At 35.4% G+C, this 72,089-nt stretch overlaps 1 protein-coding gene across 1 annotated transcript; it reads left to right on the top strand.

Annotated features, from left to right (window-relative positions):
* The first annotated feature begins 20,276 nt into the window (after positions 1 to 20,276).
* Positions 20,277 to 57,905, top strand: LOC124886609. The gene is made up of 8 exons (XM_047395455.1): positions 20,277 to 21,879; positions 22,015 to 22,208; positions 22,623 to 22,918; positions 23,513 to 23,683; positions 51,242 to 51,326; positions 57,061 to 57,129; positions 57,238 to 57,333; positions 57,594 to 57,905. The coding sequence occupies exons 1-8, from the start codon at positions 20,277 to 20,279 to the stop codon at positions 57,903 to 57,905; spliced, it is 2,826 nt and encodes a 941-aa protein (XP_047251411.1).
* Positions 57,906 to 72,089: the final 14,184 nt, after the last annotated feature.

Raw genomic sequence — 72,089 nt, 5'->3', positions numbered from 1 at the left:
AACTTGGTTGTTGCTCCCTCTTGTATTTCGCGGTGTTATTACTCATTTGTCAGATTTAGAAAAGCATTTGAGTTTGAGTTCCTAAAAAAGAGACAAAAGAGAGATTTGATTTTTCCTTGTCCAGTTTGGTAGTTTCTTCTACATCTTTTTGAGTAATGCAGAGTTTCTTCTATTCTTCAGGGCTGCATTATAGTAAGAACATTTTTCTTTGGAGTTTTCATCCTTTCTATATTGCGTATATGATACAATATTCTTGCTCCCTGCAAGTCTTACTGAGGAGCTAGAACTATCTTCTTGGCTGTGAGAATTAGTAATAGCCTATGAGATTACAGTTTATTTGAGAGCTTTCTTAAGTTCAATCTTTACCTTAGTAGGTTCCTCCTTAAGAATGGTATTTCTATTAATTGAGGTAGTTAGATCAACCTTGACATTTGTCAATTCTTCTTCCAACTGAAATTAAATTCTACTTTATTCACCGTTACCCTTGAGATCTTGCTTTGAGACTTTATCCACTTTCTTATTCAGCCAATCATTTTCACAAGTAAGGGTCTTACAAGTGTCTTGTTGCTTAGCCACTTGGACACTCTGTTCCACTATCTCTTCTTCATATTTGGCCAATTCTTCCCTCAATCTTTTTTCTCATTTATAAGCTCATCCACTGGGCACTAAATTTGATTACTTCTTCCTTACTTTTTCCATATCCTCATTTAGATTTCCTTTGTCTTTAGCCAGATCATTTAATGAGTCAATTAGCACAGATGCAAATAATCTCAGCTTACTATGGGAGTAATCCTTTGTAACGACCCAAGATCCCATCCCGAGATGTCACACGGTGATTTTGACCCCGAAGGACCATAAGCTAACCCTTTAATAATATCTGTACCTGCACACTGCATAATATCTAAAATAAATGCCGAAACTAACCATAAGGTTCAACACATCTATACATACTCAAACTAAAAACTGAATACTAAAACATCCGTCTGAAAAACCTCTAACTGTCTGAGCTATGGAGTTGATGGGACATATCCCCAACTAACTCTGTCAACTAAAAAAATAAACGAAGTCTGATACAATAATAGTAAACTGAGACTCGTCCTTGAAAGAATAGGACTCACTACTACTGCTACTAACTGGGACTGAACTACTGAGGATACTCTGGATCCCGTGCCTCTGAACCTATGGTGTCAAATAAAACACCATAACGCAAATGCGCCAGTACAGGAATGTACTGAGTATGTAGATAAGGTAAGGCTAAATGCAAGGGCTCATGAATGAACAATCTCTTAACTGAATAATGATGAGAGTATCAAACGAGAACACATACATGAATGCACACACCGTAATCACAATTATCACAACTCTAAATACTAAAACTCGAATACCACGTTACTGCCATCTAAACTCACTACCAACACTGAGATACTGAATAACTGAATTATCTGATACTGATAACTGATTAACGGAATATACTCATATTAAAGACTGAATTCTGAGCTCACTGCTCTCAGCTGACTGGGTCAGAAATCAACCCCTCTGACAGATGATTCCAAAATGTATTATCAATGATAAGAAAGGATCATGTCTGAATCTGACAACAAGAATACTCAACATCATATGAGACTGAGATCAAGCCTATCTGACGGGAGATCTCTAGATATAATAACAAGAATACTCAACTGAATCTGAGACTGATATCAAGCCTATCTGATGGGATATCTCTAGATATGATAACGAATAACTTTATATGAGACCAATCCTATATGATGGGATGGTCCATGAATCAATGGAATTATCTGAGTTCCTCACTGAGATAGACGACTGTACCACACAGTCCTGAATTCTAGAGATTGATATAAGAACTGCAACTGTGGGAAGTTGTTACCTAACCAACATGCCCCGACCTACCATAGGTGGGGTCCAACCTATAACCCTAGCTGAAAGGGTATCAATACCATGCCACGGGTAAAGACCTCTCTGGTCAAGCCTCTCTAATGGGATGAACCTCGCAGGAAGTCAGCCTGAGGTAATATAATAGTCAAATATCCCCGATGGTGACATCCTTTACTGATGGGAGACTCCTGTATCTTGCACTGGCTACACAGTTCTGGAGTTCAGGGATTGCTCCTAACGACTCAGCCTCTTTGACAGGAGAGCCGCCATCCCTTCCCTTGCTCGGTGCTAGCTTTTACTCCCAGCTGAAAAACTCTGAACTAAAATCTTAACTAAACATAACTGAACTGAATTTGACACTGAGCACATTTCTTAAACGATCCAACTAAGTTAAACTGAATTCACATGGTTCCGTATCTGACGGAATACTACTGAATCACGATATCAGACTGATGATACGGAGTTGAATAGATTACTCGGTCACTACCAAGGCCAAAACTAAACACTGGAATACTATAAGATCTGAGTTGAGTACAACACTAAGGCTAGATTACTAGCGATATATAGATTATCGAGATAACTGCGATTACTGAGATTTCATAAGTTCTGTAACTATCTGAGGATACAGAGTTCTTTAGTTTACCGATTTTTGAGAGTCATGACTCGACTGGGATTATTGTAAAACTGACACGGGCTCTAGACAACAGCTAAATTATCGGGTATAAATACCCCCAGGACTCGATAACATAAAAGTAAAACATAACTATTCTTTCACTAGTCATCACCAAAATTATTCGTTCCTTCACCACAATCATTCATTCATCATTACTATCATTCATTCATCACAATTATTCATTCCTCATCATAATTATTCGTTCATCATAAAAACCATTAAGGCATCTCTTTAAGTATTAGAGAGTCATATCTTATGGTCACCCTCACAATCACTAAGATATCACCTCAAGCATTTAGGGATTACCGACATCTATTCATCATCACAATTACTAAAGGGTCACTTTGAGCATTTGAAAATCATAAGCATATAATAGCATAGGGGAAAACATACTACTAGATTGCACTCTATTCAACAAGGTCTTACATCAAGTACCCCACTCCTATATCGGTCTTGACATGCATTTGGACATCACATGATTTGGAGGAAACTTCATACTATTAGATCACAACTTATTCAGCAAGCACTTGGTATGTACTAGATACTTAGCATGTATCAAAGAGCACATAATTTAGGAAGTTACGGCTATCACGTCTCCACTTGTTCACTATGGTCCTTCAATAAACACTAGACATGTACGGGTTCACACTTACCTGGGGATTTCATACTATCATGGTACAACTTATTCACTAATACACTTCATCAAACACTAGGCATGCATGGGTTTACACCTAATTGGAAATTTTATGGTACACATAGTTCTCAAGTCTTATATGTGGAGAGGAGTGCATATAACAACATGTCATACGTACATTGACCTAGCTTCATGAACATTTCATCAACAACCAAAACATATAACAATAACATAGAAGTCATTATTTTCATTAGGGCGTAGCATGCATTTGTCATTTAGGTCACAATTTAACTACAATGCATGATTTCTAGCCTCTTAGACATTTTATCAAACACCCTACATGCACAACTTAGGCATAGGTATAATAACCCAATTACTCATCATGAACAACCAAATTTATATGTTTCCAACTCATATAATACCATAGATTAATACAAACCACATAAATATTCCATCTTAGAGATCTTTCAACATCAACAATAAGAACATAATTCATTTACCACACAAATACCACATACTTAGGCCAAGTGTTGATAAACTTGCAGATAACATGAATCACAACTCAATCATAGAAAGAACATCAATTTCAACTCATAAGAATCATTAAAATTCATAAACATAAAATTTTTGAGATTTAGAAAGAATTTACTTGAGCTTCTTGGTTGAAAGGGATCTAAGAATCAATATTCGCATACCTTGGGAAAACTCTTTCCTTGAAAGCCTTTGGAGAGGTTTCTTGATTTTTCCCTTGATTTCTCTTGATTTTGCTTGAAGAAGGAAAAGGGGATTTGATTTGGAAACCCTAGTTTTTATTGGTGAAAGAAGAGAGAAATGAGGCTAAAATCCCTTAAGTGGGTATTTATAGTGGTTGGGAAAAAAAGGGAAAAAGACCATAAAGCCCTGGTAATTTAAACTAAAAAATCTCGATTTCTCATGCTGGCGCGATGCACCATAATCGTGCCAGCCCACTTGAATTTGGACAATTGGGAAATAGCACGACGACGCGATGCGGTGGCAATCACTTTGTCACCTTGGTACGAATTGAAACTACACCATGACATAGAGGAATCATAGAGGCTTGCTGGAATTTGATGATTGCCTTTTTGTCTAGCTCCGCGGTGCGCCAGAAGGCCAGGTGACACACTGTCTCACTAAAATGGCTCTAACTCTTCACCCGAGTGTCCGATTTGGGTGAATTTGGTATCAATGTAAATCTTATTCAATACTCCACATGATTCAAAGTATTTCATACTTGAGAAAATATTTTTGAAAATTTTAGACCTAGATTTCCGCTTTACTGAATACGTTCTAAGGCTCAGACTGGAAGAGGACTTTTTGGGGTATTACATCCTTCAAGTTATCTTTGATATCAATAAGAGTGACATGTTTATCACCCCCACTGTCACTATCAACCATTAGAAAAAACAATAGGTAAAAAAATGAGGCTTCATCTTTCATTACCATCATGGAAGCATCATTTTACTTGTTTTAGTCAATTGAGTCACTAGAAGAGTCACCCCAGTAGGCTGTCAATACTTGGCACACAATCCTGTCTGCTTCAGCTTTCTTGATGAACCTTCCCTAAACTCGACCCTTCCCTTTTCTTTGTATTCTATCTAGTGTATAGGGCATTCCTTGAGGTTGTGTCCAAGCTTGCTACATTTGTGACAAGTGTCATCTCTTTTTCCTTTCTTAGAACTCCTACTAGCATCTCTTCCCTTTGATAGGGACCCTGACTTCATTTGGGATTTGAGAACTCTCTTGGCTATATAAGTTGTCCCCTCTTCTTCAGCTTTGGTAGTTTATTTTGTATCCTTGAGAACCAATTTTTTCCCAGTCTTGGGATTAACCTTTAGCTTCCCAAATTTCTTTAGCATCTCATAGGTTTTGAGATTATCTATGAGCTCATCCATGGCCATCATGTTTAAATCCCTGGTTTTAGTAATGGAATCTAATTTGCTCTCCCACTTCTTGGGTAATATCCTTAAAAAATTTCTAACCTAATTGTGAGTTGGATTGATTTCTCCAATACAATACGTTTCATTGGTTATTGCAGTGAACCTGGGGTGCAACTCCTAAATGGATTCATCTTTCTGCATGGTAAATGTCTTATACTAATTAGTCAGTATGTCCACCTTAGACTACTTACCCTTAGTAGTTCCTTCATGGGCTATCTAAAGACAGTCCCAGATATCCTTGGCAGTTTGATAGGTAGATAATCTATTGTAATAATTAGGACCAATGCCACATACAAAAATCTTCTTGGACTTGTAATTCGTTTCTATCTTCTTTCTATCAATATCTTCACACTCTTTCTTGGTTTTATGAACTTATGTGGTCACATCACCAACTTTTACTAATCTGGTTGGAATGAAAGGCCATCCTCTATGACATCCCAAAGCTCACAATCCTCAACCATGATAAAGTCATACATTCTTGCCTTCCACTACCCATAGTATTCTCGATTGAACCTTCGGGGTTTTTTGGTTGACTGATCTTCTTCTAGATTTAGCAGAGTTGCCATATCTTAAGATCATTCTAAGGTGCTAGCCTTTTAATGGAAAATCTTGCTCTGATAACAAATGAAAGGTTGGGGTGGGTTGCTCCTCAGCTTAGGAAAATATTCCTCGATGCACTCATGTAGCAATGACTAAGAGACAAGTTAAATAAGAAGTATCAAAATACCGTAAAATAAAGGACATAAGATTTTTTATTTGAAAACTCCTTGCTCAAAGAAGAAAAACCATGACCTACCTTTATGATTTCTAAGCTCCATTATATTCAAACAACTTCTTAAATACAGACTCAAAGAATTAACCATCTAATACTTTGTTTGCGAGCAATAACTCTATTACAAGGAAGCCAAGTAGTAACTCTACTACTTCCACCACCAGCTAACACTAACTATACACTTCAAGCTAACTCTAGCTTAGACAATCACCTAACTCTAGATAAATACACAGGATAGTAACACTATAACACCTACTAAAATCATAAGCTACTGTCGGTATACATTTAAGTACAAAATACAAAGACTCAACTATAAAAAGGAACTAAAGATACAACTCAATGAACAACGAATTCCCTGATACCATTCTAGCCTTTGACTTAGCACTGCAACACTTCAGAAAAATATGTAATTCTTAGTATATATAAAAGTTGGTTTTCTTGTTCAGAAAGATGAGAATTATATATTATGACACAATAAAACCTAGGATAAATCTCATTAGTTGAGGGAAAAAGGTAGCAGTAGCTTTCCATCAACTTTTATACTATGTATCAGCTAGATAATTGACTGGGATAGCGACAGGTGAGCCCAACCTATTTTCTAATGTGTATAAGTTTTTGTCAACACAAAAACCTTAGGGAATAGGTCACAAACTATACATTTTTCAATCATAAAAAATGAAGGACTTAACACTATTACTCCTTGGTAATTTCCTATTACCTATCCCATTAATTTCCATCCTATTTCATGGTAAATTCTTAGAAATTAGGTCCTTAAATACCTATACCTTAGGGGAATATTTGGAACCCAATTTATGCACCATTTATATTTAAATTTTGAGCACACATTCCTTCTCCCTTGAGGGACCTTTTATGGGTTCAATTTGGGATTCTATTTACAAGCCTCACAGGTCCGTTCTTGACCCAAATTATGACTTGAACCTTTATATTGAAATATGGGTCTTATTTTACTCCTAATTATGTATAGTTGATTATTTTTATATCATGGCATCATTTTATGATTGTTGAGCACAGGCAAATATATCAAGGACTTACGGTTAGACATAGAGATAGGCTTTAGTCTACTCTTCTTCATGAGATAGTGTATGATATATATTGCATGTTTGGTAAGGTTGTTAGTGTATGATTATGGGTATAATATCATTACTTATCCTATTTTAGGAGTTTAGGGATAGAAGGGTGAATTAACCCTTAAGATAAAATACTTGTTATGATTATAGGGTTCTATTACTCTAGGTTATTAGCATGTTGATTATAGTTGAGGATAAGGACCCCTATAATATAAGGTTTACTACTTGATTCGGTGGAGTATCATAGTTTCTTAGACTATAGTATTGATATTGCTAGCTATATACTATTGGGCCCGAGGCCGTGGTTACAATACCAGTTGAACTCCAAGTGAGTATTTTATCTTTATAAAGGATGTGGTTTTAGTATATGGATGCTTAGACTTATGATTAAAATTTTTTATAGTGGTGATGTAATGTATAGATTATGGTACATTCATGCTCACTTAGTGGTAGATTCCAACTAAAATCTTGATTTTACTACTATTTTCCTGAAAAATAATTTATTCCCACTTTTCACTTTTACAACAAATTCTTTCATAATGGAAATCATACCACCTTAATGAATGATTTATGTGTTTTTGGAAATAAAAATGATATTTTACAAATTTGACTGAGATAGATTTTAGTTCATGGTTTAGCTACTACTATTTACTTTGGTCATAAGAGATTCTGACCCTTTCTAATACATTATGATGATTTAGACCCGGAGTTTACCTCGAATAATAGATTTATTAACTTACACTTTTCTAGCCATGATTTGAGTTTGTTCATTTATTATATATCCATCTCTTTGATACTAGATAGAGTAGACTGATGATGGTGATTTAAAATCCTAGATCGAGGTAGGCCAGTGTATTTGAGTACTACAAAACCCCTTAGAGGCCCCTTCGTCTGTGAGTCGACCTATCAAAAAAGAGAGGTCATCGTAGTTCCTGCCTTTGTAAGCTGTTGAACTGGAGGAGATGTATACACTTGGTACATTATGGCACTTCGATCAGTTAGGGTATTATGGATTTACTTTAAATTCATTCACGCAAGCACATTGGCTATCACTTGTATGTTGTTTATTTCTTATATCTATCAACCTTATGGGGGCTCCATAGATATAGGTTATGATTGATATTTCTTGAGTGTTGCTTGAACCTTCTAGTTTTGGGGCTCGTTTAGGTATTGTTTTTCTAGACTAGGTGGTTACTATATTGTTGTTATTATGGTTAGTTCCTGGCATGCTGATTATGGACTAGTACTAAGATTTGAGGTATCATACTGATCTTTTTTCTATTTATTGTATGTTATATTAAAAAAGTGTATTCATGGTTAGACACTTAACTATGGGCCCTGATCATGCTAGTGTTATCTTTCCTACTTGGTTAAGATTTTTTAGAGAGGTTGGATTGACTACCTTAGGTTATACCCTTGAGGCAGTCTTGTATATATTTATAAAATATTTCTAGCTACAGTATTTTGTATATTCCTCTTTTCCTTTGTTTGTTCACATTGTATATGCATTCCTTGGCCTTGTATACTACTATATGTCCTTCTTCTACTCTTTATTTGTATTTTGGGTAGTGATATACACTATAGTGTTTTAGTTCCTGAATAGGTCTAAAACTTGTTAGTTTATCCTTATTGTCTCTGTAGTTTTATTATGTTAGCTTACTGGATAGTAAGTTGTAGTTTAAATTCCTTCTTTGCATGTTATCTATATTTGCATTATCTTAGGAGCTCAGTAGGTAGTTTTCTATTGAGTACCATGTGTTTGGTACTCATACTACACTTCTGCAACCTGCAAATCATAGTACGAGTTCTCACTGTTAGTTTGTGCATCGTGCGGATCAGCTATGGATAGGAGATTCGGGGTGTGCTTTTAGCATTCGAAGTATTACTACTCCCCTTCTTGTGGTTTAGAATAATCTACATATTGTATTCAGAGTGGGTTGTACCTGTGTATTTATTCAGTATTTGACTCATACTTTTATTGTATTATATGCTCTTCTACTAACTTCACAAGGTTTTAGGATTACTATATATATATATATATATTAGCCTTTTATCATATTTGTTCCTTTTATTTTATCTATTTTTCTTAATAGCCTGTTACTAGTAGTTCCAAACTATGGGTTAGCTTACCTACTAGTGGTTATAGTATATACCACCATGACTTGAGAAATTGGGTCGTGACACTCTTCTACAGACATAAGTGTCCGTCTAGTGGCTTCTCTAGGAAGCACAATCATGGAAATTAAATAGGTTGATCATCCAACCGTGAAGAACCCAGACTCTAACGACACACACTCAACATAATATTATTAAACTAGAGGCACAACTAAAATATATTTGTGTAAAAACTTATAAATATTCTTCTTAAAATCAATCCCTTAGGTGCAATCCGTTAAGTTAGTAGTGACTATACAAAGAGTAATCACTCTAGTGATGATACAAGTTAAATGAGCATCAAAGCTTGTGATCACAAAAATCGAGGACAACATAAGGACTTGATCACCTTAAGGATCCAAGAATGTTCTTGGAGGCCCTTTTTCAAGCTCCTAATCAAGCAATACCGTGTTTGGGAGATAGCTTGGAGCTGAGGAAAGCCATGGTACAAGGAATAAAGAGAGCCCTTGTAGGTTATTTCTTAAATAGGCACTTTTGGACTATTTTTGTAAAAGGGTAGTTGTGCAAAGAAAACTACTATATATAGGTGCCTTTGACAATTTATTAGCTAGTTTTTGTTTAATGACAATGATGAATTCATAAAAACTACATTGGGAATGTTGAGTGCTTGGAAAAGACAATGTTGAATCTTGTTTAGAAACAGTGGTTGTAAGGGAAATCCGATCCCCCTTTCGATTAAGGTAAGATCTAGATACTCATAGGTAATAAATAGGGAGGTCTTTGGGTTTTATACACCCTTTGGTTGCCCTTTTTATCTTCTTATGTCTATCTTTCTATCATTTATCCTTTTAATTATTTTACTTTCTGTTTGTCAATTTCGTTGTTTCTTTAGTGTTTGTATTTGAACTCATCGTCATAGAATTCTCTCTTATCATTTGGTATCAGAGTCGAGCTTGATTTTGTTTCTACTAAGTCAACGAAATCAAGTCCGGGTTTGTTATCTTGAAAATCAACAAAAAAAAGAAGTGTCGAAATTGAAAATCCCCCCCAAAAAAGTTACTATTCACGTTTTTGGTCTTAGGTCGAATTTTAAGTCTTAGATTTTGGGTTTTTCTTTTATTTCATGTGTTATATTTTCAGTTCCTAACACTATTAGAGTCCATACATCAAAGTCGAGCTAAATCAGAGTGAAATTGAGCCTTATACAATTATTGGAAGCTTGGATTTGAAAAGAAGAAGTTTATGCTGTGTTACTAGATTTGAAGTGTTGAATGAGGAATTTGAGAAAAATAATGTATGGAATGAGTTTATAATGATGAAAGGAGCATAGGTTCGAATTATCAACTCCTTCCGAGCTAAGGTGTTCGTGGTGTTCTTGAGAAGATTGTTATCTTCATATTCAAGTTCATCAAAAGTGAGTCTTTGATCCCAAAAGGACAAAGATAAAAGGTGAAAAATTGTTGTACCAAGGAATCTACAAGGTATTCCAAGTATATTCCAAAGAGAAAGACCACAAAGGGGTATTTTCATCCATTCAAGAGGCTGGTTTAGTGGACCTGCACCTGATCTACTAAAGCAGGTCCAAGGCAGCTCAAAATAGTGTCATATCAACTAGATGTATCCAGCCTACCCTACATCTACATTTGATATGCCGCAGCACACCGACGTAGCTCAAAACAATGAGCTATAACTTCATCTGTAGCTAACCTGCTATAGCATCCATGTCGCACCCTAAAGTAGTAAGAAATACAACCACCTACCTCTGAGGTGCTCCACACCTATTAGAGTAGGTCCTAGCACAGCCCAAGTGCAAGTCAGCCTTAATCAACAAAAGTTTACCCCTCCAATGCATATCGAATTCCAAAACATAAAATTCAAGTTTCCAAAGTGCATTTTAACACTTTAATTACTCCATTGCTCAAGGTTTGATTCTTTAGTATTATTTTTTTGATTTGTAATCTCTTCTTTTGATTCTTAAATCAATCATCATCTAGTAACTCATCTACTATGTTAATCGATTAGTTCTTGAGTCTGACATTCATTATTCTATTTGTTTTGAGATTTTCTAGTTTTTATTTCATTGTATCTTTTTGATTTAAGTCCATAAATAGTTTTCATTTCCTTGATTTATTCAGAAAAGAATCCACTCCGGCCACAAGTAGAGATTGATACCTAATTGTCCATGATACTATAAGTAACTTTCAGTATTCGCCACTTTAATTATGAGGATCACAAAGGTGAGTTCATAGAGTGTTGGTGAGGTGCTTTACTACTAATATTATTTGTTCATTGCTTAGGTACAAGGGGATAAAAGGGGAGCATGTCTTCGATAGCCTCAAATAACTGTGAATATGACATAAGAGACTATGATTGTGGTGATGAATTTTATGGCTACGAAGATGATAGTTAATATGGGGGATATTAATATATCTATGATCAAAAGATACATGATAATAAGGGCCACTTTTCCAAAGAAGAATATAAGATGAATTATGACCCTAATTTTTATAGTAAATATGGAGATGATGAAGAGCCTTATGATGGATCTTGTGAAGAAGATAGAGCAAGTAAGGAGTCTTATACATCCCATTCTGAATATCAAGGAAATGTAAAGTATAACCTTCTCTCTTATGCACCTTCTAAGAGTTATGGTGAGAGTGCACATGTGAAGTTTAAAGATTCATATTCCCCACCTTGTAGTATATCTTATCAAAGTTGAAGTGGTGTGAATGGTTATACTAACTATATTAGAGGTTTCTCCATGGGACCAAATGAATGTGCATCTCCAAAGCATGGGGGTACCACATCATGTTCTTCTTACTCTAGTGCCCAAATATGTAGAAGTTGGAACCAAGGTAGAAATGAAGGGTATAGTAGGTTTATTGCCTTCCTACACTATCTATCCTTAAAGGGGAATGGGATTGCAAGTCTACTTTGATTGGGAATGGCAATGCGAAAGGACCTTCGAGGATTATGTTATGAGCGAAGCCGTACAAGCTACATATGCCCTTAAGTACATTCAAGGTCCGACCTTAGGATGGTGTACACTTTCAAGGAGTCCCACTCAAACATGGGGTTCTTTCAAAGAGTTCTTGAGGTCAATTTATGTACTGAGGGGTTACACAAAGCTTTATAATAGTGATCCATAATGTCAAATTTGTTCAAGTTGGGTGGAGATTTGTGGACTTTCAAGATGTGTTCTTATCCTTGATGATTGGTGTCATGAAAATTACATCACCTCTTCTTTCATTTACTATTTAAGGATACCTCAAAAATCATACCCTTTCCATATTACTTGGATGGCTATAGGCTTTCCGAGAGAGAGAAACTTTCCTTTACCCGATATGGATACTATGAAGAGGTTTGGTGTGACATCTTCATATTAAAATGTGGACAATTATGATTCGTTGCTATTTGGTTTGCAAGTCATAGAGTTCCAAATATGCAAAATTGGCCTAAGATTATATTGGATCAATAGGGAAACAATCTCCTTCCACCTACCCTTCCTAAATCTCAAGGAAAGATACCCACTTACTCCAAGCCTTATGAAAATGAGAGACAAAATATTGAGAGGAGTAACGGAGTGCAAGGTGGCAATCTAATAGAGGAAAAATAAGAGGTAGTAAGGAGTGAAATGAGGGGGTTGCCACCAACCAGAGCTACTATTGTTTGTCTTTCTTTTAATAAGGACATTTATGTAGGTACCAACATGGAAAGAAGACGGGAACAAGTGTCAAAAAAAAATATTCCCTTTGAATATTTGATGAGGGTAATCTTAGATGCTTCCAAAGTATATGGTGGACCTTCACACCAAGGTGAAGAAGAATATGCTCAAGAACGTCAGTGTAAAATAGCTAACTCTTACACTTTTGTGCATAGGAATAATGATTGAGTGGCTAGTAGCCCATTGAACGTGATTAGTAGCTTACCTACATGTGAGTCTAATGATTATTTACCTCTTGATGATGATGTACATGTTATGAGTGTGGATATACTAGTTGATTCGATTGATGACCAAATTGACTCTTTTTGTATGATCAATTTGTGTCCACCTAGTTTTAAAGCCATTGTGTTGAGTGATAGTATATCATATTGTGAAAATAATATTTATCAACTTGTGTCCAAAAATTTCCCACCACTTGAAGATGTGTGTGATGTGATTAATAAATCTCAAGTGAGTGATGATATTGAAAATATTTATCAAGTGAATAGGAGTGACCCTTTGAGCATGTCCTCTAGTGAAGATCTTAATATTAGTTTGGCTCATAGGGATAATCATGGGTTTGAAATATATTTGATGTTTGATAATTGTCTTTTAGAGAGTGAAATTGCATGTTCCACATCCCCTTCATGGATAAACCCTTCTCTATTTAAGAACAATATCTTGTTTGAAGATGATAAAATCACTCCTAATAAATTACCTAGTGGTGTGGATAGCATTGATGATGTAGCTCATCTTGAAGGCAATATCTTATATGACAACCCACTATATAGTGTGAAAACATTCCTCCTAAAGATGGAAATCTCTTCTTAGAAGGTGAAAGTACTCTTAAGGGAAAATAATGTGAAGTTTTGGAAAGGAATAATTAATTGGGTGATGATAACTTTGATTTTCTAGAATATTTGAGAAACCCAGTTAATGATTGTTCCTAAGAAAATGCTCGTGGTTTGGATCCTTTGTACGATACCCCACCTTGTTTGATAATTATGAGGATGAATTTCTTTCTTCTTGTGAAGACTTAAGATATAATTCCTTTGAAGCTAGTGGTGGTATTTGTCTACTTGAGGATTTTTCAATTGAAGGAGAAAGTATCAATTGTTTAGAAATCGTTTTTTCTTCTACTTTGTACGCTCATAGTGTTGAGAATACTCATGGCGATCATTATGAATCTAATAGTTAGTACATATATGAGGACACCTTAGTTGAAGTTGACTTGAGTAATACCTTTCTGTACTCTCCCTGTGTTTTTTATGATGCTTATGCTAATATGGAGTGTATATCTTTTAGTTTAGGTGAAGCCAATGGGTAAAAAGATTTTTGTCTAGACCCGTGTCTATGGCTACTCAATCCATTGACACCGGTGCAAAATTTGGATATGGTGATTTTGGCATACCCAACTTGTTGCTTGGTCTTTGTGACATGTAAAATTTGAGTGCGGATGTTAGTATCCTCCCTTATGATGGAAAGTCTTTCTTGGTGATTTATAATCTACTTGATGGTCTAACATTATATAAGGGAAAGATCACCAACAAAGATGAGAGATTTTCAAAGAAAGAGAGTAGTAAAAAGCTCCAAAAGAGTTCACCATTATGTTTTTCCACTCTTGGTCAAGGTTACACTACTTGTAGGACAAGAAGAGAGTCTTCTCTTGAAACTAATTTGGATGAATTCTATTCATGTGATACCCTTCTTTAATACTTGAGTGGAATTGATGACCTCCTTCTGATAGGTGGTATCATTCTTGAGAACTCGAGAGAAAATGTGTCAGTGTCTCCTTTGGGTATTGCTTATAAACTTGTATCCTTGCTTGACACACTTGTGGTTAAATTGTGTAACTCTTAACTTGTGGATGCCAAGTTTATTATTTGGTTGAAAAAAAGAAGTCCTATAGGCTTAAGTGTCCCAACTCCATCCTTGTGCGCATCACGTGCTAAGTATTTTGAGCTAAATGGCATTCTCATAGATAATAGAACCTAGGATGATGTTTCTACACTTGATTCCTTTCTATACTACCTCTTTGCCTATAATAATATCCTTGCTAGTCTTGGATGTGCTTTATGTAGAGGTAGGAAATTTGTTGGTTTGTCTACTTATTTGAGTGACAATGCTATATGGATTTTGTGGACATTAGAACCAATTGAGTCACAACCCTTGGTGTGGTCTCTTGAAGAGATAATGAAGTAATTGTGTCTTTTGGCACATAAGGTGAAGGTAGTTCTACCTTTTTGATTATCTCTTGAGGATTTCCCTAACCAAATCCTTTGTGCATTTTTCTGTAAGTTTCTAATGTTTAACATGAAGGATCCTTGATTATATCTTAAGTGTGTGCAACCTTGGCAAACTCTAACCCTCATGCCATAAAGATATCATGTTTTTTAATTCTTCTTTTGATTTTGCAAGGTTTGGATTCGAGGTGTAATCCTTTTTAATAAGGGAAAGATGATATAAGTCAAATGGGCATCAACGCTTTTGAATACACAACTCGAGGCAAACATAAAGAGGTCTAAGCCTTGATTGCACAAAGGATCCAAGAATGTGCTTGGAGGCCCTTCTTCGAGCTCCTAATCAAGCAATGTCGTGTTTGGAAGATAGCTTGTAGTTGAGGAAAGCCAGGGTGCAAGGAATAAAGAGAGCCCTTGTGGGTTATTTTTGAAATAGCCACTTTTGGACTATTTTTTAATAGGCTAGTTGTGCAAAGTAAACTACTATAAATAGGTGCCTCAGACATTCCTTAGTTAGTTTTTGTTTAATGACGGTGACGAATTCATGAAAACTCCATTGGGAGTGTTGAGTACTTGGAAAATCCAATATTGAATCTTGTTTAGAAATGGTGGTTGTAAGGGAGATCCTATCTCCCTTTCGGTCAATGTAAGAGCTAGGTGCTCGTTGGTAATCAATAAAAGAAGTCTTTGGGTTTGATACACCCTTTGGTTGCCCTTTTATTATCTTCCTGTGTCTATCTTTCTGCATCTATCCTTTTAGTACTTTTACTTTCCATTTGTCAATTTCATTGTTACTTTAGTGTTTGTGGCTGTTCTCGTCATTGTAGAATACTCTCGTACAATGTGCTCCGTGCTAAGGTATCTAGAATATGTCTGGACATTTATGCACAACAAAATAAAAATTAAAGGGATCCCTTCTCGATATGTTGAGGCACGAAAGGGCTTGAGATGACTGCGGTCGTTCTTTAGCTAACCTTTTTAGGTAACTCATAAGACATGCTAAAAATCGATTGGCAAATATCTTCATAATGAAGAACCTAACCACCCATAAGCCCGATCTGGATCACTATAGGAGATCCCAGTTGAAAGTGCCCAGAAGTGCACGATAAAGATATATCGAAAAGACTAAGTGATCGATACATTTATGAAAAGTATGGCTAGTTAGACTAAATGGGCAAATAAGATCTGGTTAATGATCGGAAAGGGAAATAAAAAGGCAACATTTCCATGTCTGGTATAGAAGGAAAATTTCCCCGATAAAATAATTAAAACATAAGACTCTCAAAAGGAGAAGAAAATAAATAGTCTAATTTTCTTTGTTATATTACTGTGGAGCCCCCAAGAATGTTGTACAGTTACATAACACAAATTTGAAAATCTTGATACACAATATAAATAGGTGTATACTAAGATACATAACCAAAAAACAATGGAAAGATAGGTTCTAATGGTATGAGGCACATCATGTCTCAAAGTTTGGGCTCCTAAAGAGAGGCATACCACAACGAATAGGTAGATAATTATGTATGGAGAGCTAGTGAAAGGTGACCCCCTAAGATGAAGATTCTAAAGAAAAGGTCAGACGGATCCCAAGAAGCTCAAATGGCACGGGATAACCCAAGTAATCTTTAAGGAATGCAACATGATGCATCACAGTGTTACCTCTCTCTAGGGAGGGTGGTCTTATCAATTTTGGTCCGAAATCTGAGAACGATGAACCAAGGTACCTTCACAAATGATGGTAAATGGGTGCAAATTGGAAAAAGATTAGTCAAAGCCACACTCATGGTCACTGACCTTGGCCTCAAAAATAGTCCTTGCCCTATTATCATTTCAAACTCTTGAAGTTATGCTTTAGAAGGATTCCTGGGTTGGAATCTTGGCGGGACAGAGGTTTGATAGGGAAACCATGGATAGCCCTTTCAGAATTTAGAGAGTAATTCATTAGAAAATATTTTCTCTCCCAGGATGGGTGTATAAAGAAGATGAAAAAGGTTGGTCATTTTGTAGATTGAAGTCGGTTACTTAAGAAAAGCATATGATACAACAAATGAAAGATGAGGTAGCTTTTTCAACTCTTTCTTTCCCAATGACTTTTCAGAGCTTACCATTCTTTAGCATTCCCTAGGGAAATAAAGTGTAGAAAGAAATAAATGCACAATAAATATCAATTTAGGAATAATATTCATTTTGGCTATGCCCATAGATCATGAATTAGGGGTGGAAAATTGAAAATAAACTAGCACACAAGCCCCTTGCTCTCACTGATGCTCTCGAACTGGGATTTTCGTCTTTTAAGTACATAAGTTCCTCTCTTTCTGGGCCTATACTGCCTATATGGATAACCAAACTTCGGGACTTTGAGATATCTTTTTATAAATTTAAATTGCATTTCCAAACTTTGTGGAAGATGAAGGCCTGAGAAAGGTAAGCATTCCACTTGCCTTTGCAAAATCAAGAGCTTTACTGAGTATATTTCTTTTTCACTAATGATTAACTCTCCTCTTCAAGCAAAGGATCTCATCCCTAGCTGAATCTAAAAGATGGGGAGAAGGAGAATATCCTATAGGGTAAAAATAGCATAGGAAAGTGGCATGTATGCACCCTTGAAGCTTGTCTTGCTCCTTAAAGGCAACTGATATGGCCAGATTGGATTAAGTTTTCCTGTTGGAAAATGACCACCTGATCAGCACATAAAGCAATATTATTTTAATAGTGTTTCTTTAAACGTGGACAATATTTTTATCAACCACAAGATCCTCAACTTCCAATGATTTATTGGCCATAATCTCGACAGAGAGGTTTAACTCTTAAAAGGAAGCTAAGGAATCCTTGAGCCTCGAGAGATTTACCAGAAACTTCTCTTTCTCCACTAATGGTCGTTGGATGGCTACACCTATAGAGATATACTCTTTAAGGGAAGAGGGTGAAAAATCAGTAAAAAATAAAGAAATAAGAGATAAAGGAAAGAGAAAAAACAACTAACCCTTGCGGCATAACAACCAACGTTATAAATCAAACACTTGACAGAAATTTTGTTCATTCTTTCGCAATCTTGTGAAGACATAACATTATTCATATATTGGCTACTCTAACTAGATTTTAAATAAAACTCTCCTCACCCGAGATAACCAAAGTCGTTGTACAATTGCATAAGGAAGTAAGGTTGGCACTAGGTTCGACCTTTCCTGAGAGTTGGGCCTCCTTTACAATAGGCAGAGAAACCAAACTTTGGGAATTCAAACTTGTGTAAGCCAATGGAGAAATCACCGATGGTAGGGCTATGACACGGATGCATTTGATCGGAGCAAGAAAACCATAGGGTGGACTTTTTACACTCTGATCATTGTCTATCAAATGGAATGGTAAGTATACTGGCGATGGTGAATCACGGCTAGTATGAACATAAGAAATATTAAATCATGGATATGGGTGAAGTTAGTACAAAAAGTACTAAACTTGAAGAGGTAGATTTGCCTCAAAACATAGATCTTCTGAATAAATGGACTATTCCAAAAGTAGAATTGAAAACTATCTATGAATATGGGTTTTTTGATAAAATTAAACATAAGCAGATTATTAAAACTTCTGAACAATCTCTTGCTTTAAATGCTGATGAACAAACTATTCAACTTCTAAATAAACGTGATATTGATATTTTCAAACGCAATTTTAATTATATGCATATTGGCCTTGTGCAAATTGCCGTTAGACCCTTAACCTTAAAGGGCCTTCCTGAAACATTTTTAGCGGCTCTACGAGATGCTAGAAATTTAAATTTCAGAAAATCTCTTATGGGTTCAGTAGAATCCACTCTTGCATACGGCCCTGTTTATTTTAATACTCAGCCAAATTTGTTGCTATCTTTAACTGATGTTAATATTCTTCATGCCTTAACTCTGAATATTAAAACTCATGGTTATAATTATGCCCCTGGATCTGAGCTTATTGGTTTATCTTACCGCATTTATTATCGGTTATTATCTACTTTAAATCCCCGTTGTAAGTTGATGGATGATAATACAGATTGTACTCTTCTTATTGAGACTAATTTTATCAAATCCAAAATAACTACCCGCCGACCTATTCGATGGGATGAAATAGATTTTCCTAAGACTTGGATCTTAAATTCAGTTACTTCCCCAAAACAATTGGCGGATGAAGTAACTAATACTGAGTTAACTCATGTAACGCAAAACTCTGATGGACAGATTTATCTACAATTTGACAATAGTCTTCCGGTTTATCGAAATTCTTTCTCCATGTCTCGAAAACTTCCTCAAATTCAGCATATCTCTCCTATCGAACCATCTACTCCACCAGAATATGGCCCAGCTAGAAATCGCGCCGCATCTTTGCATACTTTAAATTCTACTACGCCTCATACCACACCTAGACATGTAGAAAAGATTACCATCAACCCCAAAACAAATATTGTCCAAGATTTTGATAACGAAAATCCTACTCCTTCCGAAATGGAATTTGACATTAACTCTGTTTAGTTATGATTAGACAAGTTATTGATTTTAGTCTTGGTTCGCAGGCACGAAGATATATTCAACAAGAATTCTTTACTAAAAAATAGTTAACTTTTAGAACTTGGTTCTTTGAAACATTCTCTAACGATGAACTTCGGAATATTTCTGAAGAATTTTATGAAATGTGTGCCCTGCATAATCAAATTATCTTCTTTGTTCCATGGTTTATGTCTGCATCTCTACCCTCTTACATTAACCTCCTTGAGCGATCCTACCAACATCCTGATGGCACCACTACTCAAGCTCAATGTCCTCCACAATCTTCATTTATTTTGCCCAATAACACGGGTATGACTTTCTCGGCTTTTCAAAAATTTATCAAAGACGATATTGGAAAAATAACGGTTTCTGAAATCAATAATCTTTTTTCTCAAAACAATTATTTAAGTCTCTATGTAAAAGTTTTAGGTGAACATATCTCCTCTTTAGATACTAAACTCGACGACCTCATTTTGTTAGTTAATAAACTCAGTACCCAAACAAACTCTTCCAACATTGCCTCCACTTCCCAAACCCCTGCGGCAATAGAAGGAATCATTCTTTCTAAACCTTGTATTCAACGACCTCTAGAAATAGAGGGATTTACTAAGGCTTCGCCCCTAGAACAGCTAGAAACTCTTTTGGATAAAAAATTCTCTAGACTCAATATCCAACCTCTGACTATGTCCAAAGATCATATCCAAACTATTGAGTCAAATTTTGCGGATCATCTCGCATCCTCCGATCATCCAGGAGAAGTTCTCTCTTCCGAACTTTATAAACTCAGAGGACTAATAAAACCACAATCCAAAAAAAAATTCGCTGATATTCCCCGCATGTCTACCGCTTATTATCCTCGTCCCACTCCTCAAGATGTTCTGATCGAAGAAAGGGATTGGAATCAAACAAACACTTCGTATAGCGGCGACGCTATTTACGAATGGAATATTGATGGTCTTTCTGATCGCCAAATCTCTATTCTAATTCATCGTATGTCCATGTATGCTACTATTTGTCTGGCCACAAAAGCCACTGATAGAAACGCCAAAACTGACCAAACAATCTGTAAAATGATTGTTGCTGGGTTCACTGATCAACTCCGTGGCTGGTGGGATAATTTCCTAGATGACACTAAACGCGCGGCGATTTTTGACGCCACCAATGACAAAGAGGGCAAAGATAATCTTGGCCGCACTCTTGCTGCAGGACGATCTGATGCTGTTTATACCCTCATGCTGACTATTATTGAACACTTTGGCGGAAGGTTCACTAATCATCATGAAAATATTCGCACTCTTCTTAATGGGTTAAAATGCCGGCATCTTGGGGAATTTCGTTGGTATAAAGATACCTTTCTTAGCCGGGTCATGGATTTACCCGAAAGTAGATACGAACACTGGAAAGCCAAATTCATTGATGGTCTTCCTCCCCTTTTTGCTGAACGTGTTCGCAAAACTCTTCGCGGATCTTATGGTGAGATCCCCTATGCTGACAAAACTTATGGTCAATTGATCGTAGCCTGTACTCAAGAAGGGTTAGCCCTTTGTAACGAGTTAAAACTGGCTAGACAGATCAAAATTGATAAACTCCGAGAAAAAACTCAACTAGGTGATTTCTGCGAACAATTTGGCATGGAAAAACCCTTAATCCGAAAACCCTACAAATCTTCCACATATCAATCTAAACGTCCTCGGCGACGTAGCAAGGAGCAGCGAGAAACTCGTAAATCCTTCCGAAAATCTACTCGATTTGCTAAAAATCGTTCAAAACGAAACTTAGCAAAGATTAAATGCTACAAATGCAATCAATACGGTCATATTTCTCCAAATTGTAAATTACAAAAATTAAAAACTCTGAATCTTTCTGATGATATTCAGAATCAAGTCTATAATTTGTTGTACACTTCTGCTTCTGACTCCGATTCAGACTTCACTTCTGAAACTGATTTTCAACTTCCTGACTCTGATGATCATCTCGAACAGCCTGCAAAATGTGTTGATTGTGATAATCATGATTGCAATTGTGATGAAGTGATGTACAAACTTCAAGCTCAATTTGAAGATATTGATTTAGACGTTAAAACCATTACTTCTGAAAATGTTCTCGAACTGTTAAAGGAAGTCACGGACGAAAAACTTCGTGACAAAATTCTGACTTTAGCCACTCAAAAATCATCTTCTCCTTCTTCTAGTTCTACTGTTTCAGCACGAGATAATTTTGAAACTCAGCCTATGGCATATTCTTTGGATGAAGTTCATCGAAGGTTAGCTTTAAGCAAAGTTCCTGGTCGCGATACCACTTTTAATGATTTAAAAATCGAAGTTGAAAAACTAAAAAGGGAAATTATTTCTTTAAAACAAAATCAGATAATTACTGATCATCGCATTTCAAAACTTGAAGAAACTGATTGTTCCTCTTCAGGTCACAAGCCAAACGACAAGGATTTTACAAATACTGAACTTAGTCAAACGGTTAATATTGAGAGTCTGCAAAATGATTCCTTTCTGGGAATGTTGCAAATCGTTACTGCTCATAAATGGTATATTAATTGTACCATTTTAGTTAATAAGGAATTCTTTATCACTAATGTCGCCATGATCGACAGCGGGGCAGACGTTAGTTGCATTCAAGAAGGATTAATCCCTACAAAATATTTTGAAAAAACTACTCATCTCGTTAAATCTGCAACTGGTCACTCGCTTGACATTAATTATAAACTGCCTCATGCTCATATTTGTCGTGATCAAATATGCATTCCTCACTTTTTCTTTTTAGTAAAAAATCAGATTTATCCTCCTATTATTTTAGGAACCCCGTTTATAAATGCTATATATCCCTACACTCATATTGACGAAAAGGGATTTAGAGCTACTTATAAAAATCAGCCTATTTCTTATTCTTTTGTTACTCAACCTGTAACTCGGGATATTAATACTCTTATTAATATAAAGCAAAAACAGCTCAATTTTTTACAATTAGAAGTAATGAGTATTACTACCCCTGAGATTATCAAATCTGTTAAAGTACAGGAAAAGTTAAAGACTGTTTCTTCACAATTAATGAATGATATTTGTGCTGACCATCCAAATGCTTTCTGGAGTAGAAAGAAGCATATTGTTTCGCTTCCTTATGAGGACGGCTTCACTGAAGAAAAAATTCCAACAAAATCTCGACCCTGTCAAATGAATGCAGAATTAGTTGAATTCTGCAAAAGGGAGATTGATCATCTCCTGCAAAAGGGTCTCATTAAACCCTCAAAATCCCCTTGGTCTTGCACCGCTTTTTATGTTAACAATGCTGCCGAAAAAGAAAGGGGTACACTTCGGTTAGTCATCAATTACAAACCTCTTAACAAAGTTTTAAAATGGATTCGATATCCCATTCCAAATAAAAAGGATTTACTTTCCCGATTATATGACGCTAACATATTTTCCAAATTTGATTTAAAATCAGGATATTGGCAAATTCAAATTGATAAAACTCATACTTATAAAACCGTGTTTAATGTTCCGTTTGGACAATATGAATGGAACGTTATGCCTTTTGGTTTGAAAAACGCCCCTTCTGAATTTCAGAAAATTATGAATGATATTTTTAATCCATACATGGACTTCATTGTTGTGTACATTGATGACATTTTGGTATTCTCAAAAACTCTTGACAATCATTTTAAACATCTGCATATATTTAAGCAAGTAATTATTCAAAATGGCTTAGTTATCTCCAAACCGAAAATGAGTTTATTTCAGACTAATGTTAGATTCTTAGGTCATAATATTTGTCAAGGTTCTATTGAACCGATCCAACGAGTCTTAGAGTTCGCTACAAAATTCCTCGATGAAATTATCGATAAAAAATAGCTTCAAAGGTTCCTTGGTAGTCTCAATTATATTTCTCCTTTTTATAAAAATTTGTCTAGAGACTTAGCCCCTCTGTATGACAGACTGAAAAAGGATCACAAAACTCCGTGGACTCCAGCCCACACTGATTTGGTAAAGGTAATTAAAGCTCGTGTCCAATCTCTTCCCTGTATTTCTCTTGCTAATCCTAATTGGCAAAAAATTGTTGAAACCGACGCTTCCAATATTGGGTATGGTGGAATACTTAAACAAGTTAATCCCCATACAAAGACAGAATGCTTAATTTGTTTTTATTCAGGTAAATGGACCGATAGCCAAAAAAAATATGCTACGATAGCCCATGAAATGCTTACTATTGTTAAATGTGTATTAAAATTCCAAGATGATTTATATAATCAAAAATTCATCATCCGAACGGATGCTCAATCTGTTAAATTCATGTTTGATAAAGATTTTAAACACGATGCTTCTAAATTAATATTTGCCAGGTGGCAGGCTCAACTAGCCCCCTTTGACTTTGAAATACAGTATAAAAAGGGTAATGAAAACTCCTTACCTGATTTTCTATCACGAGAATATTTAACATGACAATCTATACTACCTTTCTCTCTGAAAAATCATTGATTACCATCCTTAAAATTATCCCTTTACCCCCTGATATTCAAAAACACATTTTAGAACTTCTAATTACTAAACTTATTCAGGATGACGCCTGGTGGTATAATTTTATTCACAGCGAATTCTGGTGGTATACCCGTCTTCAAAATCCTGAAGAAATTAGTGGCATTTATAATAATAGGTACAAGAATCAAATTGCACTCATTCTCACAAGGAATTCATAAGTTACATATAATGAACCATAGGCTTGCCCATAGTGTAGTACTCAACTAATATCAGAGTGTTAAATTTAGGATTAAATAGGTCTTTTCAGATTATAATGTAGGCTAAGGGAAGGGTAGGAACTATTTGGGAATAGTGACTAACCTCTCTACGCACTTTAATACATTACATTATACATTTAAAACCAATCTTCAACAACCTAATTACACTATTTTTTCTACCCCATTCTTTTATTTTCACCCCATCTTTTTAAGCATTTTCACAAACACATGGTGGACGTATTGTTTATTCCTTCAAGATTTAATTTTTTTCCCTTTTTCTACAACCATGGGAATATTTATTACACCATTTATATCACGCCCAACCACCACACATCAAATATAAACACCAATAACTATTATCTTGGGGCATCAATTTCACCTTTTTCTTCTTTAATTTCTCAAACTCCTTACTAAATCAAATTTTTCATTAAAGCGCCTAGGAGATTTTGGATCTAATTAAGGTCCATAAAGAAGGGATTAGGCTACTTATGTGGCTGCCAAAGAAAAGGTTAAAGGCTCAATGAGGGTTAACTAGGATAATGCACAAAGGGTAGGATAAATAGACGGTATAAAACTAGGCTATCAAAGAAATGCCTAAATTATGTCCTAAACTCACACTCTTTATTTCACTTTACAGACACACCGGGAAAGTTCTAGACATCACATGTAACAAGGAATATACCAAAATCTCACACACATATGGGATATGCTCAACTCAATAGGATTATCATAAACTCCCAACCAAACAATATCATGAATTCAAATTTAAGCCAACAAGTACAAGAGTCACAAAAATAAGCCCAAGAGTCTCAAAAGTAGTAATTCACTCGTTCAACATACTTTTACCAAACAAAACACTTGCACAATGCAATCATAAATAATACCAACAAGAATATCTTCCACAATTTTTTTCCTTAAATTGAGCCAAAATTTAGGAATTTACACATTCCACATTAAAAACCTACTTTGTCCCCAAAGTGAATATTAAAGCAAGAGACAGAAATACTTCCTGAGGCCTCTATGCCTAGATATTAGTATTCTTTTGCATAAAAGAGGTCTGCAAGACCCCACACTCAGACTTTGTCATGCTTCTAAGCTCAGGTTTCCGATCCTCAGACTTTCCATTAACTTGCAACTCAATCAAAAACAAAAAATACCTGAAATAAAAACTAAAAACTAAAAAGAAATCATACCTACTTAACTTGGGTTGCCTCCTAAGTATCTCCTGATTGAGTATCGTGGCACGACCCAACTAACGACCTAGTCATTCTCTATCTTTCTCTTTCTCATGCTTAGTCTCCATCTTCTTATTCTTTTCACCCCTCTTGGGTATGAATTTTCAAGAATAGAAAATTTTCAACTTAGCCTTTTCAGGCTCATCTATAGCATTAAATCAGGCTTAGGCAGTAGAAGCTTAGGCTACTCAATTAGGTAGTGGACTAACCACCCTATACTTGTTCCCTTCATTAACATTGATCATACATAAATATTTATAGTGGGACGTTATTTTGGGTGCTTTGTAAACTTCAAATACCACCTCTTCATCCTCTACCCTTATTTTGAGTGTGCCTTCTCAAACATCAATCAATGCTCCTTTGATTGCTAAGAATAGATGTCCTAGGATTATTGGTACCTATTTTTCTGCCTTAAATCAAGAATAATAAAGTCAGCAGGAATATCAAATTTACCAACCTTTATGAGGACATCCTCAATAATTTATTTCATATATGCCATGGATTCGTCTGCTAGCTGTAAATCCACCTTGGTAGATTTAGGATTTCCTAAGCCCAATGTATCAAATAAATATTGGGGCATCAGAGTTATGCTAGACCCTTAAGTCACTCAATACATGGACCATTTTATGCCCAATTTGGATAGGAAGTTCTCCGAATTTCTTAATTTCTTGGTGATATTTTGTGTCATAACAGTGCTACACTCTCCAATGAGTTTTGTCTTCCCTACATACCATAATTTCACCATATTAGCAACCATATCCCACAAGTACTTTGTAGACTTGGGCATACCCTGCAAAACATCTAACAAAGGTAAGTTAATGTGAAGCTCTCTGAATATATCAAAGAACTTCTTAAACATTGCATCCTCCTTCGCTTTAAGTTGCCTTTAAGGGAAGGGTAGTGGCAGTGTCTTCTTAACTTCTGGTTCAACAACTTTAGTTTTCAAGTACTCAGACTTCTTGATTCTTCAGCAACTTTTTCGAAAACCTATGGAGTTGTCTCCTCATCATCTACATCCTTAGTTACATTCTAAGGTTCTCCTTGAAGCTCTTTACCACTCTTAAAAGACATTGCAATAACTTGTTTTGGATTTTTTATATCTGCTGGTAGGCCACCTTGAGTCCTAATATTCAGTGCTTGTTGTAACTGCCCCAACTACAACTCTAAACTTCTCTGGTCTGCATTCTGATTTGCTAATTCTTCCTGTTGATTTTTCATATTCGTAGCCATTTGTGCTTGACCAACTAAGATTTGTTTCATGATCTCTTCCATCTTGCTAGTTGACTTATTTGGAGGAGCTTGTGGCTATGAAATGTTCCATGGCTGAGTCTTCCACTTTATGTTGTAGACATTACCATAATTTAGCCTTTAAGCATTTCCTATATACCTTACTTATTACAGATTTGAAGCACACATGGCCGCAGAATGGACACCATTTTCATAAACCTCACACCAACTATTAGTTTACTGAACTGCATTGACTACTGTTGTAGGCTGTGGAGCTCTAAATTTCAGGTTGCTGAACTGAGTGTTTATCATATTTTGCTATGCTACAACTTGACCTGATAAGGAAGTAAATTGGTTCACCTCTTATACACCCACAATTCTTTTTGTGGAACTTCTAGAATATTAATGCCATTCAGGATTTCCTTGTGTGATGTGGTTCAATAAGGTGTACAGCTCATCATAAGTTAACTCCAACGCTTGAACACCTGCAGCTGAATCTAGCAAAATTTTTGTATTATGGTCAAGTGCTTCTACAAAAGTATGAGCCAGTACCTCATTGGACAATTGGTGATGTGGACAGTCCTGAAGAAGATCCTTGAAGCATTCCTAAGCATGATATAGATATTCATCCGGTATTTGCTTGAAGCTTACTATGACACTGTAAAGTCTCCCAGACTTTCCAGATGGAAAGAAGATATTGATGAGGAACTTTATGTCTAAGTCGTCCCATGATATGATTGAATTAGCTGGCTTAGCATTTAACCACCTTTTTGCTTCCTCAACAGTGAATGGGGAAAAAGTGTCAGCCTCACATAGTCTGTATTACACCAGTCAGAATGAATATATTAGTAAGCTCAATGAAATTCTACAAGTGGACTTGTGGATCCTCCTGTGAAAGCCCTACAAACTGTCCACTGCAGATGAGTAGTTGCACCATGTTATGCTTTAACTCAAAGTTCTCCTAGCAGCCGATATTTGAATTAGAGAAGTCAAGTTCATCGAAAGTGGGACTGCCACTTCCCTAATTGTCCTATGGGCTGCTTATTCTTCAGCCATTGGAACATGAACTACTTGGTTTTCTTCTATTTGCAGAATTTGGGGGAAACAAATTACGTCTCTCCTTCAATGATGAAAGTGTTGTTTGGGTTCGGGGCTTAGTCAACCAAATCCCTAGCCCTTGCCAGATTCCTAACCATAAAACCTATTTCCTGTAATCACAAAACCAAGACTAAGTGTAAAAACAGTAAATAAATCTAAAAGTAAAACTAAAATAAACATTTGCTAAATTTCAAGTCCCCGACAACGGCGACAAAAACTTGACAGTGCCCAAGTGCACATGCAAGTGTACGTGATCTTACCAAGTAATAAAGTGGCATTCAAGAAGCCAAGTATCAATCCCATAGAGACTTGATTCAACAATAATTCTATTTTAGTTCACAATTTTGATTTAGTTGATGAAAGCATAACCTAAAAGAGAGTTTGTAATTTATAACTTGAGAAAAGTAAACAATGTGTAAAGTAAAGTTCTTAAAATAATCAATTGGAGAAAACCCAGGGTTAAAGAACTTTTGAACAATCATACCATGTTATTGAACTTCATTCGTTAACTTGCTTATCTTGGTTGTTGATTTGTAGGGTTAGTTGCATGATTATGGTTTCCCAACCTCTAATCCTTTACCTAAGTTGAACCTTACAACTACATCATTGAGCAGGGATGTAATGGTCCACTTAAGTTATTTAAGATATCATTCTACGTTTGAATCAAGTATGGCATCGAAGTATATCCTTGTCCTAGATACTAGTTTGAATTCCTTATTTCATAAAGAAATGCAGACCATACTATGTTATTCCCATATTCTATCTCCCTATTCCCTCTCCCGGGATCAAAAGGTATCAATTTATGTATTATACGGGTCGTGAATCCTTAAAATAGTTATAACAAGAACAAACCAACAACCAATAATGATAATCAAATAAAACGAACTTAATTAAAAATAATAATACTCATGTTCTTGGCTTTAACCCCGAAAAGAGGGTTTTTAGCCACTCAGTAATAATCAACATCTAAATAATTGTTTGAATGATTAAAACCACAAATAAAGATAAATTAAAGAAATAAAAACCTAAAAATAAGATGTGGTAGCCTCCAATGTTTTTCCAATCAATCTAGGGGTTCAAGATGTCCCAACATGTTTAAAACGTGTTTTTGGACGTTATATTTATAGTAGACAAGTTATAAACCAACTTGGATTTGGTTTTCATGTTGTTATTGTTCAGAAAGGCAATATTATCCCGATTTTTGTGGGCACTGCATTGCGGTATAGTACCAAATGCCATCATTGGGCACTTTTCTCCCGATTTTGGTCCTCACCCCGAAGTAGTGTTATCGCGTTGAGCTACTATTTTAGGAAAATTTTGAATTGACTCGATACCGCGAAATATTGTTTTACCATTTTGGTCATCTTATGAATACAATGGTGTGCAGAACATACCAATTGTCTAATCATATATCCCACACACTGCCAAAACATTTCAGGGGTCCAAATTCCATCCAGCTTGTGTCTCGTGCTTCCATGGCCATTTCTGAACCTTTTGGAGTTGTTTCCACTTGATTTGAAGCTTGTATATCATTAATATATCATCATAATCCATTAAAAAAGCATCCTATATCATTAAACTCAACAATTTAGAGCTCAAAACAATACAACATTCAAGACGTTGAATCAAAGACACGAGTTAAGCATAGGCTAATTTCACATTGATCTTTAACTCATTGTTTTGACCCTTGGCTTGATCCAATTGACCCTTGAAAATTGTAATAAAGTTTTTTTAACTTATAAATACACAATAAAAACCTTAGGAACTCATTAAAAAATATTAGAACCCAACACGATAGACTAGACAAACACCTAACTCAAGCTAGTTACACTAGTTTTCTCGGTTGAACTCTAAATGCTCAAATTGGACCAAAACTCATGTGAAAGCACCATTAAACATTGTAAAAACATAATTGGACACATAAATTCTCATTTATATCATTATAAATTCTCATTTATATCATTATAAAAATATATAGAATAAGAATCATCCTCAAAACAAGGCTAAAAAGGCTAGAATAGTAACACTAAACTGAATAAATACACCCAACATTAGTGACATAATGCAAAAGTATGTTAAAGTAAACTACTAGAACAATTGCACAAAATTATCAAAATCAAATAAAAAAAAATTAGATGCAACATCAAAACTTCCCTTCCAAGTTTCAGCTATGTGTGACTTTGTTTCGAGGAAAGATAGAAAATGATAAAATACCTTTTAATGCCAGTGACGCTGGTTTGGGGATTATAGTCTATCACCTACAAGTTGATGAAATGAAATGAGACACTAGACAAAAATTATATATTGTGCGGACTCTATAAGAATGTTGTTTTGTGCATCTTGTATCCTCTAAAAGTAATGTATTTTTAGATGATCTGACACGAGTGTGGCGACTATTCTTAGCAACAAAATACAAAGGAAAAGGGAAACTAAGCTTGTTTTTTTGAATAACTAACTCTAATTTTATTGTAGACTAATTTAGAATTAAAACGGTGATTATTTTATAACAAAACACTGATTTAGGCAGCAGATCTGTAAAATGGTAGGGGAAGTCATAAAAATATATAAGGATATAAGTTTTACACATGACTATGTGGAAAGGAAACCCCCAGCCCATAAGGCAGTCTTGGTATTGACTCATTACCATAAAATAATACTAATAAACGACTTTATTGACTGAAAACTACTACATGTACAACTATTAAAACTAAAATATGTAGCTCAGCTAAAAAAAAATTAATAAGACTTAGAGACATACTTCTATATGAAAATGTGATTTATGAGACATATCTTCTTACATTAATGCTTCTTTTGGCATATCAGTGCTTTCACATCTTATAGTGCTTTATGAAACCTTTTATGTTTGGACTTCAATAAGAATATGAGTTTATAATCGGTTCATTCTTGTAAATAATTGACCTTGGGCCTAACTAAACCCTAAAAGCTAGCTCATGATGGGAGGATTGTCCAAGTCCATATAAAAATACCAATTACCCATCCATTTTTTCATGTAGGATACTTAACACTCCCCCATACGCCCAGGCCTCATTAACCGAAGTGTGAACAATAAATTTGGGACCCAACATTGGTGAATAAAGATTTGGGATGGGCATGACTTTGATACCATGTAAATAATAGATCTTGGGCCTAACACAACTCCAAAAGCTCGCTCATGAGGGGAGGATTGTCTAAATCCAAATAAGGAGACCAATTACCCATCTATCTTCCAATATGGGATACTTAACAATTCTCAAGACATTTTGATTTTTTCTAGGTTAGGCCACATATTATTAGAACTTACTAAATTTTTAAAAAGGGGATGAAATCTCTAAGTTAATGAAGAAAAAAGACTTTCAGTTTGAGACATCTCAAATTATTTTCAGGAACTATATACCAAATATGAAGAGCCCATCCACAACTCCTAACATAATAATCAATAAGAAAGACATATAAGAGTATTAACTTGACATTTAATCTCATCACATAGTATCATGACCCAACTAATTGGATTGTGAGGACACCTACTTTAATCCCTCTAGATAGGAGAATCCTTAACACTCATTTAAAATATATGTGAAAGTGAATAAGAAATAATAAAATGCTTTTACTTATTACAACCACTTTACCAAAACTTGGAATACAAAATGAAAACATCCCCTAAGGACCTAGTCTAAATAGGTACAACAACTTCTATAGATAAATGATAACACAAAGGACACAACTCTCACTGTAGAAATTAGAATAGTAGAGCTCCTAGAGATCACTATCCACGTTATTTGAGAAACATCAATTGACCGTGCAACTAGACTGTACCCTAAAAAATACAAACAACATGTAGGTAGCATGAATCGATTAGGGTTAGATCACATAAACACAATATAGAAATCATATTAAACTTATGGATGACATTTAATGTGAAAGATGATGTCTAAATATTGATAAATTCCACAAAAATAAATATAAATCCAATGTAGATGTCCAACTACAGATACATCCCACAATAATATATATATATATATATATATATATATATACATATATATTCATTAAAGATATCCAAATATCTATACATCCCACAATAACATGTATAAATCCCATGAAGATGTCTAAATACAAGTACATCTCATAATAATAAGTGTAAATCCCATGAAGATGTTCAAATACCGATACATCCCTTAACAAGTAATAAATATCACAACTATATTAAGAATAAACAATCACATTTGCAAAATCAACAAGCCTTTAATATAACCTTATTATATGTGATTAACACTTAAAAATATCATTTAAGAATTACCTTCCTTAAGTATACATAATAGATAGACACCCAAACACTTGGTAGTCTTGAGCTAATCATTTCATGTAACAACAAACATTCTTTAACATACCAAATCAAAAGTAAATAGGGTTCATTGGTTTTATCATTTATGACATGTACGAAGACCAATACATGTCTTATTCAAGTAAGAATTATCAAGCCATATCCTTAAATTCAAAGTATTTCCTTTTGCGGTGCACATTCAACCAAATAGAGTCTAAAATCTTGTTAAATAATCACAAATTCATTCACTAATCCAATCCTCCTTTATTTATATCGAGACTGAGAATTTCGCTATTATCTAGCAACGTCTACAATTAAGTTATTACTAGGTTTAAGACCTACTTTATTATTCAATTATTCAACGCTATTAAACTTACAATCTAGTTTTAGTCATACACCTTTATACTTTTTACTTTCTAACACTTAGACTAACTTGACTTTAGTCTCTTCAGTTATGTCACCACCTTCTCATACCATTATCAATTCTCATTACTAACTTTAAGCAAGATTATCATATATTCCAACATAAATAATATCATGTTCACCCTTTTTATGGCATTTAGGCCAAATCCCTAGGTCATACGCTCATAAAATTTCCTTATCATCATCTGTATTTATATAATTTATATTACAATTGACCATGGAGTCATACAAACACACAACACCCATCAAGGATTCGCACAACACAATAATACATAATTAAGCTATTATTATATTAATTCTATATTTTATCCTTGAAAAATCTATGCCCACAGGCCTAAGCATAATTTCTCATTTAAAATCTAATTATCAATACGATTACTAACCTTGGTCTACTACTAAAAAGCCATAACATATCTGGGTGTTAAGTTTGTGTTATATTCTAGCGCACACTCAAGCGTATGTGGTAAAACAAGTAGTAAAGTGACTCTTCCTAAGAGTCAATTTATCGTACCTAAGGGAATTGAAATTAGCTTTTCACCGATTCTAAGTATACTTTTTAGTTCAACAAGTGCGCTTTGTAACAAGAGTATGATTTTTATAATTATAACTTAGTAACAATTAACAATGGTATGAAATTTGCATTGTAAGTAATAAATGAGTAGCTTTCAGGGTTAAGACTTACTACACATTCATACATAACCATAGTTTTTAATCGGTGTTGGTGTTTATCATGATTGTTGATATTCAGGGTTGATATTACAACTTGGGAATGGTCATTATCTAAGTGATCCACCTAACTTAATCTCACAACTACATCTTTGAGCTCGTATATTGTTACGACCCTCCTGATCGTTTGTGAAATTTTACTTGTCTTTTTTATTTTAGCTCGCTCCATAGTTTATGTATGTGAATTATGACTCATGCGATGAGTGGTATCAATTTTGAGATGTACGAAAGTTGTTTAAGTCATTAGCTGGGTTATTGAGTTTGAGAAAGTTAAATTAAATAATTGTCAATCTTTTATCGAGATCACCTCGGATTAAGATCATAGTATTTTCAATAGGGCCGGGATGTACTTTTTAGTCAATGTACATATTTAATTTATTTTTATAGGATTCCAAACAAATTCTGAGAATTTATTAAAAGTTTAGGATATTTTAGATAATTAGTGTAATTAATTGTTGAATGGGTCAAAACCACAATCCTTTTACTATCAGATATTACATGAAAGGATTTTTAGTTAATAGGGTTTTATTTCTTTGGAGGATAAGCAAAAAAAAAGAAGAGAAAAACGAGGCAAGAACGGTTGCAGCGTCCGAGAACACCAACTTCAGGTAAGGTGTAATTAAGTAAACAATATCCATGTGCTGAATATATATATACAGTAGTTCTGTAGTATGTTTGGTGGTTGTTATATAGGGTAAAAAGTCATCTTAGTAACAACTATGTGGACGTTTCGGGTGCAAGTTTGATGATTATTGAAAGAAACACCAATAATGGTGTAATGATGACAATAATATAGGAAAAGAGTTTTGTTCACTGAAGCTATAAAATACCGTGACTAGCAGTAACAATATGGAAAATTTTGTTTATACTATAATTTGAAATAAGTTAAAGAACTTTGGTTTTGTCCTTATTAAGAATTTGTATTGGAAAATAAAATTTAATAATGTGAGGCTATGTAATTCTTGGTTTGGGCAGCCACTGTTTCGATGGTTCACTTTAAATTTAAAGTTAACCCTAATTAAATTTAAAATAGTCATACTAGTAGGGTTTTTATTAGATTCGCATTCTTATAAGGATTATATGTTTGAACAAATTGTAAATGTTCCAAAATTTTGAGAAAGGACAAGACACTTGTGGACTAGTGACATTCAGATTCCTTGGTTGAGGTAGGCAACGGTTTAATTGGAGTTTAGACTTGACTTAACTGTGTGTATGTTTCTAAATTGGATACTTGTGGATTGGTATCCGGACATGCTTGAAATTGTTGATGTTTGGATTATTGATTTGTGTATAAATGTTTATTGAAAATTGACTTGATGGAATTCTCTTGTGACTTTAAGTGTACTTGTAAACTTGGTACATTGTGTCGTATGTTGTGAGGTTGTGTAAATTGATATTGATAATACTTTTTTATATTTATGTTGGATCGGGTACTATGCCGAAACATTTATATTTATATTGAATTAGGTACCACACCGACACATTAATATTTATGTTGGATTGGGTACCATGCCAGTATGTTTATATTTATATTGGATTGGGTACCATGCCGGTACGTTTTTATTTATGTTGGATAGGGTACCACGCCGGTATGTTTACACTTATGTTGGATCGGGTACCACGCCGGTACGTTTATATTTATGTTGGATCGGGTACCACGCTGGTACATTTATATTTATGTTGGATCGGGTATCACGCTGGTATGTTTATATTTATGTTGGATCGGGTACCACGTCGGTACATTTATATTTATGTTGGATCGGGTACCACACTGGTACAGATATGTTTATCTTGGATCGGTTACCACGCCGGTACGGATATGTATATGTTAGATCGGGTACCACACCGGTACAGTACATAAATATAGATTGTTCCCTACAAGTCATGACTATTTGGGCAAAAATAATTCCCATAGAATGTGTGTACATACTTGTGTTGATTTTGTGGATATTTACCATATGGTTGATACTATTGATAGTTATGTGGCTTGTTTGTGAGCATCGTTGAACTGTTATTTCTGTATTGTTAATTTAAAGAGAAATTGTTATTTGATGATGCCTGTCTATTTGTTTTTCTAATTATGTTGTATACATCCTATTAAGTTGAGTTGGCCTATGATACCTACCTGTGCATAGTGGTTTGTACTAATACTACCTTGTACTCTTCTTTTGTTGAGTGTAGAATTGTTCTAGAGGCTCATACATGATTTCATATCTAGAGTTTGATAGCAGATCTTGATCCAAGGGTGAGCACTTCATCTCCAGCATGCCATGGGTCATCTTATTTGTTATTGTCCATCTTTCGGCCAATGAAACATTTTTTTATTTACTTTATTTTGGGATATCTCTTTAGACATAATCTTTGTTAGTAGTTCTTATACGATGACTTTTGGGTCTTGGAAATTTCAGTTAGTAGATTGTTTGGTTTTCGTGCTACTGAAGATTAACTCCAGATAATTATTGTTAAGATGGATTTATGAAAATATCATTTTAATATTGACTAAGTGATTGGGTAATGGTTTGATTTAGATGGTTCTCCCATGGGAAGATTAGTATGGGTGCCACTCATGGCCATTTGGGTCATGACAGATGTGAGTCAGTAATTTAAAAGAATTAAGCTATCTTTCTATTTTATTAACCAAGTAGGGTATTAAGTAATATCTCTATCCTAACCCTAAATCATCCTTTAATAATTATACCCTAACCAATTAAATATATGATCCATATTCCCTACATTCTTAATTCCATCCCTCCACTCTATGGTTAATTTGTTTTGGGACTATAATTTATCATAAAGATTGTAATTCTTTAGAATAGTAAAATAAGAATGCAAGAACAATCACATGAGTTAATAACATGTAAACCAAAATTTAAACCATACTAAAGCAATCATGTTGTAGACTCAACCCTAAAAAGAGGATGTTTATCCACTCATTGTAATTCAAAGGATCGTCACCATAGATTAGTTCATAAAATAAAACTACAAGAAAGAAAAGTAAAAGAAGAAAGAAACCTGATTTGAGATCCTTGATGTTTGTTTTTCCTCTCCAAATAGTGTCTCATCAAATATGATTGAATATGTTCCAAAGAACACCTTTTATAGTCCTAAAAGTTGTACCTTAGATTCTCTATACGAAATATATGCATTTACCACTTTGCTCCCAACTTAAACCAAGTAGATTGCCTAGATTTAGATGGTTTTGGAGTATGTATGTTATGATTTTGTATTCTGGACTACCCCAACATATTCCATACTTATTTTAATTATATTTAGGTGTTTATATATCCCACATGTCATCTAAGCCGCATAAGAATTAGGTACAGGTACCGCCCATTTCCTACTCAAAGTAGGTCTTAATATTAACTTTTGCCTGCTTCTACGAGATGTGTAGTATGAAGGCCATATCATGGGCTTATGGGGTGATGTATTAGGTAAAACTTGGATCCAAACCATTAGATCCATCAAGCATATAGGGTGGTGCATGGCTGAGATCTAAATCTAGGTTGTACAGTATGGAAGGTGCTATTACTAGGCATAATTTCATTTGACTTCGTCTTTTAGTTCCATTCAAAGCTTGCTCGTGTTCCATCATAACTTGTAGATCATATGGAACTTCAACTATAACTTAAAGAAACTCCAAAAGACTCATACAATATCTCATCCCAAGCATTAGTCCATACAACACATAAAGCACCTTAAAACCATACAAGAGCAAGTGTAGCTTAGCCTAGGTGAACTAGTTATCTCTGCTACTTAGCCACTTTGAATCTTGTATTGATTCATTTGTACTATAAACAACCTAAAAAAGAGTATTAGCACATAATTTCACAAATATCACTATATATTCACATCAACACACTAATTTATCCTTAAAACTAGGCTAACTACAGGTAGATAGTGACACTTAGGTGTATGTATAAGCCTAAGATCTCACCCCACATTAAAGGCCTTTCATATACTTGAAAAACTCATTACACTCATTTTCATGATGGAGTACTCTAACAATACCAATTGATATAATACACTCAATGTAGCACTATAATAATTATCAAATGTAGCAAGTTCACATCAAGCATGTTACATTATCATCTTCAAACATATGAATGACTTCTCAAAGCCTTCTAGACTCAATAGTTGACTCCATAAAATTAGAAAACTCATATTACTCAACCAAAAGATCATAAAATTCACCTATATTTCATTAAACATGAATCTTCACAACTTGCGAGTCACCTATAATCACTCACTAATATGAAATTTAACACAAGAATGGGTATAAGAATAGAATTACACTAACTCTCAGAAATAATTCACATATAATATAAGATTAACTATAAGCTTTCACTTAGTGTGTTACTCCAAAAATATGAGAATATCAAAGCTTAAGATCAAATAGGACTTTAAAGGTTGTAATCTAGGATAAGCGATGGGTAGGAACTATTTTGGGTAAATATAGTGACTAAATTTTCCAAGCGCTTTAATTGAAACATCCTGGTTTTTGAACCTTATAAAATTTCCTAGAAATCTATTCTTTGTATCTAATACAACTCATGGGTACGAGCCGTATGCTAGGGTACGAGTGGTATAGTCTATCAATGAGCTTCCGCTTTATCTAAAGAAAAAACCTCTTCCTTTCTCTCTTCCTGGTCAGCGAATTCAGAGTGATCAGGTGAAGCGCGTATACCACCATAGAAATAGCATAAGAAGAATCCCAGTGACTCATTCTTATAAGCAGATAGAGTAGAAGAGAAAGCCCGAAACAAGGAAACTTTTCTAGATTCGAGCTATGCCCTGAGTGAGGTTGAAAACCGTTAGCAAGGCTACGAACCCTCTCGAAGGCTATGGTAGTCCCGCTGCGGCCTATGAACGGCCAAAATCTCTTAGAAAACTCGATGGTTCCGTTCTCGAATATTCCTTAGAGTGTAGCAGGGACACCTTTAAAGAAAAGGTCTTCGCAAGCATGAATAAAAAGAAGTCTATTTTGTCCTCTATCTGTCTTTTTTATTTATATTTCCCGAAATTTCAGGGGGAGTAGTCTTAATAATAGGCAAGAAGATAAGTAAGCCTCTCCAGACCATACAAGTGCGCATCGAGCCCATGCGAAGGGTTATGCTGACCAATGTTAGTTGGTAGGATGGTTTTGATCACTTGAATGGTCATGACTTAGGGGTATGAGTCATATGGGTTTGGTATGAGTCGTAACAGGGACTCGTATGGTAGACAATGTTTAATCCTCCTGGTATTTCATTCTACTAGGGATACGGGCTATGGGTATGGATCGCATACCATGGTTATAACTTGGTTGGATGATTCATATACTGGACAATATTTGTTCTAAGGTTTGAGGATTGGATACGAGTGGTGGATACCAATCGTATAGGAGGGCCCGACTCGTATAGGTCATCGTATCCCTGTGATGGGTTTTTAAGAGATTTAAGTGAGGGTATTCTGGATATTAGCCTACTTACCCTAATTAGGACCCACAATTTCTAATACACTTAGGAGGTTATTTATACTATTATTCTATTCATTAACACTTAGAAACTGTTCCTAAATATTCTATAATTCTCTCATGAGCTTTTGGGGAAAGAAGGCTAGGGTTTTATCTTACGAATTGCTTTGGGGAATGCTTTGGTTATCTCTTTCCATTAAATTTTCGATATAAGGCATGATTCTCTTCCCTCATTATAATTTCAACTAAAGGCATGGTTTATATGATTGATTTCATGGTTTTACTATTTCATAATTATGATTTTCAACTATTATTGGGGGTTTTGATATTGAATGCTTGGTTATGGTTTCGTATGGTTTTAATTATGCTTTTATATGCATTAATGGTGGTTTTGAACAATTGTATTGCATGGTGATGGTTTACTGGTCTTCAAATTTGGTTTTGGTTATATTATACCCCCAAGGTGTTTGATAAAATGCTTATAAAGATATGTTTATTGCATTGACTTCTTTTGATGGTACTTTTGCATGTTTTAAATTGGACAAAGGATTTATACATGGTTTAAATGGTTTGAAAAGGCTAAAGTATAAATATTTATTCTTGTGGAGAACGTGGAAGTCTCCCAAGGAGATCTAATATTGTAATTTGAAGGGCACCTAAGGTTCCCTAAACCTAAATGGTTTGGCTATGGATATTACAAGTAAGGGGTGGTATAACGATACCACTAATATTGGCCTTGATTAATAAATGATAAATGGATTATTTGGACATGGTTTTAATTGGGCATTAATGGCGGGGTATGTAGCTAAGCCATGGAAGGTAGCGGTCCTAGGGGGACCAAAATCAAAACTCATACTTGACGATATGAGGGATCTTGATGACCATGTGCGTGTGTCAAATTTTATAATAGGGGATATGACTAGTACATCCCCCAATATAAAATTTGACATACGCACATATGGGAGATGAACCCATATGGCCAGTGGGTGGTTAGAATGGTATATCTACACAACCCAAGTAAAGGTTATAAGTGCATCTAAACTCGGTCCCTTTTCTTGACACTTATATATGTATAGTTGTATGAATTTTTGATGGTTTTGGTTGGTTTTATGAGTGGCATTATTTTATCCTTATCATGAGATTCGTATTAGCGGTCATTTGCTAACCCTGTCTACTTACAGCTATCTACCCATGCTATGCAGGAACTGGTTATTCTACTCTTCCTTTTTAGCACGTCGATTCAGTATCAGTATTTAGCCTGAAGTGGTAAGCTTTTATCTTTTTGGAAGGCATCATTTCATGTTATGGATTTCTTTAGACATTTTTTTAAATTTATTTTGGATATTAGTTTTCGCCATAGTTGGTGGCATATCCCAATCAGATTTGTTTATTCTTTGGGATAGAGGATTTGTGGTACTTCTGGGGGTTGATATGGGCAGGATCGGTATTGGTGTCAGCCTTGGCGTTGGAATAAGCTGGGAGGCTAGCATCATCGGACATAATTTATCACAATTATATCATATTATATTTTGGGATTGATTTTCACATTATGTTTTGGTATTCCCGTTTGGTTTATGGTCTATGGTTTTAGTTTGGTATGGTTGGAACCAGTTGGGTCAGTCGTGGTCGTGACCCTATCCTAGAGTCTTAATGAGAACAATAATGCTATCTTGTTATATGTTTGAAATTCAGCCCATCTAAGGATGGATATAGGTGGTTGGATTGGGTTATAGGGGGTGGTCCCTGATCCTAGTTGGACTTGGGATGCTCATTATGATAAGACCTAGGGTCGGGTCATGTCAATAATACATCACATTATTCATTTGGCTCATTCTTAAACAACCTATTTTCCACCTCTTTACTCTTCCATGACTCTCTTTTGTTTTGACCTTTTCTTTAAGTTAAGCTACACATCTTATAGTAGGAAATATTTTACTATATTTTCAAAACACTTTCGATTTTTTTTATTTTACTCCCTACCATCAATTCATAAAATTTTTCACCACACAAATAACTATTATTGTAGGAGCTTCAACCTTACTGGGCAAGTTCAAGATGTTAATATGTAATCATGGAATACAACTAAAACCCCATACACACTTAGTATATATCCAAATTAAGGAGGATCCCTATAAACTCTAAATCAAGTAATCACAATAATTTACATTTAAGCTAAAATAAACAAAAATGTCAAATAAATGAGCATTGGTGTTTCTTTCTTGGCCATGTGGTAACTAAGAATGGTATTATGGTTGATTAGACCAAGATTGCACCAGTCCTTGATTAGACTAGGCCTACTTCTCCTTCCTAGATTTAGAGTTTTATCTATTTGGCAGGTTATTATTGGTGCTTTACTGAAGATTTTTCATCTATTGTGAATCTATTGACCAAGTTTACTCATAATTTTCCTTCAGTAGTCCAATTCTTGTGCGGTGAGCTTTAAAAAACTCTAGAATTTGTTGACCTCCGCTCCTATCTTGACTTTTCCTAAGAAAGGCATGGGTTTTACCATTTTTTTGTGATGCTTTAGGTCTTGGATTAGGGGTTGTGTTGATGCAAGAGGGTAAGGTGATTTTGTATGCTTTTTGTCAGTTAAATCCCCATGAGAGGATTTACCCTACCTATGACTTAGAGTTATGCGCAATTGTATTTGATTTGAAGTTGAAGATGTACTACCTGTATAGAGTCTATTGTGAGATTTTCTTGTATTATCACAACCTTCAGTATTTCTTCACCAATGAGATCTTAATATGAGCCATCCTTATTAATTTTAGTTCCTTAAGGATTATAATCTTACTACTCCCTATCATCTGAGAAAGGTTAATGTAGTTGCAGATGCCTTAAGCTGAAAGTTGACTAGAATGGGTAGCTTGGAGCATCTTTTGATGTAGGAGAGACCTTTGGCCTTAGAGGTTTAGCCTTTGGATAACCAAATAGTTAGCCTTGATATTTCTATGATTGTATATATTTTGGCATTTATGGAGGTTGCGTCTTCTTTGATGGAGGAAATTTGAGCTTATCAGTTTGATAAAGTTAGATTGACACTGATATAGGATAAGGTATTGAGTGGTGAGACTAAGAAAGATTCCCTTGGTTCAAATAGTGTTTTAAGGATTGGAGGCCTAGTTAGTAAGCAGAGAGTGGGTTATTAAAATAAATTGTTTTTGGAAGAGGCTCATTGTTCCAAGTATTCCATCCATCCAGAAGTGACTAAGATGTTTCGTGACTTGAAACAACATTATTGGTGGGGTGGTATGCAAGAGGATGTAGCATATTTTGTTGCTCATTGCCTATGTTGTCAATAGGTGAAAGCAGAGCATTTGAGATCTCGTGGTTGATTAGCTTCAGTGGTTATCCATTCTTGAGTGATAATGGGAATGGATCACTATGGACTTTGTGACTGGTTTGCTTCGTACTTCTCCTGGTTCTGATAGTACTTGGTTCGTGTAGATAAATTGACCAAATCTTCCCATTTCATTTTAGTTTAGGTATCTTTCAATGATTAGAGGTTGGCCCGTGTCTATATTTGTTAGATAATTTGTTTTTGTATTGTGCGAGTGTCTATCATTTCAGATCAAGTTTTAACATTTATATCTCACTTTTAGAAGACTTTCTAGAAGAGTTAGGTACCTAGGTTGATCGTAGTAAAGGTTTTCACACCCAGAATAGCGATCAGTTGTAGCAGACTATTTAGGTTTGGGAAGATATGTTCTATACTTGTGTCATGGATTTTAGAGGTCCGTGGGAGAAGTATCTAGCTTTGGTGGAGTTTGCATATAATAGTTACCATTCAAGTATTAAGATGGCTCTTTTAGAGGCTTTGTAAGGCAGGCACTGTCACTCTCTAGTTGGTTGGTTTGAGGTTACTGAGGTTAGACCTAAAGGTATAGACTTGCTTCATGAGTTTTTAGATAGAGTTTGAGTTATTCATGATAGACTTTGAGAGGATCAGATTAGGTAGAAGAGCTATAAAGGTAGTAGACTTTATGGCATGAGATTTATTATTGGTGATCCAGTCTTCCTTAATGTGTCGCCCATAAAAAGTCTGATAACATTTGGGAAGAGGGGCAAGCTTAGACCCAGGTATATTGGACCTTTTGAGAATTTTTAAACTATTGGGGATGTGTCTTATGATTTAGCATTACCCCAAAATTTATCAGTTGTTCATCTAGTTTTTCACGTGTTTATGGTTTAACATTATATTCCAAATGAGCATCATGTCATTTTCTAGGATTCAGTCAGTTAGATAGAGGTTGTCTTTTGTTGAGGAGCCCATTTCTATACTAGCTAGGGAGGTTAGACTGTTGCATTCTAGATATATCCCAATGGTTAAGGTCCAGGAGACATACCTACCTATATATGAGGCTACTTAGGAGGTCGAGTTTGATATGCGTGGTAGTTGTCCCTAGCTTTTTGCTGATTCAGGTATTTCTTTCGCCTTTAGTTTGAGGATGAACTACAATCTTAGTGGTGGATAATATAATGACCTATTTTCTGATAATTTTTGTGAATTATTCATTTTGTATGATTTGACTATTTTACCCCTCCTCGTGGTTGCTTTGTGGTATTTCTGGGGTTTGGAATGATTGGTATGATTTCCAATACATTTTGGTTTAATTTGTGTGAGTTTATGATTTTTGGTGGTTAAAAAGGTTTAGTAGTTGACATTGGTCAACATTTATTGATCTATGCATCAGATGGCAAAACAAACTATGCCACCAAATGTAAAATGTTGAGTTTAGGTTGGTAATACGGTTGATATGATTTTATGACTTTTGTATCTAATTTTGATGCTCGGTTCAAAAAGTTGTGAAATTGGGTTCCAGGGGTCAACTTTGTGAAAATAACATTTTTCAAAAATCTGATGTTACTATTGAGTTTGGAGGGTCAAATTTATTTTAGTAGCATAGCTCGTTTGTATTCTGAAGATTTTGGATAAATCCCAAGGGGTCCATGGAGATTTAAAATTCTTTGAGTCTCCAACTAATGCACCTGCTTAGGTGATTTTGGTCGCTTAAACAACCTGGCAGCCAACTGGGGGTATCACTTAAACGACTCCCCCATCGCGTAGGCGACTGTAGCTTAGGCGGTATCCAAGTCTCTTATGCAAAAAGGCGGGTATCACATAATAAACACCTGATTAATTAAGTAACGTCTGCTAAGCAACCCGATGGTCGCTTAAGTGATCCCTGGGTGGGTTAAATTCCACATTTTCGTGATTTTTTTACTATTTTTGAGACTTGGAGCTTGGAGTTTCAAGTCTTTTGGCGATTTCTTTCATTTTAAAGTATGGGTAAGCTCCAAATCCCTATTTCAATTTCTTTCTTCTATTTTTATTATTTAAATCTTGCTAAAACCTGAATTCCAAAGTGGAATTTGGGGATTTTGGCTCGGAAGACCTAAAATTAGTAATTTCTCAAATTTTAACTCATTTTCACTTGAGTTTTCTTCTGTGAGTTCCTTTAATCTTGGGCAATATATCTTTACACTAAAATTTAGTTTTACCCCCTTTTGAAAACCTAGTTTGTGGGTCCATTTTGATCTCGACCAAAAAATGAGCAATATTGGTATCATTGGTTTTCTTTTAACGCGTAAATTCCATAATTGTATGTTTTACTTGTTTTTGGGTCCACTCATGAGGAGAAAGCTCTATGTTGAAGGCTTTTTGGATCTATTTTTGGCATTACAAATAGGTTATGGATTAATTTTCTTTAGAGTAGATTAGTGAAAAATCATGTTACGGGTGTGGGAACCAATCATGGAAAAGTTTGTATTATTATATTGTGCCCATGTGGTGGCCTATTTTATTGCTATTTGGTCATTTAGAGACATTATTTGCTATGTGTAATCGTGTGGGGTCTTATATGAAGTTGTTGGCCTTGTGTATGTATATTTGGTTGTATCTTTTCTGATGAAAAAGCCTAAATTGGAATTTCTGTGGTATCAATGGCATATTGCTGTGTATTTACTCTATTGGCATGTGGATTACATCAAATTCATGGATGGTTAGCATATTGAAGGAATTTTGGCTCACATGATTGGTATATTGGTTGGATATAGAAATTTTCATTCTGGTTGGTTGTGGGCATTACATCCTCATATCATATACTTTTATGAAACATTGGTACCACCGTGAAAAAACTAGAAATACTGGCTTTTCTTGACTGAAATGTGACATCTTTAAAAACCCTCAATCAATGTATTTGCTGAGAGAAGTTATGGATGTTGGTATTGGATATTGGATTGTGTATGGGTTGAAGAATCCCCCATGGATCCAACCTCAGGATAACAACTCGATAGGTGTATATGGAGGTTGTGCAGCTGTCTCATGCAGTACATCATCATCATCATTATCTTCATTGCGTTTTACATTTTATGTATATTTTGTGTTGTATTTGCATTCTTGATGTGATATCTATCTATTTGTACCTCTTTGATGTATCTGATTTGGGTCTATTCATTGTGTTCTGTTCTCGTACTTGTATTTGGAATATATGTATATTGTACAACTATTAGTGGCAACGGTGTGGGCTACCATTGTGGATATTTTTTGATTGCAAGCGACGAGCCCATAGAGTGTATTTTATATCCTTTATTTTCTACTTTGCTCAATTGGTCTAGACTACCTACTAAGTACAAGTTGACCATACCTACTCTTACTGCACCCTTTCAGTGAAGATCAAGGTATGAGTGCGCCTCACAAGTGGAATTTGGAGTACTTTCAAGGTAGTGGTCGGTCTATGATTATGGAGTTGATCTATTACCTCCTCTTGTTTATATTGTGTCTTATTTTTGTATATTGAGAATCAGTGTGATACTTTTAGACTATCAGTTGTATATTTCTAACATTCGAGATGTATTTAGTTCGTTCTTACACTATGACACTAGGTTTTGGGATATTCTGATGGAATCTTTGATTATGTACTCCCTTCTATTTATTGGAGATGTGTGGTTTGACTCTGCTGTAGGAATATTGCCTTGGGTTTTGTCAACTAGCCAATATTTATCAACTACCAATAATTATCAACTAATCATTGTGTCACTAGTATCTATTCATATCATTCTACGTTATACCTTTTCCTTATTTTCAACTTAGCTAGATTGTCAATATGGTACCCTAATGTTATCATATCATTATAAGTATATCATTATAGTGTAATACATATAGTCGGACTAAAACCTATATGGATATTCAACAATATCTTCATAAAAATCATCATAGTCTTCTTTTGGTCTTGCCGGGCATGTGTATCATCATAATCATCCTCCGGCCTTGCCGGGTAAATATATCATCATAATCATCCTCCGGCCTTGCCGGGTAAATATATCATCATAATCATCCCCCGACCTTGCCGAGCATATACATCATAATCATCTTCCAGCCTTTCCAAACATATATATAAATCAATATCATCATCAATATGGCTAATATTATAATCATCAAATTATTTAATAGCATAACCATTAATATAATATAGCATAACATGACCAATGATCATAATCAAAATTGTGAACTCTAGAAAATAAGCACAATCTTTAATACAATCAATAGCATAATCACCAATATAGTTAATAAACATGATTACTGACATAATTAATTCACATTATCAAGGCATAGGCAATTACTTCTCAATAGGCTAATTAATAACTTATTATTAGCATAAGAGATAGCTTATCAATAGCTTGATCAATAGTTAATCAATGGCATAGTCTATAGATATAGCATAATCAATATAATAATTAATGGATAAGTCTATATCAAATTCAAGGGCACATTCAATTGTATAATAGTAGCCCAATCAACATCCAAATCAATATCATACTCAATAGCTCATCAATATCATAAGCTTAATCAATAAATCATTTATAGACTAATCGTTAGGCATTAGTTTCAACGTTATTCATCATAACCAACAAGTACCAAGGAATCTAAATAAGACAAAAATAACCATCTTCCTAAATGTACACAAGCATATCAAGAGCGTTAGATAACTATCACAAATATTGGCCTAGAAGGATCGAAGAGCCCACTTTTAAATCCTCAGAATCATTTACCAAGTAGTTTCTACCCCAGACTAGGCTAATGTATCTAAGTGCATTATTAGATGTCGAACAAGACACAACTAGTCCTAGGATAACAATTTCTCCTAATATAGAGAAACTAGATCAATTTAAGCCATGGTAAGGCAGTTTGATTAAGTTTTATCCTAAACTCAAGTAACCAAGGATATCTTCTCATTAGTTGAGTAACTAAGGTGTTTCCATCCTAAGAAGAGCCTACAAGGTCAATTGTACCTAAAATAGGAATAAATAATCCCAAATATTTCAATTTATCATACAAACACCTAAAAACCATTCCAAATATAACATAATATCATAAATATACTATAAAGTAGCTCAGTCTAACACAGGGTAAAACCTAGCCTACCTGGACATTTAAGAAAGCTCACTGATATGCTAAATTACTGCTTTTCCAGTTCAAGAAGCTTCTCCAAGATGCCAATCAATCAAAACCACATTTTACTCATCAATATGAGAATAAAGATACCCATATTACACCATTGTTCATTGCGTTCAAAAACACCCAAACTCCCATGTTGGCTCAATTTATAGAAAATCATATTTTTGAAACCAACCCAATGTTCCCACATGCTCAAGGAATCATTATCCTAAAAAATAGGTGAATTTTTATCTAATTTGGGGCTAAAATCAAGCCCCTAGGTTTTGGAATTTTTGGTCAAAAAATGGAAAAATCAACCATGAATCTAACTCCGAAGGAGAATCAAGAAATAAACGTTAATCAAGAGTCCCAAATCACCCACATGCTTCAATCCCTAGTTATCTCATTATTTAGGGTTTAGTTCTCAAGAAATTAAGTGAAAAATGGGTAAAATTAGGCAAAAATAGGGTATTTATACCCATACCAGGTTCTTGGGAGTCGCTATCATGACTCATCAGTTGTTATTGCAACATAGGGCCTCTGACTCAAAAGTTACGATCACGACATTTACCTTTGTGATTGTGGTTCTGGCTGACTAGCAAGGGAGTCACATTTATGACTTGAAGTGTCGCAATCGCAACACTTATTGGTGCTAGCAGATCACGATCACAATCCAAGGCCCACGATCGTGTGTGCAACAGATCATAGCTGAGACTTGGAATTTTCCAGGTCTCTAATAAGCCCTCGAGATTCATCCAAAATCTTGTAAACACAAATGAACTATATATCATACCAAATATGATTTTTTGAGCTCAATGGCGTAGTCAAAATTTCCATTCGAGTTTATTTTGATGAAATATGGGTCCCACACCCAATTTCTAATTTCTTAACTTTCTAAACAATAGGTTAAAAAGAGATTGTGTGCCTGAGGACCGAAACCAAGAGTTCTCTTACCCAATAATTGATATTCTGAAGTTGCTAGAATAGTCAAATTTGTATTCGAGGTTATGTAACTAAATTTTTTGCCTGATGACCATTTGGAACCACTAAAGACTTTAAAATAGGAAATTGGCTCTGAAACAAAACAAAATATTCGGTGATCGTATTGTCAGTTCCAGCAAGTCATAAGTGACTTGGAAAAGCTATAGAAAATCTCTAATAGCAAAAATTAGTGGGAATATAGAAAAATATCCTAGATGGTCATTACAATATCCACTGCCAAAGGAACTTTTATCCGCAAATCTTAAGGATTAGGATGTACCTGAAGTCTTGAACAAATAAGGATATTGGGTCCACATCTTGCTCTCGATCTACTAAGTGGTCTCCTCCACTGAACCTTAACTACAAAAATCTCTCTAGTGCACAGCTGCCTAACATCTTTAGCTAAAATAAGCATTAGTTCCTCTATAAAGGCAACCGTTCATCTAGCTGCAACATAGAAATAAGGAAAACTAGATAGACAACAATAAAATCTAGAGGTAAAGCTAAATGATAAGCCACCTCTCTAGTTATGTGAAGAATCTCGAATGGTCCAATATATCTAGGCTCATCTTGCCCTTCCTCCTGAACCTCATCACATCCTTCATGGGTGATACTCAAAGAAATACTCAATCACCACCTCCAAATCTCAAGGCATGGAGCCTACGGTCTGCATAGGCCTTCTACCTACTCTAAGCTGCTCTCAACCTATTATGAATTACCTTGAATCTATCAAATGACTCCTGAAGGAAATCAGTAACACATGGATGAATCTCAAAATTCTCAAACCATCCAATTGGAGAACGGCATCTCTTGCCACATAAATCCTAAAAAGGCGTCATCTCTATATTCGAATAATAACTATTATTATAAGCAAACTTTTCCAAGGCTAAGTAATCCTCCCACTATCCTCCAAAATCTATAACACAGGCTCAAAGAATATCCTCAAGCACATGAATAGTCTGCTTGGATTGGCCATCAGTCTGCGGATAGAAGGCTGTACTAAGATCCACCTGAGTACCCAACTCTTCCAGAAAAGCTCTCTAAAATCTAAAAGTTAATACGGAACCCTGGTCTGAATAATAGATATGGTCACACCATGTAAGAGAAATATCTCACGCACATAGATTCAAGCTAATCGCTCAAAGAGATAAAAATAGGAAGGAGATCTGCTGATTTGGTCAATTGGTCCACGATGACCCAAATACCATCAAAACCACATGAAGTGTGGGGAAAACCACTAAAAATCCATGGTAATCTATTCCCTCTTCCGATTTGGAATGGACAATCTCTAAATCAAACCACCTGGTCACTAATGCTCAACCTTTTTCTGCTAATAAAAAAGGAAAAGAACCACTCCACCAATAAACCTATCTCAAATATCTAAGCATCTTAGTTGTACCTTGATGAATAGAATATCTAGAGCTATAAGCCTCATGCAAAATTAACTGAGTAAGGCCATCACTCTTTAGAATATAAATGTGGCAATCAAATTGTAAAACACCCTTAGAATCTATGGTGTTCCTCTTGATCTCACCACTCCTCACCTGATCACAAAGGAAACAAAGCTTACTATCCTCAAATTGACGACCCCAAATCTACTAAAAAAGCAAAGATCTAGCCTCAACACTAGCAAGAATCCTCCTACGACCTAAAATATCAAGACAAACTATCAAGTTTTCTAAGTACTAAATGTCCCGTGTCAACGGCCTTTGAGAAACTATAATATAAGTCAATGTACACATACTTGAAGCCTTTTGATTCAAGGCATATGATACTACATTAGCCTTTCCCAAATGATACAAGATGAAAATATCATAATCCTTAAGCAACTCCATCCATCTACGCCACCTAAAATTAAGCTTCTTCTAGGTCATAAGATGCTGAAGACTACGATGATCAGTGAAAATCTCATAATACATGCCATAAAGATACTACCTCCAAATCTCAAGCACGAAAACTTCCATCGCCAACTCTAAATCATGTATGGGTAATTGCACTCATGAACCTTAAACATTCTTGAAGCATAATGAATTGTACGATCCTACTGCATCAATACACAACCTAGAACAACACCGGAAGAATCACAAAACATGATGAATCCCTTACCCTCAATAGAAAGATCTAGAATAGGAGCAAAAGTAAGGAAATCCTTGAGCTTTCCAAAGCTCTACTCACACTCCTCATACCATCATAAAGGTACCTCCTTTCGAGTTAATCTTATCATAGGTGTTGAAATAGTAGAAAAATACTCGACGAATCATCTATAATAACCAGCCAAATCAATAAAGCTATGAACCTCAGTCGGAGATGTAGGTCTAGCCCATTCACAAATTGCCTCAATCTTAGCTGGGTCTACCATAGTACCATCCTTAGACACAACATGTCCAAGGAATGTCATTGACTTAATCCAAAACTAACACTTAGAGAACTTGATAAAATGCACATGATCTCTCAAAATCTGGAGCACAATCCTCAAATATTATGCATGCTCCTCTCTTCTTCTCAAATACACAAGGATATCATCAATGAACACAATCATAAAGGATCCAAATAAGGTCTGACCATTTGGTTCATCAAATACATAAATGTGGTTGGGGAATTAGTCAACCCAAAATACATTACAAGGAACTCATAATGACCATAATGGGAACAAAAAGCTATCTTAGGGATATCCTTTACCTGAATCTTCAACTGATGGTAACAAAATATTAATTCAATCTTAGAAAACATTGCTGATCTCTGAAGCTAGTCAAGAAAATTATTAATGTTAGGCATAGGATAATGGTTCTTCACAATCACCTTATAAAGCTTCCTATAATCAATATGCAATCGCATAATGCCATTTTCTTCCTTAAAAACAATACAGGAGCTCCCTAAGGAGATATACGAATGAGTGGTCAATTTACCAGTCATTTACATCAAAAGTTTGTGCACACTACTATGATTTAAAGGTATGTATGAGATAATTTTGTTAGTTGAATGCACTAATTTCCACATTTTGCAGGTATACAAGTGATGAGAAGGAAAGAAGTAGAATTGAACTCAAAAGAGATCAAAATAAGAAAAGAGTGCAAGAGCCAGAAGACATGGTATTAGTTACCGCGATCGCGGTATGAGGGCCGGAATTGCAGACAGTTAAGCTAGGTCAAAGCCAGTGGTCATGATGATCGAAAGGCAACCCCGGTGCTCGCAATCGCGGTAATACGAGTTTCTGGCCAAGGGAAATTTCATAAATTTATGTAACTGACCCCAAATCCTTTAAAAGGCTAAAGCCCTTTCGTATTTTGAAATCATCAACTTTGAAACTTGAAATTGGACATTTTGTAAACCTACCAAATTGGGGAAATTTAGTGTGTTTAATTTTTCAATTAATTTTGGTTGCAATTGAAGTTGGATATTGGATTACTCTTGATTGAGAGGTTTAATGGAAGTATTAAACAATCAATTTGGTATAATTCTTTTTTCTAACTTTATGAGTAGCTAAGCAATTTATCTTGGGATTATTTTGAAATAGCGAGCAAATATATATGGCTTGTGATTTATTAGTGTATTTATTTGGTCATTAATTGTGGATTGTGCTATTACTCGCTTGATTTAGTTGGGATTTGTGGGCGAAAACCCCAAATTCCTAAAATGGATTTATGGTTAAAAACCCTAAATTATCAAAAGCTCACATCATCCTTGAATAAGGGATATGAGTGAACTTTTGAATCCTATATCATCCTTCAAATAGGGATATGGGTGACAAGGCAATAGGGAGCAATAGTAGATATAGTTTCTTCTCTTTTCACTATCTTAGAAATAAGGGCGAGTTGAGAATTGGCTAACTCTTAGGAATCTTCCTAGAAATAGGAATGCCTAATTAAGGTGTTAAGTGGATTTGATTGCACATCTATGAGGTATCAGGGTCCATGGATGACAATCTTGAGGTTTTGTTGACAAACTAGCCTCAAGAATTCCTAACTTAGCCTACCCACGTAGTTGATGACTACAATGTGCACTCAATTATCATGACCCATGCATTATTTGCCCCTAGGAAGACCTAATCCCAAGTTTTGTCTCATATTGGAATTTTAACTTTAATAGTCGCTTTTAGTTGGTAGTGTGATTTGATTTTTATAAAAGAACTTTCCATACCAATCCCCCCATTTTTATTCATGCATTTTACCTTGTTTATACTATTGGCATACACTTAGATGCTACTAACTCCTATAGTTTTTGAGGATTAGACTCACTCCTCAAGGATTCGACCACAATGTGAGTTAAGCTTTATTGATATTGACCATCCTATATCCAAACTATGGTATTTGTGAGTATGATCAGACACTTGGTCTAATAAAACCCTTACCAAGAAGATTCTGATGCTGATAATTTAGGGTTTTTAGATCGGTAGAAGCCATATGGTAAGGTGCCATAGAAATAGGTCAGGTGCCAGACTCAAGGTCAATAGTAAAATTAGTCTTATGGATAGGGGGAATACTAGGAAGGTCAGTAGGGAATACATTAGGAAACTTACTAACTGTAGCAGTAGAGTCAAGCAACAGACTCTCCATACTAGTATCACAAATATAAGTGGGATATGACATGTAACCCCTCAAAATAATCCTCCTAGTATGAACAAAAGAAATAATCCCCTTCGGCTCACGGGTAATTACTCCCTATCACACGACTGGGGATACGCTGAGCATGGCTAAGATAATGGTCCTGGCAAAATAATCCATGACTACATGATAGTGGGATAACTAGTTCATGACCAGAATCACACCAAAATCAACCATATCTAGAATAATAAGATCATTATGAGTATCAATATCTCTAACAGTCATAACACAGGATCTGAAAACTCGATCTACTACTAAAGAAGTACCTACGAGAGTAGATAGACTCAAGGGTACAAATAATAAATCCCAAGAGAACTTTAGTTGTAGAGCATAATAAGCAAACAAATAAGAGTACGTGGATTATGGATCAAATATAGCAAGACACGACTGATGGTACACAAAAATCATACCTGTAATAACAATATCTAAAGACTCAGATTTGGGTTTAGTAGGTACTACATACAACTGACCACACCTACCACCTGTCTGGGCTCCTAACTGGCCTCCTATCTTGCTTGCTTAAGAACCTCCTTGAGTACACCCCTACAACCCTAATATCCACTCCTAGCTGGGGGATGAACTTCTCTAATAGGGGGAACACTCTAAGATGAGGCAATATTCACCCCACGATAGGGAAATCTCATAAATAGTGACCAAAATCTCCATAGCTATAACATGATACTTGAGATAAACATGAACTAATAGATTTGGCTTACCCAGAACAACCACTACATCTAGAATGACATGAAGATGAACCTTTCAAAGACTGAACACTGTTCTGAGCAGGGCGATCATTATCAGTAGACTGACCTACATCATTAATTTGAAGTGTTGCCTAAACTGGTCGACTAAACTTACTTTGAGACTAATAGGATAAGAACAGGGGATATCTATCATAAAATGGATACTTTTGAACTAGGAACTACTATGGCTCTTACTAAAATTGCCCTTCTTCATAATTTGAGCATGATTAGAAACCTCTGTAAAATACCTACAAGCAACAACCAAACTCTGAGTAGACATACAAAGGAGAAGTCTCAAACTTCTGATAAAGAAACAAACTCTCTCATACTTTGTATCTTGAATAAAAGTTGCATGCCTAGAAAACTCATGAAAATGAGCCTCATACTCTACAACAGTCATGGAACCCTACTCCAATCTAGAGAACTAATCCCTTAGACGATCGCTAAGGCTGTGAGGCATATTCTTCACTAAGAATATCTCAGAGAACTGAGTCCATGTCGAAAGAGAAGATTCAAAAGGTCTAGAATCCATATAACCTCTCCAATAATGTCAAGAAACTAAGCCCAACTGAAATATGGTGTATCCACATCACGATTCTCAACAAGGCCCAAATTATGGAGCCTATCCTTATAAAAAATCAAAAACTCATATGCATCCTCGTTCGGAGCACAAAAAATACTAGGTGGAGCTAATCTTAAGAATCTACACTACATCTTCTACTTCTCAACAAACATAGCAAGCTAGACAACTATTGGCTGAGCAATTACCTGTTGAGCAACCATCAACATAGAAGGAACCGTATCACTGGGAGTCGCAGTTATAGGTTGTACCCCCACCTTCATATGACTCTGATCTGTACACTATGCACTATTAGTTGACCACCACCAACTAACCCTAACAACTGAAATAAAGAATCTTGGAGCATTGAAGAAGAAATAAACCCAGATGGAGCCTAGGGTGGTCCCTGGTACACCGCTGGCTAAGGTGGAAGAATTTTTTGCTTAAGAATTAGAATAGGGTCTGGTAGAGGACCCCTATCCTAGCCCCTACAGAGGGACACATATTGTAGTTGTACACAACCTCTGGGTCATCCACGAAGATGAGAAGGATCCCTAGGATTGTTCTCGAGACCCTCACCATATAATACCCCAAGTTATTAAACTCTAGACTAATCAAAGAATAGGCCACTAAATTAGCTTTCCAATGCCACTAGTCTCGCCTTAATTTAATGTTGCGGAAATTTTTTTCGAAAATTTCCCTAAGGGCCTGTCAAACTTTCTGTGATAATGACTTTGGCAATAAGTCATTACCAGATGTAATAAGTAGTTATATTTGAGTTATTACCACTCAAGTGAGGGTCTCAAATTTTATCCTAGTGATAATCAGTATAAATTATAACTTTTTTGGAGGTATAATGAGTTGTTGCGTAGACCCATTGCCACACCAGTAAGAAAAATAAAAATCTAGTGTAAGACCATGACTACCCCTAAAAACTTGTTATCAGACCTAATGAGTAATTAGAATGGGGGAGTCGTTACCTTATAAGTGAGGGATCAGATCTCCGAACCTCAGGTCAAGACGCAGACTATGACTCATGACCAATCATAATGAGTCAATGGGTAAGTCATGATGACTGGAACCAAAAATCTTGCACGATCTTAAAAGGGGGTTTATGCTATTTTCTTATCCTTTTAACCCTAAACCCACGTCGTTTGTGCACTCAATTATTTGTTATTGAGGGATTAAATTACCTTAACACTTCATAAACACCAAAATCCTTACACTTAGCGAAAGGGGAAGAGATTTTTTTCTTCTCTAAAGCAGAATAGTATTCTCCAAGTTTAAGTACAAGTTCTAAGCAATTCCCCGAGAAATTCACTTCATGTATGTGGGATTTCATCAATGGGTCCCTTTTACCTATTGAGTCACAAGAACTCTTAAATTTTCAAGCCAAATTCCCTTCTCCTTAAATTAAGTTCCAGGTCAAATATGAGATTCTCTACTCTCATAAGTTTATGTGTTTAATGAAACCATAAATATGTTCTTTCCATAAGATTAGTGATCCTTAATGTTCAAGACTATGAATTTTCCCATCATGAAAAGTTGTTGAGTTTATTGGCTCTAAATTGTAAAATTTCATTATCATGCACCAAAATCATTATTATGTCTAATTACATTAGACAGAGCTAGTAGGTTACGAATACCCGATACCTAGGAGTTTAAACGTACTTCAATTTTCATATTCATGATTAATTCAGATTATGCCTGTGTTGTTAAAAATATTAGCACCGACTGAACCAATAGATGATGACTCTCTTGTCATCTGGGCATGAGACCTTTAGTAGTAGTACCTAATTCTAGAACTACATTGTCACTATAGGTTATAAGGCCCCCTCATCAGTAAAGGCATGACGCCCAAGTTCTTCGAGATATTAGTTTAGTGTATCCACACCAGCCAATGTTTGTACCCAAGGCAAGATACTGTCACCCTTCCAACTGGGGTTATAGGTTGGATCCCAATTAGCTCAGATTGGGGCATATCAATTATTGTTAGCTCCCACAGTCCTCAGTACAATTTTAGTTTATGTTAAGTTCAGGTTTGCTTGACCAAGTGTTCAGTATTCAATTTTTCCAGGTTTGCTTGACCAAGTGTTCAGAATTCAATTTTTCAGTACTTATTCAGAATATGTTTATACTTAGTCTTATTTTCAGTTTACATATTTATGAATTCATGTTAAGTTTATATATACTAGTTAGCTTCCCATATCACATACTCAGTACATTCAAAGTATTGATCACATACTTTTTTGTGCTATGTTATCTCATAATATAAGTTCAAACACTTAATACACGAACCGCTCTTACCTCGACCACGTGCCACTCAGCTGCAGTCTTGGTGAGTCCTCATTAGTCGAGGACTAGATAACATTTGTTTATTTTTAGTGTTTTACATTATTTCAGTCATTTATAGTTGGTTGGGGACCCTTCCCAGCAACTCATTATGATTTAGAGGCTTTTAGACAGATAGAAACTTAGACATGTTTTTAGTTTCATTGAGTATTCTAGACAACATCAGTATTGACTTTATTATTATTTAGTATTAGTTTCTTTTAGTTACCTTTTTCTCGGTATTTTGCTACTTTTCTTCAGTAATCATAGCTTATGCAAGGAAAAAAGTTAGCTTGGGGTCACTTGTGACTCTAAGAACCATTTTATGACTAGGGGTCAATCTTAGGTCATGAAAAACTTGGTATTATAGAACAAGGTTTAAAGTGTCATGGGGTATTTGCTAGGCATGTTTAGTAGAGTCTTGTTCACGGGTGTTAAGTGCGCCACACCTATGGTCTAGAGGCTACGAAACATTTTAGGAAAGTCATACTTGTTTCATCATTCATGTCATGAAGTGGAGTGTATGCTCAATTAATCTTCTTCTTCTAACTCGTTCTCTACCCATTAACAAAAAATGTCTCCTAAAAAGGTTGATGGAAAGAGAAATGGGGACCAGCCACTGCCACTACTTATTGCTGAAGACCCTCCGAATGAGCAGGTTTTTATGATCAATTAAGCATTGCTTTCATGGCATTGGTTCAATCTATGGCTGCACAGAATAATCAACAAGTTATTTCCCTATTCAACCCAGTAATGAATATGGCAGAAACTAGGATCGATACTTCACTTGGATGAATCGCCCGGTGTTCTTTGGCCCAATTCTGAGGAGGATCCACAAGATTTTTTGGATAGTATGCAGAAGGTGACTGAGAACATGGGTTTCACCTTGAGTGAAAGTGTAGATTTAGATACCTATAAATTATAAGGGATGGCTCATACCTGGGTTAATCAGTGGAAGGAGGATAGAGGTGTAGAAGAACGGCCTGTAGAGTGGGATGAGTTTGCTACTTCTTTCTGGATAGGTTCTTTCCACTTAAGCCAAGGGAAGAAAAAGTTCAAGAGTTTACCAACTTGAAGTAGGGTAGTATCAGCGTTAAGGAGCATTTACTTAAGTTTACTCAGTTAGAAAGGTATGCTCTAAATATAGTGGTTGATTCTAAAGCCCAAATGAGCAAATTTGTATTTGGTGTTTCTGAGGATGTGGTTAAGAAGTTTAGGGCGGCTATGTTTATTAAGAAGATGGACCACTCTATATTTATGGGTCATGCTCAGCAGATTGAGGAAGAGAAGATCAAGGGGGAAAAATGGAAAATAAGAGGGCCAGGACTAACAACTTCAACTTCTCTCAGCGAAGGTCAGATGGTGGAAATCGTTCACAGTTCTGCCAGAATTCTTCATCCCCAGTCCCATAATCTGCTACTGCCCAGCGCTTAAGTTCAGACAGGATACTCTTTATAGATCACCGGGCTCAAAGTCCCAAGTCATCATGAATACTAGTTGCAACAACCCAGTCTACACGAGATGTGGTAAGAACCACAAGGATGAGTGCATGGCAGGAAATGATACATGCTTTGGGTGTGGCAAGTTAGGCCATATAATAAGAGATTGCTCGGCAGGTCTAGACTAACTCCTCATTAGTTCCAGCAGGTCGCTCGACTTAGCAGGGTTCCAATTCTAGTTCAACCAGTGGGCAGCATCAGAGTTGACTTTATGCCCTTCAAACTCGACAAGAGCATGAGGGTTCTCCTAATGTGGTTACCAGTGCATTGTAAGTTTTTTCATATTCATGTAGATACATTATTAGATCCTTGGACTCACTTTATTTTGTGACTCCCTATTCACAGTAGATTTTGGGGACAGTCCCAAAATTCTAGCATAATCTATCTCAGTTTCTACTCCAATTGGTAGTTCTATTATAGCTAGACAGGTACAAAGAAATTGCCCAGTGACAATATCCCAGAAAGTTACCTCAGTTGATCTTGTAAAGTTAGACATGAACGATTTGATGTTATTCTTGGAATGGATTCGCTCCATCACCCTTATGTCTTAGTTGATTATTGAAACAAAGTAGTTTAGATTCAGTTTCCAAATGAGCTAGTCCTAGAATAAAATGGTAGTACCTCAGTGCCCATAGGACGATTCGTCTCTTTCCTTAAGGTAAGAAAGATAATTTCTAAGGGGTGTATCTATCATCTTGTTTGAGTCAAGGAATCAAGTTACAAAATCTCGAATCTCATGTCGGTTTAAGTAGTTAATGAGTTTCCAGAAGTATTTTTTGAAGATTTGCTCGAAGTTCCTCCCGAGAGGGAAATCTACTTGGAATAAATCTTCTTCCAGATACCCAGCTTACTTTAATTTCACCTTAGAAAATGGCTCCACCCGAGCTTAAGAAATTGAAGTAACAGTTTAAAAATCTCCTAGATAAGGGTTTCACCAGTCCTAGTTGTTCTCCATGGGGTGCTCCAATTTACTTCAACCAAAAGAAGGACGGTTCTCTCAGAACGTGAATTGACTACGATCATGTCATGACCTAAAATCAAGGGTCATAATGACACTCGTGGCGAAACGTGAAAAGTAAGCCTATCATTCAAATGGATAGGCAAAGAGGAAAAAGTCATAAATACCCCCCAAGGCAAGGTTTACAGAACAAAATCAAACCATAACAATATCGCAAATGTAGAAAGAAGTAAGCCAATATGCCATACATTCCCAAAACCTGGTATCAATAGTGTAAGAACATATCTAATACAACTCAAAATCCAAGTGAAATACATAAGATAACCAAAATAAAAGTGAATCTATGCCTCTTAAATGAAAGTAAAGACAGTCTGTAGAGAAAGGTAGTAGAAGACATTGGGACACCTAGAAATTAACCACAACCTTGAACACTCCAATAGTTGCTCGAATCAACCAAGATGGGGCGCACTCGTACTAGAACCTACACCAAAACGGCACAGTAAGCGTGAGTACGGTCCACTTGTACTAGTAAGTATCATAGGATGACTGAGCAAAGTCGATAATAAGACACATAAAATACACAAAAAGAGCACGTCACCTGCAATAAAAAAATGTCCCACAATGGTAGCCCACACCGCTTGAACTAACATTCTATAATATTAATAAATAATACAACAAAGCACCAGACAAGGATACGAGCCTACATTTACAACACATATAAGCAAAGGAACAAGGAGAACAACATATACGAAAGGATTAAATACAATTAAAAGAAGATAGAACAATGTATACGTAAAGAATCAAAATAGAATACATAATCACATCACATGAATAATGAATTAAATACTATAAATTTGATGATGATCATCATCATGATGAATGAGGTTGTTGCACAACCACCGAGATTGTCGCATAATCACGATATACACCTACGGATTTAAATATTCCTAATGTAGGACCCGTTTACAATCAACATATCATATCTCTTCCCCAGAACATCTATCAGCGAGGGTTTTATAAGATGTCATAATATCTCTTCCTCAGCATATCCCTCGGAGAGGGTTTTATAAAAAGTTGTTGCCAGTATCTCTCAGTATTTCCACGGTGGGACCATTATTTCATGAATAAGTATGATATGATTATGTAATGCCCACAATCAATCACAATGAGTATTTCCACAACCAACCATATGATGTATTTCCACAACCAACCACAATGATAAATTTGCAAAACCACGTGATCCAATATCCACTCATTATTTCCAACCATCCATGAATTTCCACATGCTTCATATTCCAAAAGAGTATGAATACGTCACAATACACATTTGGTGCCACAATAGACTTTTTTGATCAATAAGACAAATTTATTCACATGTGTATAAGGATATCGACATACATAAGACCCCACATAGTCACACATATAACATAATGTCTCAAAACTAACAATTATATCACATATAGGCCCCCACACGGGCACGAAAAATTAAGATAGCTAGTTTCATGATTAGTTCCCATTCCCTTAACATGTGTTTTGTATACAAGTTAACTACTTAACCCAGTCTGAAAGAGTTAAGGCATAATCTACCTCAAATACAGAAACCGATCCGCTAAACTTCAATCCTAAAGCCTTACACCTCACGAACCGATACGAAATCAACTTAAACATCAAAATATATAATCTACATGTCAAAAGAAATCCAAAACACCTATATTGCCAAGTTTTGAATTGGGGTTAAAATGGACCCTTGAAATGGTTTTTCAAAAAAGAAGGGTAAAATCATAACTTTGTTTCAAAAATATGTTCCCTATGTTTTTAGGGGTCTACAACTGAAACCCAAGCGAAAAAAAAGTTAAAAACGAGTTTCAAATTGAAGAAAAAACATTTTCAAACTTTAAGGGGTAATATCATCAAAATCCTTCAAAAAATCAAGAATCAAAGTTGTTTTGAAGATGAAATCAAGGGAAAATTGATAGTTAAAGGATTAGGAACATTATTTAAGTGGAAAGGAGTTGAAATGGGGTTTAAATTGGTGAAATACACTTTTGGGGATTTTGGATCATTTTGATTCCCCGCAGGCCCCTCGGGATTCATATGGAATCCCATGAATATACATGAAAAATGCTACCCTATCAAATTCAACGCTCCAGACTTAATGGAGCTATCAAATTTTTGAAGATGTCGTTTTCACAAATGGACCTCAGAAACTCAAAATCACAATTTTTTAAACCAAGGGTCGAAATGAGATTTGCAAGCCGAAGAACCAGACCAAACCTTTTCCCACCCTATAATCGATGTTCCAGATCTGCTAGATAGTATGTTTTACCATCCGTAGTAGGGATAAAAAGATTTCCCCTGAAGTCACATATAAGGCTCTCAAAACTACAAATAACTACAATATCACACAAAATGCATTAGGAACCATACCAATTATCCCCAAACCTTAGAAATACCACAATACAACTATGGGAAGGGGTAAAATAGTCAAATCACACAAAATAAATATTTCACTTATTTCATCAAAAATTCTGGTCATTACATCATTCACCACTAAAGTCTACTCGTCCTCGAACTAAAGAGAAAAGAAATACCTAAATAAACAAAGAGATGGGGATAAGAACTACGCATATCAGATTTGACCTCCCAAGTAGACTCATCTACAGGTCGATGTCACCACTGGACCATAACCATAAAGCTAACTCTATAAAGCAACCGGCAAACATCCCTATCCAAAATAGAGATCGGCTCCTAAAAAACAACCTCTCATGTAACCAAATCGACTCCAAATGAATGGCATGAGACTCATTCATAATGTAATGACAAAGCATGGAAACATGAAAAAATAGATGAATAACTGATAAGATTGGGGGAAAATTTAACTCAGAAGCCACATCACCAATATTTCGAAGAATCTCAAATGGTCAAATATCTGGGTCGAATCTTTCCCTTCTTCCGAAACCTCATCACACCTTTTGTGGGTGAAAAACAAAGGAAACACAATCACCAACACACAATCTCAAGGTACAAAATCTACGGTTTGCATATTATTTCTGCCTACTCTGAGCCACTCAAAGTCTATCCTGTATGATCCTAACTCTATCCAAAGACTCATGAAGCAAGTTCGTACCTTGAGGTCTCACCTCAGAAATATCAAACCCACCAACTAGACAGAAATAACACCTAACATAAAAATCCTCAAATAGAGCCACATTAATACTAGAATGGTAGCTATTATTATAAGCAAACTCCACTATAGCCAAATGCTGTTCCCACTAAAATCCATCACACACGTGCTGAGCATATCCCTCATAACCTGGATAATTTGCTCTAATTGACCATTAATCTGGGGGTGAAACGTTGGGCTAAGGTCAACCCACATACCTAACTCATCCTGAAAAGTCTTCCAAAAGTGCAAAGACAACACAAAACCCCGATCTGAAATAAGAGATATCGACATACCATTAAGTCACACAAGTTTGTGAATATAGATACAGGCTAACCTCTCAGCTCATAAAGAGACATGTACAGGAAGAAATTGCACATACTTTGTAAATAGATCTACGATGACCTAAATACTATTAGATCTATGGGGAGTACGAGGCAACCTGATCACAAAATCCATAGTGATCCTTCCTATTTCTATTTGGGAATGGGCAATCTTTTAAGCAATCCACCAGGACTCAAATGCTCGGTCTTCATCTACTGATAATCAAGGCAACGGGCTATAAAAATCACTATATCCTTCTTCATACCACCCTACTAGTAATACTTCCTTAAATAATGATACATGTTAGTCACTCCCGGATGGATGGAATACCTAGAATAATAGGCCTTATCCAAAATCAATCTAATCCAATACCCTACTCTCGGCACACAAACTCTCAAACCTCCATTTGAATCAAGTAAGGCTTTCTTAGCCTAGCCATTCAACACCTTATCATAAATCGATCTCAATGTCATATTATTAAATTGATATGCTTGAATCTGCTCCATCAAAGAAGACCTAACCTCCATAAATGCCAAAACACACCTAGGTCTCAAAATATTAAGACTAACTATCTAGTTAGCTAATGACTAAACCTCTAAGGCCAAAGGCCTTCCTCGGTCAGAAGATACACCAAGCTACCCATTCTAGTCGACTTACGACTCAACACATCCAAAATTAAATTATACTTTTCAAGATGATAGAGAATAGTCAAGTCATAATCCTTAAGTAACTCATGACAACGAGGCTGCCTCAAATTAAGATCTCACTGGGTGAAGAATTTTTGATGGCTACGATGATCCGAGAAAATCTTTTAATGGACCCATACAAGTAGTGCCGCCATAATTTCATAGCAAAAACAATCGTACATAACTCCAAACTATAGGTAGGGTAATTCCTCTCATATGGATTCAATTGACAAGAAACATAGATAATCACCTTACCCTTCTACATCAACATAATACCTAACCCAACACCTTAAGTATCATAAAAGATGGTGAATCTCACGCCCTTCTTGGAAAAAGTCAAGATACGATCTGAAGTCAACAAAGCCTTAAGCTTTTGAAAGCTCCCCATATAAGCATCAGACCACTCTTCTTTTCAGTCAACTTGGTCAATAGATCCACAAAAGATGAAAAACCCTCAATAAAATGCCAATAATAAATAGCCAAGCCAACAAAACTTTAAATCTCAGTGGGTGAAGTAGGTCTAGCCCAATCATAAACCGTTGCAATCTTGGCTGGATCAACCATAATACCCTCCTTAGTCACCACATAACCCAAAAAGAAAAAGACTCCAACCAAAACTTTACATTTGGAGAACTTTCCATATAATTTCTCATCCCTCAACCTCTAAAGCACAATCCGTAAATGCTCCTTATGCTCAACCTCACTCTTTGAATAGAACAATATATCATCTATGAATGCAATAACAAAGGAGTCGAGATACGATCGAAACACCCTATTCATTAACCCCATGAACCCACCAGGGACATTGGGCAACCCATAGGACATGACTAAGAACTCATAATGACCATATCTAGTCTAAAAGCTATCTTTGATATATCCAAAGCTCTAACCCTTAATTAGTGATACCTAAATATCAAATCAATCTTTAAAAACACCACGACATCTTGAAGCTGATAAAATAAATCATTAGTACAAGGAAGAGGATACTTATTCTTAATCATCACCTTATTAAACTATTGATAATCAATACACATCTGCATAGACCCATCATTTTTCTTGACAAACAAGATAGGAGCACCCCAAGGTAATACACTAGGTTAGCTAAATCCCTTATTCAATAAATCATGCAACTGATCTTTTAATTTCTCAAACTTGATTAAGGTTATCCTATAAGAAAGAATAGAAATAGGCTTGGTGCTTAGCTTAATATTAATAGCAAAATCAATATCATAATCTGGAGGAATACCAGGTAAATTAGTAGGAAGCACATCCATAAACTCACTAGCAACATGGATAGAATCTAGAGAAGGAGTTGAAATAACATTAGTATCATAAATATGAGCCAAATAAGATAAACACCACCCCTTAACCAATCTATGAGCCTAAACATAAGATATAACTCTCTTAGGACCTGAATGAAGTGCACTTTTTCAAGTTATCCTTGGCACATCTGGTGAAGCTAAAGTCACTATCTTAGTAAAATATTCTAAACCTGCATGGTAAGGAACAAACCAATCCATACCCAAAATAATATCAAAATCAACCATATCTAACACAAGAAAATCTACCCAAGTCTCACGCCCAGAGAAAGTCATAATACAGGATCAGTACACCTGATCCACTACTAAAGAGTCTCCTACTAGGGTAGATACATGAATAGGCATGGCAAGATGCTCACTAACAGAATTAAAACCCCCCAAAAATATGTAGATATATAAGAAAAAGTCGATCTGAGGTCAAATAACATAGATACAAATTTAAAACAAACAAAGATGATACCTATAATCATAACATCTAAAGCCTCTGCCTCAAGTCTAGCTGGTATAGTATAAAAATGTCCATGACCATGAACTGGTTGAGTAGCCACACGGCCACCACCACAATCTCTACTGCCCCATGCCCCTACACTTCTGGTAGAACCTCTGCCTCTCATAGCTAAAATATAAGTAGCTCTAATCACATGGTGACGATAGTCCTTGGCTATATTGCCAATCTCATCACACATAAAGCAAACTTTATGGCCTGACTCAATAAGAGAAGGTACAACTAGGACCAAATGGCCACCTTAAATTACTGGACCAGATGACCCACTGCCCAAACTCTACAAGGTTGCCTACACTAGTACCATGATATCCTTGAGAACCTCCAAAATCTCTGCCATAAGAAGACTGGCCTCTAAAGTTACCAAAACGGCACACCTTATTGGTGCCTCCTGAAATACTTGTAGAATACCCTTTGTCATCTTAGCAAGAATCACTATACTCTGAAATGATGCTCTAAATACAACCCTCTAAGACTAGCCAACTGAAAGGATACATCAAAACCCTTCACAAACTTCTAAATCTTCTTAGACTCGATGGAAATACTAATATAAAAATATCTAGACAAGGCATGAAAGCATGCCTCATACATTACAAAAATCATAGAGACCTACTCTAGGAAAACAAACTAACCTCTTATCTGATCCCTCAGTAATGCATGAACCTCCCCAAAAAGTCCCCAACAAACTGATCCCAACTCTTCTCAAGAAAATCAAAAGGTCTATAACCAACAATTGACCTCTGCCAATCTCTAGCATCATCTCTTAATTAATAAGTAGCATAAGAAATCCCATACGACTCAAATGAACCAAAAATATACAACTTCTCTTGATAATCAATTAGGAACTCATCTGCATCCTTGGCCATGACACTACTAAATCTAAAAGGACCTAAATGAGTAAATCTCTCAAACCTCTTCAGATCCTCAGAAGACATAATAATACTCATAGTGAGAGGAGGCATAGTGAATCTAGCAGGCTAAGATCCCATTTGAATAGGTATCATACATGAAGGCTAAACTCCCAATCCAAAATACCATACTTAGATGTCGGTAATAAAATAAGAATAGTACTCAGGGTCTGAGGAGTACCCAAAATAAAAGAAGGTGAAACTAGAGGATCCACACTCAAAATTGGAGGTACACCAAGCATAACCAAAGGAGAACACTTTAAATGAGTCAGCAAAAAAACCAACAACCCCTCTAAAAAATAGGACAGGCGAACTCTTAGGAACTAAAACTATACCCGTACCCCCAACATACTCAACTTGAGGCTCAGGGGAAAGTTACCTAGTACATCTTCTAGACAAGGCTGGTCCACTAGACGATCCACTCCCTCAAGTCTTTCCTCGACTTAAAGCTTACCCTTTGGGTGAAGGCTCCATATCTCTACTCTCGTAGGACCTAGTCAACACCTTCTGTACAAAAAGAGTGAAACATAACATAAAATATAAGGTGTGAAAGGAATTTGCATGATAAGGAACAAAATATGGAAAATTTTCCTAAAGACATCCTATATACTCTAGAAGATAGTTATAGATGTCTATATATCAATCTGCGAGACTCTATTAGATATCCCATTCTTACATTATTGAGACTAATGAAACCTGGATTCTCTGACACTAATTTGTTATGATCTAAAAATAAAGGTCATGATAGAACTTGTCGTAGCAAACCTTGATAAGTAAGCCTATTACCCAAACTGATACACAAAGGCAGAAAGAGTAGAAATACCTCCTAGGGCAAGGCTTACAAAATAAAGTCAAGCCATAAAAATATCATAAATATGAAAAAAAAAAAAAAACAATAAGCCATACATTCCAAAAATTAGGTGTTAATAGTTTAGGAACATATCTAATACCACTCCAAGTTTAAATAAAATACATAAGATCTCTAAAATAAAAGTAAGGACATAGAAGGTAGTAGAAGATATTGAATTATTGAAAATCACCCACTATCTTAAAACCTCCTATAGTCACCCGAATCAACCCAGATGGGGGTACTATACTAGGACCTACACCAAAAGGACAAGTAGGGTGTGTATAGTCTATTTTTATTTAGTAGTTATCATAGGCCAATCAAGTAAAGTAGAGAATAAGATATACAAAATACATAAAAAAGGCATATCACCTATAATCAGAAAATGTCCCACAATGGTAGCCCACACTGCTTGCACTAACAGTTCTATAATATCCATGAATAATATGGACCAGACAAGGATATGAGCATAAATTTACACCATATATAAGTAAAGGAACAAGGAGAATAACACATACAAAAGGATCAAGTACAAGTAAGAGAAGATAAAACAATGTATAAGTAACGAGTCAAAATAGAATGCACAATCACGTCACAAGCATAATAAAGTAAATGCAATAAATATTTCGATGATGATGATGATGAGGTTATCACATAACCTCCGAGACCTTATACGATCTCTGTGTATACCTATGGAGTTAAGGCTTCTCAACGTAGGACCCATGGGGGTTCATCAACCTGTATATAATCCATATATCATATTTGCTCCATGGTACATTTCCTCCATGGTACATCTATTGGGAGGGTGTTATAAGATGTAATAATATTTCCTCCTATACACCACTCGGTGAGGATTTAATAAAAAGGTGTTGCCAGTATCTCTTAGTATTTCCACGGTGGTACCATTGTTTCATAAATAAGTATGATATGAGGATGTAATGCTCATAATCAATCACAATAAGTATTTCCACAAATAACCACATGACGTGTTTCCACAACCAACCACAATGATACATTTCAACAATTACGTAAGCCAATATCCACTTAATATTTCAAGTCATCCATGAATTTCCATATGTTTCATATGCCAAAAGAGTATAAATATATCACAATACATATTTGGTACTATAATAGACTTTTTCATCAATAAGATACAATTATTCAAATGTGTATAAGGATATCAATATCACATAAGACTCCACACAATTACACATATCACATAATGTCTCAAAACTAACAATTATATCACTTATAGGCCCTAGATTAGTATGACACATTAGGCTATCCAATTTCATTATTAGTTCCTATCTCTTTAACATGCATTTTCTATACAAATTAACTATCTAACATAGTCTGAAAGAGTTAAGTCATAAGCTACCTCAAATGCTAAAATAGATTCACTACATTTCAATCTTGAAGCCTTACACCTTACAAACAGACCCAAAATCAACTAAAACATCAAAATATAGAATCTACGTGTTATAAGGAAGTGAACATCACCCGCATTGCCCTATTTTGAATTGTTCGACCCCCAAAATGGGTTTTTGTAAAAGAAGATCAAAATTGTAACTTTATTTTAAAATTTGTTCTTCATGTTTTTAGGAGTTTACAACTGGAAACCCAAGCAACAATGAGTTAAAAAAGAGTTTCAAATTGAAGAAAAATTATTTTTAAATTTAACCAGGTAAAATCTTTGAAATCCTTTTAAAAATCAAGAATGAAAGTTGTTCTAAAAATGAAATCAAGGGAAAATGGATAATTATAGGATTAGGAACATTATTCAAGTTAAAAGGAGTTGAATTGGGGTTTAAACTAGTGAAATACATTTTTTGGGCCTTCATGGGTAAAATCTCTAATTTCCACTTTTACATTCAAATTAAAACAAGAATCTAATGTTAAATATGGAAAAAATTGGCTATAATGGGTGTAATGGAGCATACCCAAGCTTATAAATGGAGATAGTTGCTCAAAACTACAAACCCTAAGCTTCAAGTCTCAAAAATTGTGAAAAATAATGAAACATAGGTATCTATACCCAGCACTTGCGATTGCTAATCATGGGATGTGATAGTGGTATCTTATCCAAATCAGCTATTGTGATCGTGGATGGCGTGTTGTAATTACTACACTGAGTCTGATAGACCTATCATAATCCTGGGTGCACCAGGTGAGGATTTCTGATCATTTTAAGTTCTCGTGTACCCCACAGGATTTATTTAGAATCTTGTGAATGCAAATGCAATATTATACCCTATAAAATTTTATGCTCGGAACTCATAGACGATATCATATTTTGGAAAAGGCATCATTTTCACAAAGTTGACCCCTAAAACTAAAAATCATAATTTTCCAAACTGACGGTTTAAATGAGACTTAAAATCCATAGAACCAGACCAAATATGTTACCACCATAAAAATGATGTTTTCAATCTGTTGGCACACTTCATTTTGTCATCCGTCACACGGATTAAAAGATATCTACTAAAGTCACATTTAAGGCTCTCAAATCCACTAAAACCACAATATCACATAAATGGTACCACAATGCATTGGGAATTATTATAATCATCCTCACACTCCAAAAATACCATAATACAAATATGGAAATGGGTAAAATAGTCAAATTTTATAAAACATATATTTCACATACTTCATTAAAAATTTAGGTCGTGATACGTCAGTTGAACAAAGTTAGAATCAGGAATAAGTATCCCATTTCCAAGATTGATGACTTTCTCGACCAACTTTAGGGTGCTAATTGTTTTTATTAGATAGACCTTAGATCAGGCTATCATCAGCTTAGAGTTAGAGAATGTGACATTCCAAAGACAACCTTTAAAACTCAGTATAGTCACTTTGAATCTGTAATTATGTTCATTATAGTCTTAATAAATAACATTCTCATCTATTTTCATTGTGAGAGTGAGCACACAGACTATTTATAGATTATTTTACAGACTCTCAAAGATCATTAGTTATTCATTAAGTTCAATAAGTGTGAATTATGGTTGAAATTAGTAGCTTTCTTCAGTCATATTATTTTTGAAGAAGGCATTTGTGTTGATCCTCAAAAGACCAAAGCAGTAAGGAACTGGCCTAGACCCATCTCTCCATCAGGCATCAGGAGTAATAAATGACAGATGGTTTGTTGAAGTATTTCATCTATTTTCTCTCCCATGTCTAGTTGACTCTGAAGAAAGTCAAATTATTACAGAAGAGTTTTAAGAGTTGAAGACTCGACTCACTTTTGCTTTAAATTTGAATTTACCAAAAGGTTAAGATCGATTTATGGTTTATTACAATGTTTTCAGGGTTGGCCTTGGTTGTGTGTTGATGCAATGAGGTAAATTTATTGCATATTCCTCTAGGAAGCTTAAACCTTATAAGAAGAACTATCCAACTCATGATCTTGAGTTGGCAGCTATTGTTCTGCCTTACAAATTTTGAGAAAATTCCTTCATTATGATCTAAAATTGTTATCATGTCCAATTGCATTAGACTGAGTTGGTGGGTTATGAGCACCCAATACCTAGGAGTTTAAACATTCACCACTTTATATATTCATGATTAATTCAAATTATTCTTGCATTATTAATTTTAGAATATTATGACTTGAGCATAAAAGTTATCAGTTCATGATTTAGTTATACTTTAGTGTTATTCAGTTAGGAGTAATACTTACATTCGAGTGAACGAAGGGATAATAGCTCTCCCATCAGTTAGACATGAGGTCATTAGTAGCAATCCCTAAGTTTCAAAACTACAGCACCATCATAGGTTATAAGGGGCCCCCTATCGGTAGAGTCATGACACCCTAGTCATTCAGGACATCATTTTAGTGGATCCATACCAACTTGTGTTGGTACCCTTGGCCAGGTAATACCCTTCCAACTGGGGTTATAGGTTGGACCCCAATTAGCTTAGATTAGGGTATATCATTAATTTTTATAGCTCTCACAGTCCTCAATATAGATTCAGTTTATGTTCCGTCCAGGTTTTCTTGACCAAGTGTTCAGTATTCATTTATTTAGTTACCTAGTTATTCTATTATTCAACATATGTTTATACTTGGTCATGCATTCAGTTTACATATTTATGCTTTCTTGTTCAGTTTATATATACTAATTAGCTTCTAATCCCACATACTTCTTTGTGCTATATTGTCTCATAATATAGGTTCGGGTTCTCAGTACTCAAACCATACTTAGCTCTTCAACACGCTAATCAACTACAGTTTTGGTGAGTCATCATCAGTCAAGGACTAGCTATCATTTGTTTATTTTTAGTATTTTACATTATTTCATTCAGTTGGAGTTACTTAGGGACCTATTAAAATAGATCTTCATGATTTAGAGGCATTCAAACAAACAGATAGTTAGATATGTTTTTAGTTTCATTTAGTATTCCAGACAACATAAATATTGACTTTATTATTATTCAGTATCAATTTCTTTCAGTTACGTTCCACTCAGTATTTTCTTACTTTCCTTCAGTAATCATACCTTATACCAAGCTATGGGTTAGCTTAGGGTCACCTATATATAGCAATAACGCGTTCCCTAGCCATCTGCGAAAGAGTGAAATCAAATGAATGTTCTATAAACAACGTATAATCTTAGAATGATGAGAGTAAAAGAAGTGAACAACTCCTAAGAATGTCCCATAGCCTCCCTAAGATTGGAAACGAACGTCATCATTCTAATTCACAAGACACTACAAGAAATTTTCTCTTGTACCAACAATACCGGTGTAGGCTAGGCTCAGATACCAATTTGTCATGACCTAATTTGTGATCCATGATGGCACGTACTCTATCCCGCTAGTAGGAAATCTAAATCATAACTTGGAGTTGAACATAATGGGTTAATTTTGTGGAAATTCCCCAAAAGGGCCTTATAGGCAATCCAACACAATAAATAAGTAAGGCAATGGAACTAGGTTAAAGGTAGTCACTACATAAATACCATCCCATGACCTGGTAGAGACAGTACAAGAGCATCTAGTAATAAAAATACTACCTAAGTCTTAAAATAGTTAATACATCCGTCTCAAAACAAAAGATTAAACATAAAAAATAGAAGAAATAGGTGACTTCAACTCTGAGATCTCACCCTATCTCTGGATATCAACACAACACAAACGTAGAGCAATGATGAAAACTAGTACTTGGATCTACACCAAAAGGTATAGAAGTATAATATGAGTACTAAGACCACAGGTACTCAGTTGGCATTATCGGCCAACTGAGCTACATCATGATATAAGAATGATAGCTTATCAACAGCTTGAGCAATAGTTAATCCATGGAATAATCTATAGATTATTCTTAGCATATCAATAGTATAATTTATGGCTTATTCAGTATCATACTCAAGGGCTCTTTCAATAGTATATTTGATAGCCCAATCAATA

This window comes from Capsicum annuum, chromosome 8 (assembly GCF_002878395.1).
Source record: "Capsicum annuum cultivar UCD-10X-F1 chromosome 8, UCD10Xv1.1, whole genome shotgun sequence".
In the NCBI taxonomy this organism is placed as follows: domain Eukaryota; kingdom Viridiplantae; phylum Streptophyta; class Magnoliopsida; order Solanales; family Solanaceae; genus Capsicum; species Capsicum annuum.
This window is presented reverse-complemented; position numbering and strand designations above follow the sequence as displayed.

Excerpts from the sequence above, each read along its gene's own strand:
- LOC124886609 (XM_047395455.1), top strand. The coding sequence starts at position 20,277 with ATGTCCAAAGATCATATCCAAACTATTGAGTCAAATTTTGCGGATCAT. Across the intron at positions 21,880-22,014 it reads AGCTTTAAGCAAAGTTCCTG|GTCACAAGCCAAACGACAAG; the intron begins GTCGCGATACCA and ends GTTCCTCTTCAG. Across the intron at positions 23,684-51,241 it reads ACCGACGCTTCCAATATTGG|GTATACAAGTGATGAGAAGG; the intron begins GTATGGTGGAAT and ends CACATTTTGCAG.